This window comes from Natator depressus, chromosome 28 (genome assembly GCF_965152275.1).
Source record: "Natator depressus isolate rNatDep1 chromosome 28, rNatDep2.hap1, whole genome shotgun sequence".
In the NCBI taxonomy this organism is placed as follows: domain Eukaryota; kingdom Metazoa; phylum Chordata; order Testudines; family Cheloniidae; genus Natator; species Natator depressus.
Window position 1 is genome coordinate 363,519 of NC_134261.1, and position 68,389 is coordinate 431,907.

A 68,389-nucleotide genomic window follows, 5' to 3' on the forward strand; every position below is an offset into this window, starting at 1 on the left:
TCAGGTGACAGGCTCTCAGGTCTCCCGTCCCCAGGGCACATTCCCAGGTCAACACTCCCCCCTCCCTGCTGCGTCACATCGTCACAGGTGGGGGGAGGTATTTTTTCATGCTTTGTGTGTATAATAAGATCTTCTACACTTTCCACAGTATGCATCCGATGAAGTGAGCTGTAGCTCACGAAAGCTTATGCTCAAATAAATTGGTTAGTCTCTAAGGTGCCACAAGTCCTCCTTTTCTTTTTGCGAATACAGACTAACACGGCTGTTACTCTGAAACCTGTCATAATGTAAATAGACAAATTCTCCCCATTCACACACAGGGAAATCGAGGCTGGAGAGATGCAGTGATTCACCCAAGGTGAAAACATCCACTCAATGTGCAGCGGCAGCCGGAAAAGTGAACAGAATGTTGGGAATCATTCAGAAAGGGAGAGATAATAAGACAGAAAATCTCATGTTGCCTCTATAAATCTGTGGGACGCCCACACCTTGAATACCGTGTGCAGATGTGGTCGCCCCATCTCATAAAAGATACATTGGAATTGGAAAGGATACAGAAAGGGGCAACCAAAATGATTAGGGGTGTAGAACGGCGGCCGTACGAGGAGAGATTAATAATACTGGGACTTTTCAGCTTAGAAAAGAGACAACTAAGGGGGGGGGTATGACAGAGGGCTATAAAATCATGACAGGTGTGGAGAAAGCAAAGAAGGAAGTGTTACTGACTCCTTCTCATAACACACGAACTAGGGGCCACCCAATGAAACAAACAGGCAGCGGGTTTAAACAAACCAAAGGAAGTATTTCTTCACACAACGCACAGTCAACTTGTGGAACTCCTTGCCAGAGGACGTGGTGAAGGCCAAGACTATAATAGGATTCAAAGAATAACTAGAGACGTTCCTGGAGGACGGTCCAGCAATGGCTATTAGCCAGGCTGGGCAGGGCTGGCGTCCCTAGCCCCTGTTTGCCAGGAGCTGGGGATGGGCGACAGGGGACGGATCACTGGATGATTCATTCCCTCTGGGGCCCCTGGCCCTGGCTGCTGTCGGCAGACAGGACACTGGGCTGGATGGACCGTCGGGCTGAGCCGGTACGGCCGTTCTTGAGGCCACACAGAGGGACTATGTCAGAGCAGGAGCCCTGAGTTCCAGCACGGGGAGCCGGGCCCAGATCTTTCACCTCGACGCCGGCCGGGCTGGCTCTGGGGGGCTGCGTTCTCACAGCGGGAGAGGAGGGGCTGAGCAGCGCTGCGGGGCTGCTGCCAGGAGAGGAGCCGAGTTAAACAGCAACAATTTCCCGGAGGGGACTGAGGGTGGGAGAACTATCCGGACTGGCAGAATTCGGGCCTGACCCGAGCTCCATGCAGCAGCCCCAGGAACGGGAGAACTGTCCCCCCTTCCAGGCAGGCCCAGGCTTCAGTGGCAGGCTGCCCACCCACCTGCTGTCCTGGCATCCTGCAGGCCGCCCAGCCTGCCCAGGGAGTGGGTGCAGGCAGCCCCAGCCGCAGGGGGGTTGGTTGTTCTAGGCACGGGGGGTGGGGTGGGGACAGACCCTCGAGAGCGACCCTGGCTGCGGAGCCATATAAAACTTACTGCACACAGCAGACGGGGGGAGGGAGGCGGGTGCAGACGCACCCATTGGGGTTAGCTAGAAAACCCTCCCCCCCCACAAAACTCACTCTACACGGCCAAGTTCTCCACACACACTTTATTCCCAAGGGGGGGACCCCGTTTCCCGAAGGTGGGGGCACACGCACTCCCCCACGCCCTGAGCTCCCCGCCCATGGAGACGCCGGGGGAAATGGGACCCCGAGATCGGCCTGCAGCCCCCGGCCCAGCGGTACCCAGCTGTGGTGTCGCGATTGCTCCAGGCGGCAGCAGGATCAGTGTGTCGGGGCGATCGCTCTGCACAGGCCCCCCCTGGCCAGGCAGTGAACAGCCGCTCCCCTCTCCACCCTCTCCCTACTCTGAGAGGCCATCAGCAGGAAGGAGAACGCCTGGGAGCAGGGAAGGAGACGGACCCTGGGTGGGGGGCTCTGGCAGGGTCCCGTGGGCCCCCCGAGTGGTATATATATCTTTACACACAGTTCATGGGGCTCACCCCCCCGTTGGCTCCAGGGAGAACTGGTCCCACGTCCGGCTGCTGCCCCACGGGGCGAGGGAGATGGAGATGCGGCCCCCGCAGTGTCCGACGAAGCCGGGACGGATTGGGGGGGGGCCGGGGGGAGGCACAGCGAACCACTCGCTACGCCAGCCCCATCTCCTCCAGCACGCTGCGGGGTGACTCATCCTCCTGCAGCACAGAGATAAGGGGGGAGGGCGGGAGAGGATGTCAGGGGGTGGGAGACAGAGTCCCTCCGTCCTCCCCACACATCGTGAGCAGGTTCGAGCCCTGTGGCAGAGATGCTGCAGGGGGCTGGGATTCCAGAGAGGGCAGCGACCCCCGTTGTGGGCAGAGTGGGGCGCGCTGAGAACTCTCTTTCCCCCTCCCCCCAATAACTGGGCTGGTCTCAGCCTCGCCGGCCTGTCCCCAGTGCAGCCTAGTGCCCCCAGGATGGCTGGGACCCTGGGAATCATAGAATATCAGGGTTGGAAGGGACCTCAGGAGGTCATCTAGTCCAACCCCCTGCTCAAAGCAGGACCAATCCCCAATTAAATCATCCCAGCCAGGGCTTTGTCAAGCTTGACCTTAAAAACTTCTAAGGAAGGAGATTCCACCACCTCCCTAGGTAACGCATTCCAGTGTTTCACCACCCTCCTAGTGAAAAAGTTTTTCCTAATATCCAACCTAAACCTCCCCCACTGCAACTTGAGACCATTACTCCTTGTTCTGTCATCTTCTACCACTGAGAACAGTCTAGAACCAGAATGTCTCTCACCACCCTGGCATTAACCCCCAGGGTGCCGGAGAGGGGCTGGATTGAGTCACCACCCTGGCCTGGCACTAGCCCCGCCATGCTGGCCCCACAGCGCCCTCCGGGGACGGGCGAGGGACCCAATCGCCCCCACCCCCCAAGCCCAGGCGTTAACCCCTCGGGCGCCGGGCGGGGCGGTTGCTGGAGTTTGCGAGCGAGAAGTGGCTGCTGGCAGCCCGGTCGCCCACGCTGAGCACAGCAGAGAGCTGCAGAGCCGGTGACTCATCCCCCTGCACCACAGACCAGGCAATGAGACAGCACCTGCAGTAGGAGCTGGGGGGCCCCCCCACCCCACCCCACCCCCGGCACTGCGACACAGCTGGGACTGGAGACACTGGTGGGGGGGGACACAGGATCCCAGCCCCCTCACCCCAGCCACTAGTGTATGTATGTGTGGGGAGTGACCTGGCTGGAGGGTCTGAATGGATGTGGTCATGGAAGCAGCGCCCAGGGGACAACATGGGGGGCTGCTCAGGGAGGGGGGCGGCTGGGCTCTGATCCCCATCCCCGGGAGCGCGGTGGCACCCCAGGGGTTCATGCCCAGCTGGAGGGCGGCCCTGTGTCCGGGGGTGCCGGCAGGGGTTAATTCCTGTCTCGGGATGCAGGCGGGAGCAGGCCATGCCCAGCCCTGCGGCATGAACCCAGCATTCTGGGGCTCGCGAATGGTGCTACAACTCCTGGCTCTGCTCCAGCTGGGGGGGCAAGTATTGGCAGGTTACCCCCGCCCCCCCGTTGAGAGGCCCAACCCCCCCCCCCCAGCTCCCCCTACCTCCTGCAGCAGGTCAGCCTGCTCGATGGCCTTCAGCACGCTCTTCTTGGAGGTGTCTTGGATCTCCCCGCCCATGAGGAACTCGTCCAGGATGAAATAGGCCTTCTCGAAGTTGAAGATGATATCCAGCTCGCATACCTGGGGCGGGAGGGAAGGAGAGGGGAGAATCAGGGCTGCCCGGAGCGGGGGGGTGGGGGTGGGGGACCCAGGAGTCCTGGCTCCAAGCCCTGCCTGCTCCCGCCAGCACAGCGCCGCTGTGTAACTTACGCCGCTCCGGGGGGCGTGGGGTGGAACATCCCCAGCCCGGAGCGACACGACTTACACCTCCACGCGTGGCACCATCGACGAAGCCTCTGCTCCCACCGGGTGGGCTGAACGGGTGATTGAAAGGACTGGCCGAGGCCAGCCCAGATCAACGGCAAACCTGGTGGCCCGGACATTAACGCCTGGCGGCAGATTCCCCAGCTCTCCGCAGGGAAGCTGGGCACGACCCCGGCTGGAGACCACAGGACGGAGAGCCGCGGGGCGGGGGACGCGCAGCGTGGGCTTTGGAAGACGCTAGCCGCTCTCTAATGGCCTGCCTGGGGAAGGACGTCTGAGAGCGCGAGCCGGGAAACGGGGGCCACCTCAGCTGGGCGGCGTGAGCTGGGCTGCGTCCCAGCGACCGAGACACCCCTGTTCCAGAACGGCGGCCGGGCGGGGGAGTCCCGGGAGGCTGGATCCTGGAGGCTCAGTCTAGGAGGTGTTGAGGCCACGGGACCTGCCCTGGCGGCAGAGTGGGGCCCCGGGGTCGCTCCCAAAGCCTGCGGCTCCGTGACAGGGAATTAGCCGGATTAGACCAGGCCCCGCTAAGCCCAATTAGCGTTTCTATCCCCCACGGCTCAGCGGGCAGGGCTCCTGGGGGGATTAAGGAGGCAGAGTTAATGCGCGGGGGATTAGCTGGGATTTGACACCACGTGCCAGCGCCCATCCACCCACGGGGCCCTGGGCCCGAGTGCCAGAGCCAGCCGCACGGATCAAAGCATCCCGGGGTCACCCAGGCCCCTCGCCTAGGATCAGCAAGTCCCGCTGTCCATCTCCAGGGCACCACACCCACCCTGGGGTCACTGCCTGCCCCATGCCCCCGGGACCCCAGACCCACGTGCCCGGCTGCAGGGTGCACGTGGGGGATGGGCCAGGGGGCCACACTCACACTGCCGAAGTATTTGTCCAGCAGCTCCACGTATCGGTGGATCAGCTCCAGCGTGATCAACTCATTGTCCTGGCCTTCGATGGCACAGCAGAAGTACAGGCTGGCGTACCTGGGGGTGCACGGCAGAGAGCTCAGCTGGGGGGGGGGGGGGGGGCACAGACCGGGCTGGGGCACGCATGGGGTTCAGGAGCCGAGATCCCAGCCAGCACAGGCACAACTCCCACCCCCACTACCCATACCTCCCCCCGGTCCGGGCTGAGCCCATTAAGAGCCCTGGGTCTGGTCTGGACCCGCATGGGAGGCTGCACGTTCCCCATAACCGGCTCCAATCCCAGGGCCCCACAGTACATGCAGAGTCAGAGACCCCTGACCCTCCCTGTTCCCTCCCGCTATGCCCCCTGCTCCTCCCGGGGCCAGAGCAGGGCAGTGCAAGGGGAAACTGCACCCCACCCCCAGGTTCACCATGGCCCCTTCAGCCCTCCAGTGCTTCTGCTCGGGCCGCCAGCGTGGGACGTGGCAGGTGCTGACAATGCCGTGTGGCGGGGCAGCTGGGCTCTGGCTCCCAGCCCGGCAACGGGTCTGCAAGGATGACGACAGACTGCGGGCCAGCGAGTGGCCTGGAGACGGGGTAAGGCTGGGGCACCGACTCCCACCCGGTCCCCAGGGCGGGGACTGGCTGGCTCGGGGGTGGCAGGGAATTGGGCCTTTTGCTTCTAGGGGGCACCGACCCCCATCCAGCCCCAGGGCAGGGACTAGCTGGCTCATGAGGCCGGGGAATGGGACATGGGGCCTGTCCCCTCTAGGGGGCGCTGGCACCAGGAAAATTCCCTTCTCCCCTAGGGTGGTGGTGGTGGGGAAGGATCTGTGTGTGGAGGGGATTATGGAGGGTCTGTGCGTGCGAGGGGGGAACTGTGTGTGGAGCGGATTATGGGGGGTCTGTGCGTGTGGGGAGGAGCTGTGTGTGGAGGGGATTATGGGGAACTGTGCGTGTGGGGAGGAGCTGTGTGTGGGAGGGATTATGGGGGGTCTGTGCGTGTGAGGGGGAAGCTGTGTGTGGAGGGGATTATGGGGGGGTCTGTGCGTGTGAGGAGGAGCTGTGTGTGGGAGGGATTATGGGGGGGTCTGTGCGTGCGAGGGGGGAGCTGTGTGTGGGTGGGATTATGGAGGGTCTGTGCATGCGAGGGGGGAGCTGTGTATGGAGGGGATTATGGGGGGTCTGTGCGTGTGAGGGGGGAGCTGTGTGTGGGAGGGATTATGGAGGGTCTGTGCGTGTGAGGGGGAAACTGTGTGTGGAGGGGATTATGGGGGGTCTGTGCGTGTGAGGAGGAGCTGTGTGTGGGAGGGATTATGGGGGGTCTGTGCGTGCGAGGGGGGAGCTGTGTGTGGAGGGGATTATGGGGGTCTGTGCGTGCGAGGGGGGAGCTGTGTGTGGAGGGGATTATGGGGGTCTGTGCATGCAAGGGGGGAGCTGTGTGTGGAGGGGATTATGGGGGTCTGTGCGTGCAAGGGGGGAGCTGTGTGTGGAGGGGATTATGGGGGGTCTGTGCATGCGAGGGGGGAGCTGTGTTGGGGGGGGATTATGGGGGGTCTGTGCGTGGGGGGGGCTGTCTGCTGGGGCTGCCCCCTGCCGCTGGGACCCTCACCGCTAGACGAGCCGTTAATGGGCTCCTGGCGCCCCCTGAAGGCGGCTTGGGCCCTGGCACGCACCAGCCAAGGACTCCGAGGGGTGACTGGCAGGGGGAAGGGGGGGGCACCCGGACCCAGCCTTCAGTGGCCAGATTTTCAAAACGGGGCGGGGGGGGCCCTCCCTCAAAGTCCCCCACCCCATTAGGGCCCCTGGCCGCTGCCTGTCCGGACGGGGCTACGACCGCTCCCCACGGGTCCTTCCCTGGCCCCCTCTGCTTCACGCCACCCCCGGGCCTCGCCCTGGCGGAGGGCAGGGCGGAGAGGCAGCTGCAGGCGCTGACTCACGGCGGGAGCCTCACCTGGCGGCGGGGTGGGGCCGCCGCTGCTCCCAGCCAGCGGGGCGGGGCCGCCAGGTGAGCGGAAGGGCAGGGGCGGGGGGTGTGTGCGTGGGGGGGGGGGGGAATCACCTTTTGTAGACCACCTTGAGGTCCCTCCACTCCAGGAAGCTGCACATCTTGGGCTTGCGGGCGAGCACCACCTGCATCAGCTCCCGCACCATCTTCTTCTTCTCCTTGTCCGAGGTGGCCAGGTACCACTTCTGCAGCCGCAGCTTCCCCTGCCGGCTGAACAGGAGCATGAACCGCATCTGCCGGGGGGGGAGACCGGCTCAGACCGCAGGCCTAGGTCCCATCCCCCGCTCCGCGCCTCAGTTTCCCCACCCTGTGACACTGAGCGCGGCGGGTGGCAGGCTGGGAGCGCCAGGGTCGGCCCTAGCCGGCTGGCTGCGACCCCCATCCCCTCGGGCTGCCACGCAGAAGCAGCTGCTGGCTGGCGTCGCCGGCAGACCCCAGCCCCCGGGGGAGGGGTGTCCCGCAGCCGTGCCCCCCCCCCCCAGGCCCCACGTGAGGCCCCAGCCCCGGAGGGGTTAGCGAGGCGGGCCAAGGATCGAGGCGTCCGCGGCTGGGAGAGCCGGAAGCCACCCGCTCCGGGCCCGCCAGGGAGCCGGATGGAGGCGTCATCGCCGGGCCCGGACCCGTCCCGGCCCCCGCCATTAGTCACGATGCACTGCCGCAGCCCCGCCCGGGCTGTTCGCTGGGGCAGGCCCGGCGACCCCAGGCAGCCCCACTCCTTTCAAAGGGCTCCAAGGAGGAGCCGCTCAGACCCTGCGCTGGGCCCGGCCGGACGCACAGCTCCTGTCTACACTAAGGGTTGCAACAGCGTAGTCCCATCACAGCCGTTTGACTGCTTCCCCCGCCCCCCGCCCCCCCCCCACCAACATACACGATCCCCGTACGGGCCACGCAGGCCCTAGCTCCAGCCGGGACTGCTCCGGGGTGTGACACCTCTCCTCGGCACGTCCGCACCACCCCGTGACAACCGTGCTGCCACACAGCACCCCAAGCGGGGCCCCGTCACCCACCATGCAAATCGCACAGCGCCTGACACGTGGCGCGCAGGTCCTGTCTACACTAGGGGCGGCAACAAGCCGGCCCCTCGGGGTTGCAAACGTCACACGCAGCCCCCGTGTGTTGCCGCAGCTCGGGGGTTCGGCCCTGCCTCCGGCGCCCAGGTCCTGTCTACACTAGGGGCGGCAACAGTGTTCGAAGATGTTTCCCAGCAGGGACACAAGCCACGTGGGAGGCGGGTTCAGATTGCAGGGCTGGGGAGGGGGCGGCGCCGTTCACGTGGCTGTTCACGAGACAGCGTGTGGGGCAGATGCGCCCTGGGCCCCGACCCCCGAAATGTAACGGATTCTACGCCAACCCAGCCCCACTGGCCACCCGCCCCTTCGCCAGCCCTCACGGACCCGGGCGCCGGGGCCTCCGCTCCCTGCTGCCCGGACTCCTGGGTCCCTGAGCGCCCAGCGGCCCCAGCCGAGGGTGCCCTCCGGCCCCCAGCCCAGCCCCCACCCTGAGCTGCCACCTGTGGGCTGCCCCCGATCTCAGCCTCCGCCCTTCTCCCCTAGCCCCCCCTCCCCCAGGGCACAGTGCCCCACGGGCCCCCCCAGCCCCCCTCCCGCATCGCCAGGTGCTCTAGCCCCCCCCACGGGCTCAGCCCCCCCCAGACTCCCCCCACGGCCCCCCCAGCCCCCCTCCCGCATAGCCAGGTGCTCCAGCCCCCCCAGGCTCCCCCCAACCCCCCCTAGCCCCCCTCCCGCATCGCCAGGTGCTCCAGCCCCCCCCCGGCCAGCCCCCCGAGGCTACCCCCAACCCCCCACGGCCCACCAGCCCCCCTCCCGCATAGCCAGGTGCTCCAGCCCCCCCCACGGGCTCAGCCCCCCCCCGACTCCCCCCACGGCCCCCCCAGCCCCCCTCCCGCATAGCCAGGTGCTCCAGCCCCCCCAGGCTCCCCCCAACCCCCCCTAGCCCCCCTCCCGCATCACCAGGTGCTCCAGCCCCCCCCCGGCCAGCCCCCCGAGGCTACCCCCAACCCCCCACGGCCCCCCAGCCCCCCTCCCGCATAGCCAGGTGCTCCAGCCCCCCCAGGCTCCCCCCAACCCCCCCTAGCCCCCCTCCCGCATCACCAGGTGCTCCAGCCCCCCCCCGGCCAGCCCCCCGAGGCTACCCCCAACCCCCCACGGCCCCCCAGCCCCCCTCCCGCATAGCCAGGTGCTCCAGCCCCCCCGGCTCCCCCCAACCCCCCACGGCCCCCCCTAGCCCCCCTCCCGCATCGCCAGGTGCTCTAGCCCCCCCCACGGGCCCAGCCCCCCCCAGGCTCCCCCCAACCCCCCACGGGCCCCCCAGCCCCCCTCCCGCATAGCCAGGTGCTCCGCCCCCCCCAGGCTCCCCCCGACCCCCCACATTGCCACGTGCTCCAGCCCCCCCCCCCACGGGCCCGGCCCCCCCGCGCTCACCATGGCGCCGCCTCCCCCCACCGGCCCGTCCGGTCCGGTCCGGTCCGGTCGCCTCGCTCAACCTGGCCAGGTACCGAGCCCGGGCCCGGCCTCGCCGCGCTGCGCATGCGCCGGGGAACGAGGGGCAGGAGCCACTTCCGGGAGGGGGGGAAGGGGGGAGCCGTCTCCCTGGCAACGGGGGCAAGAGGGCGGGGGCGGGGGAAGCCGTTTCCATGGCAACGGGGGCAGGGGTGGCGGGGGGATCTGTAACTATGGCAACGGGGGTAGAATGGAGGGGGCGAGGGACCCATAACCAGGGGCAGGAGCCGCTTCCGGAAAGAGGAGGAGGGAGCTGTTTCCATGGCAACGGGGGCAGGAGGGAGGAGGCGGGTGACCTGTAACCATGGCAACGGGGGCAAGAGGGGACCGTTTCCTTGGCAACAAGGGCAAGGTGGGTGGGTGACCTGTAACCATGGCAGCGGGGGCAGGATGGGGGAGGGTGACCTGTAACCATGGCAGCGGGGGCAGGATGGGGGAGGGTGACCTGTAACCATGGCAGCGGGGGCAGGATGGGGGAGGGTGACCTGTAACCATGGCAGCGGGGGAAGAGGGGACTGTTTCCAGGGTAACAGGGGCAAGATGGGTGGGTGACCTGTAACCATGGCAGCGGGGGCGGGGGGGCGGGTGACCTGTAGCCATGGCAGCGGAGGCAGGATGGGGGAGGGTGACCTGAAACCATGGCAATGGGGGAAGAGGGGACTGTTTCCAGGGTAACGGGGCAAGATGGGTGGGTGACCTGTAACCATGGCAACGGGGGCAGGATGGGGGCGGGTGACCTGTAACCACAGCAACAGGGGCAAGGGGGAGCCGTGTCCATGGCAATGGGGGGCACGATGGGTGTCGGGGAGGGCGGGTTGAGGGGGCCCTGCCTCCTTTGCAAGGTGGAGGGAGGTGGGGCCCAGGGGAGGGGCTGGGTGTGTCTCCATGGCAACACAGGGAGGTGGTTGCCGGGGGAGAGGAAGGGGGTGTCGGGGGGCAGGGATCGTGGGGGGCTTTCAGGTGAAGGATCCTGGGGGCATGAAGGCAGGGGGGGATGGGAAGCAGGAGGGGCCCAGGACAGAAGTGGAGGGGGCCCATGGGGGAATGGGGTGCATGGCAGAGTGGAGGGGGGCCATGGGGGATGGGAGGGGGAGGGATGGGGGCATGGTGGAGTGGAGGGGGGCCACGGGGGAAATGGGGGCCATGGCTAAGTCGAGGGGGAACATGAGGGGGAGGGATGGGGCCAAGGCTGAGTAGAGGGGGGCACAGCCAAGGGGAGGGGGGCCATGGGGGAGGATGGGGTAGGGCACAGCTGGGCCCGGGGTTCTGCCCCCTCTCCCCCGGGGCATCTCGTCCCCCCCTGTCACGGAGTGCCCGGGCGATGCTCTGGAACTGCTCCCCATGAAGCCAGTCAGGACTCTGGGGCAGTCGCCTTCCGGTGAGCAGCCTGTCCGCAGGGCAAACAGCTCACACGGCTTCCACCTTCCTGGGTCTGACCTCGGAGCCTCCAGCCTCCTCTGCCCCTCCGGGCGCTTCCCACAGCCAGTCCGCCCAGGCAGGGCTCCTGGGGAAGCCAGAGGGTCCTGCACCCCAACTTCGCAGTCAGACGTGACTCTCAGCCAGCCAGTAAAACAGAAGGTTTATTAGACGACAGGAACATGGTCTAAAACAGAGCTTGCAGGTGCAGAGAACAGGACCCCTCAGCTGGGTCCATTTTGGAGGGCAGTGAGCCAGACAACCACGTCTGCCCTTCACTCCATGTCCTAGCCAGCCCCAAACTGAAACTCCCTCCAGCCCCCCCTCCTCTGGGCTTTGTTCCTTTCCCAGGCCAGGAGGTCACCTGATTCCTTTGTTCTCCAACCCTTTAGCTCTCACCTTGCAGGGGGGAAGGGTCCAGGCCATCAGTTGCCAGGAAACAGGGTGTCGGCCATTCTCTGTGTCCAGACCCCTGCACACACCTGCCCTCTAGGGCTCTGCAGTGATCATACACCCTTACCCCACCACCTAGATACTTAAGAACTGCATAAGGGAAATTGAGGCACCCCCACAATATTCGGAGGAACCATTAAGAACAGTCCCACTTCGTCACACCCCCGCACCACGGAGCCGTGCAGAGAGCTCGCCGACCACGCACAGGACCGAGCGAAGGGGGTGCTGAAGGCCGAGCTGAGCCCCGCACCCAGGGGGAAGCCACCCCCTGCCAGTCGGAGGCCGCCACCCTGCCAGCAGGTAAGAAGGCCAAGGGCCTGCCCCATAGAGGAAGGAGTGGGTGGATGGCACACCCCTGCAATAAGGGCTGACCCCACTGCTGCGCGAGGGGGCATGTGCTGCAGGGAGCAGGGCTTGGGGGGTGGTGGTGGTGGGGGGGGTTCCCCTTGCAGCAAGTGCTACCCCCCAATGCCATGGGGCAGGGCTGAGTTCGCCTGGAGTGAGCCCAGTGAGGCTTACGTCTTGCAAACGTCTCTGAGGAAGCTCATAGTAGGTAGGTGATATGGAAGGGGGGGGTTCAGCTGTTGTGACCTGCACTGGATGTGCCATGTTTGTCTTTCTTCCACAGGACAGAAGCGGCTTTGTCTGTACAAAGTGCAAGCTGGTCTCCATATTGGAAGAGAAGATTGAAGGTCTGGAACAACAGATAACGACCCTGCGTTGTATACGAGAAACTGAGGATTTTCTGGACAAAACTCAGGATAGGCTTCTAGGGGCACAAAGCTCTAAAGATATAGAGCAGGTTGCACAGAGGAGCCAAGAGGCCAGTGAAGAAGCTTTGCAACATGTGACCTCCAGAAGAGGTAAGCGGAATGTCCGGGTTCCAGTAACACAGACACAGGTAACCAACCGCTTTCATGTTCTCTCCACAGGTACCATTGCGGAGAGTGGACCAGATGATATGTCTGGGGGGAGAAAGCAGAAGGAGACTCCGCTGGCTGGAAGGCATGAGATGCGATGTCCTGAGGTTGGGGGTTCCACGACCACCACTCCCAAGAGGAGAAGGCGGGTGGTGGTGGTCGGGGACTCTCTCCTCCGGGGGACTGAGTCATCTATCTGCCGCCCTGACCGGGAAAACCGAGAAGTCTGCTGCTTGCCAGGGGCTAAGATTCGCGATGTGACGGAGAGACTGCCGAGACTCATCAAGCCCTCGGATCGCTATCCCTTCCTGCTTCTCCACGTGGGCACCAATGATACTGCCAAGAATGACCTTGAGCGGATCACTGCGGACTACGTGGCTCTGGGAAGAAGGATAAAGGAGTTGGAGGCGCAAGTGGTCTTCTCGTCCATCCTCCCCGTGGAAGGAAAAGGCCTGGGTAGGGACCGTCGAATCGTGGAAGTCAACGAATGGCTACGCAGGTGGTGTCGGAGAGAAGGCTTTGGATTCTTTGACCATGGGATGGTGTTCCATGAAGGAGGAGTGCTGGGCAGAGACGGGCTCCATCTTACGAAGAGAGGGAAGAGCATCTTTGCCAGCAGGCTGGCTAACCTAGTGAGGAGGGCTTTAAACTAGGTTCACCGGGGGAAGGAGACCAAAGCCCTGAGGTAAGTGGGAAAGCGGGATACCGGGAGGAAGCACAGGCAGGAATGTCTGTGAGGGGAGGGCTCCTGCCTCATACTGGGAATGAGGGGCGATCAACAGGTTATCTCAAGTGCTTATATACAAATGCACAAAGCCTTGGAAACAAGCAGGGAGAACTGGAGGTCCTGGTGATGTCAAGGAACTATGACGTGATTGGAATAACAGAGACTTGGTGGGATAACTCACATGACTGGAGTACAGTCATGGATGGTTATAAACTGTTCAGGAAGGACAGGCAGGGCAGAAAAGGTGGGGGAGTAGCACTGTATGTAAGGGAGCAGTATGACTGCTCAGAGCTCCGGTACGAAACTGTGGAAAAACCTGAGTGTCTCTGGATTAAGTTTAGAAGTGTGTGCAACAAGAGTGATGTAGTGGTGGGAGTCTGCTATAGACCACCGGACCAGGGGGATGAGGTGGATGAGGCTTTCTTCCGGCAACTCACGGAAGCTACTAGATCGCATGCCCTGATTCTCATGGGTGACTTTAATTTTCCTGATATCTGCTGGGAGAGCAATACAGCGGTGCATAGACAATCCAGGAAGTTTTTGGAAAGCGTAGGGGACAATTTCCTGGCGCAAGTGCTAGGGGAGCCAACTAGGGGGGGCGCTTTTCTTGACCTGCTGCTCACAAACCGGGTAGAATTGGTGGGGGAAGCAAAAGTGGATGGGAATCTGGGAGGCAGTGACCATGAGTTGGTTGAGTTCAGGATCCTGACACAGGGAAGAAAGGTAAGCAGCAGGATAAGGACCCTGGACTTCAGGAAAGCAGACTTCGACTCCCTCAGGGAACAGATGGCCAGGATCCCCTGGGGGACTAACATGAAGGGGAAGGGAGTCCAGGAGAGCTGGCAGTATTTCAAGGAATCCCTGTTGAGGTTACAGGGACAAACCATCCCGATGAGTCGAAAGAATAGTAAATATGGCAGGCGACCAGCTTGGCTTAACGGTGAAATCCTAGCGGATCTTAAACATAAAAAAGAAGCTTACAAGAAGTGGAAGGTTGGACATATGACCAGGGAAGAGTATAAAAATATTGCTCGGGCATGTAGGAAAGATATCAGGAGGGCCAAATCGCACCTGGAGCTGCAGCTAGCAAGAGATGTCAAGAGTAACAAGAAGGGTTTCTTCAGGTATGTTGGCAACAAGAAGAAAGCCAAGGAAAGTGTGGGCCCCTTACTGAATGAGGGAGGCAACCTAGTGACAGAGGATGTGGAAAAAGCTAATGTACTCAATGCTTTTTTTGCCTCTGTTTTCACTAACAAGGTCAGCTCCCAGACTGCTGCGCTGGGCATCACAGAATGGGGAAGAGATGGCCAGCCCTCTGTGGAGATAGAGGTGGTTAGGGACTATTTAGAAAAGCTGGACGTGCACAAGTCCATGGGGCCGGACGAGTTGCATCCGAGAGTGCTGAAGGAATTGGCGGCTGTGATTGCAGAGCCCTTGGCCATTATCTTTGAAAACTCGTGGCGAACGGGGGAAGTCCCGGATGACTGGAAAAAGGCTAATGTAGTGCCAATCTTTAAAAAAGGGAAGAAGGAGGATCCTGGGAACTACAGGCCAGTCAGCCTCACCTCAGTCCCTGGAAAAATCATGGAGCAGGTCCTCAAAGAATCAATCCTGAAGCACTTACATGAGAGGAAAGTGATCAGGAACAGTCAGCATGGGTTCACCAAGGGAAGGTCATGCCTGACTAATCTAATCGCCTTCTATGACGAGATAACTGGCTCTGTGGATGAAGGGAAAGCAGTGGATGTATTGTTTCTTGACTTTAGCAAAGCTTTTGACACGGTCTCCCACAGTATTCTTGTCAGCAAGTTAAGGAAGTATGGGCTGGATGAATGCACTATAAGGTGGGTAGAAAGCTGGCTAGATTGTCGGGCTCAACGGGTAGTGATCAATGGCTCCATGTCTAGTTGGCAGCCGGTGTCAAGTGGAGTGCCCCAGGGGTCGGTCCTGGGGCCGGTTTTGTTCAATATCTTCATAAATGATCTGGAGGATGGTGTGGATTGCACTCTCAGCAAATTTGCGGATGATACTAAACTGGGAGGAGTGGTAGATACGCTGGAGGGCAGAGATAGGATACAGAAGGACCTAGACATATTGGAGGATTGGGCCAAAAGAAATCTGATGAGGTTCAATAAGGATAAGTGCAGGGTCCTGCACTTAGGATGGAAGAACCCAATGCACCGCTACAGACTAGGGACCGAATGGCTAGGCAGCAGTTCTGCAGAAAAGGACCTAGGTGTGACAGTGGACGAGAAGCTGGATATGAGTCAACAGTGTGCCCTTGTTGCCAAGAAGGCCAATGGCATTTTGGGATGTATAAGTAGGGGCATAGCGAGCAGATCGAGGGACGTGATCGTTCCCCTCTATTCGACACTGGTGAGGCCTCATCTGGAGTACTGTGTCCAGTTTTGGGCCCCACACTACAAGAAGGATGTGGATAAATTGGAGAGAGTCCAGCGAAGGGCAACAAAAATGATTAGGGGTCTAGAGCACATGACTTATGAAGAGAGGCTGAGGGAGCTGGGATTGTTTAGTCTGCGGAAGAGAAGAATGAGGGGGGATTTGATAGCTGCTTTCAACTACCTGAAAGGGGGTTCCAAAGAGGATGGCTCTAGACTGTTCTCAATGGTAGCAGATGACAGAACGAGGAGTAATGGTCTCAAGTTGCAATGGGGGAGGTTTAGATTGGATATTAGGAAAAACTTTTTCACTAAGAGGGTGGTGAAACACTGGAATGCGTTACCTAGGGAGGTGGTAGAATCTCCTTCCTTAGAGGTTTTTAAGGTCAGGCTTGACAAAGCCCTGGCTGGGATGATTTAACTGGGAATTGGTCCTGCTTCGAGCAGGGGGTTGGACTAGATGACCTCCTGAGGTCCCTTCCAACCCTGATATTCTATGATTCTATGACCCTACACCCCGTTTATCAGCCCCCGCTACAGCCTGTGCCCCCACCCCAGCCCCTTCCCACAGCCAGCGGGCGGGGATCGGGGCTCAGAGCACAGCATGGGTGCCGGCGGGTGGGCCCGTGGATCCGGAGAACGCAGGGGGCCAGGGATAGGGGCAGCGAGCGAGGCCGGGGCAATACCAAGCCGACACCGTGTTTCCATAGAGATTTTTTTATTGCTTTTCTTACATCTCAAAAGTGGAATAGAAACCATTTCATTCAAAAATCCATATACACACCCCCACACGTGGGCACATCCCATACAAGTACAGAAATCCTGCCTCGCCGCAAAGGGGAGAGGGTGTCCCCACGCACCAAAGCCCCCAGAGGGGGTATAGGGAAATGGATGGTGCCGCAGGGCGGCTAAGGTCACAGCCCTTTAAGGCACTGCTGAGCGGGATGCCTGGGGTCAGTGGTGGGGTATTTAAATCCCCACCCTGCGTGCTGTTCCTTTCACACCGAGGAGGAAGCTGCGGGCGGTGAGGGGGTGGGAAAACATGACTGTCCAAGGCCCACACCACCTCAGTTATTTTTAAACAGCTGCTGATATTTTTGGGGGGCTGCGTGCGGCTGGTGAGGGTGACTCACCACTGGCCCTTATCTGCACGCGCAGCCCTGCCGGCCGCATGTGCCGATTGCTTCACCCGGCTTCCTGCACGGCAGGGGAGCGACACAGGCCGAGAGGAGGGCCGCCCGCCCGCCCTAAGGCGCCCGCCGAACTGTCAGAAGAGCAGCTCTTGAGGGAGAAACGGGGAGTTTGTGCTTCCACAGTGGACAAAAGGTTAGAGCGGCATCGCTCTGGCTGCCCCTTTGGGGCACCCCCCTCGCCCATCCACCCCATGCAGGCCCCTCAGATGCAAACAAACCTAGGAATATATTAGGTCCTCTACAATATATTACTCTCCCATACATTCATGCCCAGCCCATGGGGGGCCCCCCAGCCCCCCTGACCGAGAAGAGGGTTCCTGACACCCCCCCCAGAGGAGAGGGTGAGGTAGCAGCCTCCAGTGCAAACCCCCTGGAATCCATGCAAGTCCTGGGGCCCGGGCATGGTAGGACCAGGGGAACTGAGTCGCTGTGGGGTAGATGCGAGCCCCAGGCTGGGCCCCACAGGGCGACAGCATACCTGGGATTTCCGGCCATCAGGGACAGCCCAGCGACTGCTGTCCGACATGGTGCCACCGCTGGGTGGCATGGGCCCCCTTGAGGGGCCTGCTGCCCTGAAATCCATGGTGGGGAGCGAGGGGGGGGCAGGGACACCCCCAGAGAGTCAAACTGAACAGGACAGGCACCTCCTCCTCACGCTGGGAGGGGTGGGTGGGGCAGAGCCCCTGCCCCCAGAGATGGGCTCGCTTCCCAGTCTGCTCCTAGCGCAGGGGGGTCCCCGCGCTCAGGGCTCCATCACCTGTCCCATGAAGAGGATGGCACCTGGGGGGCAGAGAACAGGGGGGTGAGTGGGTGGGGGAGTCGAGATGGTCACAGCTGGCCTCCTCCAAACCTTGCCCGCCCCACTGCTCCCCCTCCCCACACCACTCTCTCCTTCCCTCACCGTAGGCCAGAGGGCGCAGGCCCACACCAAGCTGTACGGTGCTGAGCCCCTGCCCCGTCCTCTGACAGCTGGGACGGGCGGCAGGGTGCCAGGGTAGGTGGGCCCCATGGCTGAGCCCTTCCTGGCATTCCTCAAGCCTTAGGGAAGAGGCTGGGCACTGTGGGTTCTCTCCCTGGCTCTGGGAGGGGAGAGGGGGCTGGTGGATGAGAGCAGGGGGTCAGGGAGCCTGGACTCCTGGGTTCTCTCCCCGGCTCTGGGAGGGGAGAGGGGGCTGGTGGGTTAGACCGGGGGTGGGGCAGGGAGCCCGGACTCCTGGGTTCTCTCCCTGGCTTTGGGAGGGGAGCAGGGTCCAGCTGTTCAGGACACAGGACTGATCCTCACCTGTGGGGTTATGCCGCACCATGAAGAGGAAGGGCCGGTCCATGATGATCTCCAGGGGGGCCATCCGGGCATAGAGGATGGCGGCTGGAAGAAAGGAACCAGACGTTACCCCCGGGAGTCGGCTGGGCTGTCCCGCTAACAGAGCTGCGAGATGTCGGCCCCACCCACCTGGGGCCACAGCGCTCAATGCCCCCGTGGGATGGGCCATGGCAGACTAGAGGGGCTCTCCGGCTGGGCCCCACTGCACCCCCAGGCCGGCCAGCTGAGGCAAAGCCGTGGGATGGGGAGCTCCCAGGCCAGCCCCCGGTGCACCCCTGGGAGCCATCAGGCCAGTGATCCACTCACCTGTAGCGGAGGAGGCTTTGGTGCCGCTCTCATTCACCTCGATCTTCACCTTCTGCAGGGCCTGGGCCACGTACAGAGACTCCTCGGCTGCGAGAGAGAGAGACAGAGAGCCGTGAGCTGGGGTCCCGGCCCCGGCGCCTCCCCCCTCCCAGCACCCGAGGGACGAAGCACAGGCAGGTAGGAGACAGAGCGGGCGGAGGGGGCATCCCCATGCAGGGGTGAGGCCCTCACCTGAGAGGCTGGTGAAGTCCGCGGCGCTGGGGTTGAAGACGTCCCTCACACCCAGCTGCTGCAGGGGTCGGCGCAGGTCGGATTCGCTCTCCAGGGAGAACCTGTAGGGGGGCGAAGTAGGGGCTCAGCACCAGGAGTGGGGTGGTGGAAACAGTTGCAGCCCCCCCAGTGTCTGCCCCGGGAGTGTGGGCACAGAAAACCCCATGAAGTACCACATCGGCACCAGGGCTTCATCTACTGCCCTGGTGCAGAAATAGAACCCAGGAGTCCTGGCTCCCAGCCCCCCCTGCTCTCACCCACCAGCCCCCACTCCCCTCCCAGAGCCAGGGAGAGAACCCAGGCATCCTGGCTTGAGGACAAGGGGGGGTGGGTTCTCACTTGGGAAGCACGAGCAGCCGGGGCACTCGGGTCATGTTAGTCTTCCACTCGCCCACCAGCCGGGCGTCGAGGACCCGGGTCAGGGCGGCCAGGGGCACCTCTCGGCGGTAAGGGGCGGCGATGAGCATGCTGAGCGTTTCCCCGTGGTACGGCAGCTCCACCACATCGTAGTCCACTTGGTCCGGGGTGGAGAACTCGCCTGGGTGGAGCAGGGAGAGACGGGGTTAACAGGGCAGGGTAGGGCAGGGCAGGGCCACCCCCCCCCACCCCGCCCGGGCTGGGCAGTGTCAGACCCACCAACCGCCCCCCACCCCCAGCAGGGGGCGCCACTGACCGTAGTTGAACTTGGCCATCTGCTCCATCATGGGCACCACCACGCTGCTCCCGTCCGACTTGTGGAAGACACGCCAGCGCGTGGCCGCCTCCGGGAAGGGCAGCTTCCAGAGCCCCTTGAAATACACCGCGTTCACCAGCACCAGGCGGGTCAGGTCGTCCACGGTGCCCGGCCCCAGTAAGTCACTGATCATCCCTGCAACCACGGGCGGGGGGTGGGGTCAGAGGGCAATGGAACCCAGGAGTCCTGGCTCCCAGCCCCCCTGCTCTGACCCACCAGCCCCCACTCCCCTCCCAGAGCCGGGGAAAGAACCCAGGAGTCCCAGCCGCTCACCGTGGGTGCTGTCCTGGACCCAGGCGTTGATGATGAAGCGAGCCCGCTCGCCCTCCGTGAAGTTGACCTGTTTGACGGTCTGGCGGAAGGCACGGGTGAACGTCTTCATGAACCCGGGGGCCAGCCCCAGGTCCCGCTGCACGAAGAGCGCGTCAGCAACGTCCACCTTGTCCTGGTTCTTTGGGGCCATCAGCTCCTTGCGCAGCCACCGCAGGGCCTGGGGGACGCCCCGCTCTGCAGGGGAGGCATGGCTTGTCAGGGCAATGAAGGGTTAACGCTATGAAGGGTCTCTCGCCCAGTGTGGAGACGGGGCAGGGCAGCTGGTTATATGGGGACCCCTCGCCCGGCGCTGAGATGCGCCCATGTCTGGGGCAGGGTGTCTGGTTATCCAGGGACCCCTTGCCCGGCGCTGAGATGCAGCCACCTCTGGGGCGGGGCGGCTGGTTACACAGGGGCCCACTCGCACCATGCTGGGGCATTAGGACCAGCACTGACTGGTGGGGAGAGTGCCCCCTCCCCAGCCCCTTACCATTGACCCCATACTCCATGGCTGCCTTGATCTGACTTCGGCTCTCCCCAGCAGCTGCCATCTGCAGCATGGCCAGCACAGAGGCCACCCCGAAAGGCGAGAAGGCCACGTTACGATCCGGGGATGCCTTGGCCACCTCCCGGAAAACCTTCACCCCAAAGTCAGCAGAGAGATGGGCCACACGGGAGCCGATGGGGTGGCGCAGCGGGTCGGCCACGCACAGGAGGGCCATGCCGGCCAGAACCACTAGTGGGAGCTGCATCCTAGAGGGAGAAAGCAGGAAGGGTTAGAAAAGAACCCAGGAGTCCTGGCTCCCAGCCACGCACGGTGCTCTAACCCCGGAGACCCCATTCCACTCCCAGGGCTGGGGAGAGAAGCCAGGAGTCTGGGCTCTCAGTCCCCACTGATCTAACCCACCAGACCCCATTCCCATCCCAGCACTGGGGAGAGAACCCAGGAGTCCTGGTTCCCAGCCTCCCTGCTGTAACCCCCAGCCCCCACTCCCCTCCCAGAGCCGGGGAGAGAACCCAGGAGTCCTGGCTCCCAGCCCCCTGCTGTAACCCCCAGCCTCCACTCCCCTCCCAGAGCCGGGGAGAGAACCCAGGAGTCCTGGCTCCCAGCCCCCTGCTGTAACCCCCAGCCCCCACTCCCCTCCCAGAGCCGCGTGGAACAGCAGCGCCCAGTGGCGCCTCTACTCGCCCCCCCTACAAACTGCCCACAGCTCCCCGTAAGCCCCCCCGCTGCGATGGGGCAGCTCCCTCCCCCAGCCAGGGGGCCCCAACCCCAGGCCGATTCCAGCCTGGACACCCCGCCACCCCCTAAGCATGGGCTGTCCAAGGGCGCACGCCCCGGGCCGGCTCCAGAGAGCCCAGAGCCCGGCCCCCGGTGTGTGTGTGCGTCCCCCACCCCAGCCGCTGTCCTCACCTGGAGACGTGCCGGGACCCAGAGGCTGTGCCAAGCGCCCCGGTCCCTCCGCCTTATATGCGCTCTCCGTGCGCCCAGGGCGCAGGAAGCCGGGTGAACTCATCCCGCCCCGCCCCCCCCTCGCCTCCTCCTTCTCCTCCCCCCCTCTGTGTGGGGGACGGGACACCCCTCCACGGCTGCAGTCCCCGGGTCCTAGCGCCTGGCTTTGTGTGTGTGTGTGTGTGGGGGGAAGCCAGCAGGGCGGGGGGTTGGGGTTCCTGTCCTGTCCCGACTCCCCTCCCCGAGGGCTGCTGGCATCGGGGACCCCAGAGGGCAGGCGTGGCCCTGTGCCCTGATGCGCTCACTGTGGGCCCCAGCCCCCCACACTGCCATCCTCACCAGGGGGGTGTGATACCCCCAAGATAAAGGGGGGGGCTGAGTCCCTTTTGCTGCCCCCAGTGCACAGTGACCCCCCCAGGGGACAGCATCCTCTGCTGCCCCCCCCCAGTGCATATCCCCCTTGCTGCCAGTTCTGGCCCTGGGGGGATGAGGGGGGCAGAGCTGGGTCAGACTGGCGGGGCTGTGTTGGGGGGCAGAGCTGGGGGACGTTGCTATGGGGAAGCTCTGGAACAAAATAAACAAGAAGCCTGTCTTGGCACTGTGTGTGTGTGTGTGTGTGTGCGCGCGGGTGCGTCAGACAGGCCTGTCTTGGCAGGGTGTGCGTGTGTGTGTGTGTGTGTGTCAGACAGGCCTGTCTTGGCAGGGTGTGCGTGTGTGTGTGTGTGTGTCAGACAGGCCTGTCTTGGCAGGGTGTGTGTCAGACAGTCCCTGTCTCACGGGGGTGGGGGGTGTCAGACAGCTGTGTGTGTGAGGGGTGTGCGCTGGGACAGATGCAGTGTCTGCCTGGGGAAGTAGTGTGCATGGGGCGAATGCCTGTTTCTACAGGGAGGAGGTTCTCAGCATGTGAACTTGGGTGTGGAGGTGTGAGTCAGACCTGTGTGTGTGTGTGTGTGTGTGTCTGGGTGTCTCTGTGTGTGTGTGGTTGGGTGTCTCCCTGTGTGTCTGGGTGTCTCTGTGTGAGTGCCTGGCTGGGGGTGTCCGTGTGTGGCTGGGTGTCTCCGTGTGTGTGTGTGCGGTTGGGTGTCTCCCTGTGTGTCTGGGTGTCTCCGTGTGCGTGCCTGGCTGGGGGTGCCCGTGTGTGGCTGCGTGTCTCTGTGTGTGTGTGTGTGCATGTGATCGGGTGTCTCCGTGTGCATGTGTGTGTGTGTCTCTGGGGGCTCTGGGTGTCCCAGCCCAGGGGCAGGGGGACACAGGGTCCAGAGGAAGGCGGGGCTCATGGGAACATCCCCACATCCTTCCCCCAGCCCTGATGACCCACCGTCCCACAACCTCATCCTGCATGGCCCCCTCTCCCCCGTCCAGAGTCACTCTGAGCTCCCCGGGGCCCCCTTTCTGGACCACAGCCTCCCAGCTCTCCCCCTCCAGCTTGGGACCCTGCTCCACCCTGAAATGCTGGGGGGAGGGAGCGTGTGAGCTTCGGGGGGCTTCCCCCCAAGGGAGCGTTCCCCCCCCCAGGGCTGAGCCACACCTTCCCAGAGTGGCCTGTCATGGGTGAAACCACTGTCCTCCCGATGACCGCCCCGGGATTCCCCCCCCAGCGGGGCTGATGTCAGCCCCCTTCCTGTGGGGTAACAGGAAGGCCGCCTGTGGGGAAGTTTCACAAAGGGACTGGAATGTTGGCAAAGACTGGGGGAAACACATGGAGGCGGGGGGGGGGGGGACGGCCTGCGCTTGGTGGGGTCATGAACCGGGTGGGGAACTGGGGGGGCGGGGGGGTGACTCCCAGCTTCTATTTTTGCCCTTGGCTACAGACCACTTCCAAAAATAGCCCTTGGCTTTCACTTCCCTGGATGAGAAACTCACAACCCAGCCCCCCACCCCCCAGGACGCCTGGGTTCCACCCCACCCCAGCTGGGCAGGGAGTGGGGTCTAGGGGTTAGAGCTGGGAGGGTGGGGGCTGGGATCCAGGACTCCTGGGTTCTCTCCCCAGCTATGGGAGGGGAGTGGAGGCTGGTGGGTTAGAGCTGGGGGGCTGGGAGCCAGGACTCCTGGGTTCTCTCCCTCTGGTGGGACATGTACCTAGAATCGCCCTGACCGTTTGCTCTCCCCGCGCCCAGATCCCATCACAGGCCTGGCTGGGGGCGGGGGCAGGAGCAAGGGGCAGGTGTGCGTGGGGGTCTGGCAGGCTGAGAGAATGGGAAGCACCAGGTTTGCTGTGGGGCAGGGGCAGCTGGGGGCAGTTAGCTCCATGCCCCAGGCTGCCCCTGGGCCTTGTGTCCCCGGCTCCTGAGTCAGAGCTGGCCCCTCACAGCCTCAAATTCCTGGCTGCCCTGCCACGGCTCTGACTCCGGGGGGGTCCCCAGCTCCAGCCTTATTGCAGGGGGTTGGAATCAGAGGGGATGGACCCCTCCCTTCCACACTGGGGCAGCAGCCTGAGGTCCCCATTTAGCTCCCCGCAGAGCCCTGGGGACTGGCTCCCCCATGGGCCCGTTGAGAAATAGGAGGCACAGGGCCCCCTTCTGTCTCCTGAGCTGGGCGGGAGCGGGCAGGGCCATGTACAGACATTGGGTGGGGGGCAGAGACTGTGGTTTGGGGGTCTCTGACCCCAGCCTCGCCCCACAGCTGTGACTCAGGCCTGCGAGCCCCGTGCCTGCTGCCCACGCCGGCCCTGGGCTGCTCACATCTGGTCCCCATCTCACTGTGGCCGGGGCTGGCTGCCAAGGGGAGCTTTGAATCCCTGCTGGTTCCCCAAGACTCCAGCAGCCCCCGCAAACTGGGATCTGACTCCGAGTGCTGAGAAACAGGGACAGGGCTGCCGTGCCCCCGCCCCCACAGCCCCCCGCTGCTGCCAGTGACCCCCAGCCCCCGCTCCCCTCCCGGAGCCAGGGGGAGAACCCAGGAGTCCTGGCTCCCAGCCCCCCCCCCGGCTCTAACCCACTAGCCCCCAGTCCCCTCCCAGAGCCGGGGAGAGAACCCAGGAGTCCGGCTCCCAGCCCGCCCACTCCCCGCTCTAACCCAGCAATCCCCTCTCCCCTCCCAGAGCCGAGGAGAGAACCCAGGAGTCCTGGCTCCCAGCCCCCCCCTGCTCTAACCCACCAGCCCCCACTCTCCTCCCAGAGCCAGGGAGAGAACCCAGGAGTCCTGGCTCCCAGCCCCCCCCTCTCTAACCCCAGCCCCCACTCCCCTCCCAGAGCCGAGGAGAGAACCCAGGAGTCCTGGTTCCCAGGCCCCTGTGTCTGCTGGTGACTGGACGAGGGGGCGACCGGCAGAACATTCCATCCCAGCCACTCATCATCCAGAGCCGCCGGCCAGGGTCTCCCCACAGTGACCAGGGGCTGAGCCGGCATTCCTGACCCACTCGCTCAGAGCCTGGGCCTGGACGGGGGTCTAGTGGTTAGAGCCAGGGGGCTGGGAGCTGGGACTCCTGGGTTCTCTCTCTGACTCTGGGAGGGGAGTGGGGGCTGGTGGTTAGAGCAGGGGAGCTGGGAGCCAGGACTCCTGGGTTCTCTCCCCGGCTCTGGGAGGGGAGTGGGGGCTGGTGGGTTAGAGCAGGGGGGCTGGGAGCCAGGACTCCTGGGTTCTTTCCCTGGCTCTGTGAGGGGAGTGGGGGCTGGTGGGTTAAAGCAGGAGGGCTGGGAGCCAGGACTCCTGGGTTCTCTCCCCGGCTCTGGGAGGGGAGTGAGGGCTGGGGGCTTGGAGCCAGGACTCCTGGGTTCTCTCCCCGGCTCTAGGAGGGGAGTGAGGGCTGGGGGGTTAGAGCAGGGGGGACTGGGCGCCAGGACTCCTGGGTTCTCTTCCCTGACTCTGGAAGGGGAGAGGGGGCTGGTGGGTTAGAGCAGGGGGCTAGGCACCAGGACTCCTGGGTTCTCTTCCCTGGCTTTGGGAGGGGAGTGGGGGCTGGGGGGTTAGAGTCAGGACTCCTGGGTTCTCTCCCTGGCTCTGCGAGGGGAGTGGGGGCTGGTGGGTTAGAGCCAGGAGCAGGTCTGGGGCTAGGCTGGATCCAAACCCCAAAACCCAGAGCTATTTCCGCCTCTGACGGCACTGCGGGGGTGGCGGGGGCCGTGGAATCCCTCGGACTCCAGAACTTTCCATGCGCCGGGGAACGTTTTGGGAGCTAAAAATAGCCAGCGAGGCCCCCCCCACTGGGCCAGCACCTTCCAAGTGACCCCCTGCAGGGCCAGGGGCAGGGGGCAGGGCGGGAGGAGGCTGGCCTATGACCCATTCCCTGCCTTCCCAAGTTCCCCAGCCCGGGGCAGATCAGAGCTGGCGCCCCCAATCCCGCTCCGCGGGGTTCCCCTTTGGAGGCAGCCACAAAACACCCTGGAAGTGGCCAGGAAGTGCCCGGGGGGAGGGAGGAAACAGGTGGTGTGGGGCGTGCGCTGGCGGGAGGACGCCGACCCGGAAAAAACAGCTCCCGCGGTTCCCAGCCCCCCAGCAGCTGTCCCAGTGTGGGGATCCCCAGCCTGTCATTCCCTCCAAGCGTGGGGCAGGGGAAAGTCTGGTGCCAGCTTCTGGGAAACCACTGAGCGGTTTGTGGGGGCGGGCGTGAGGGCAAGGGGGTCACTGGGGGAAGAGCCGGGTCAGGGTGGAGCTGGGAGGGCTGCTGCCGGAGGGCTCACCTGCAGAGCAGCAAGCTTGGGGAGCTGGGGGGGTGCTAGGGCCAACCGGGACACTCCTGGGGGGCCAGGAGGCTCTGCAAAGACGTGCCCCCCCACTGCCCTGACCACCCACCCCCATTCCCAGACACCCCGTGTCCCCACAACTCCCAGCTGGGGTGCTGGCTCCCAGAGGGGATCCCCGCCCCCCTGCACCAGGGCGTGGGGCAGCCGGATCCCTGAGGCTGTTTACCCAGCTGGCTCTGGGGGAAGGGCTGGAGGGTCAATATTGACCCAGAGGGAGAGCCTGGCACCCCAGTGGGGCTTGGGGCAGGGCCCCAGACACCCAAACTCGGAGCCGGGGGGGGGGAGCAGTGTGGGGGCTCCCTTGGCAGGGTGGGGGGGCCAGGACTCAACCCGGCACTTTCCCTGAGTGCTCTCAGCAGGATGAGCCATGGCTTTATCACGGCTGCTCCGGGCGCCTGCTGCTACCGGCCCATGTTCTCGACTTGACTCACGGCCACATCACCCTGGCTGCCAGACCGAGCCTGGGGGCGCCGCAGGCCGGGGGGGGTGGGTGTCTGCACCCCCGTTCCTCCCCCCCGGGTCTGGGCCGCGCCCGCCCGACAAGGCCCCAATCTCGGCTGGGTCTGGCCAGCGCCCGCCCGACGGGGCCCCGATCCGGGCTGGGTCTGGGCAGCGCCTGCCCGACAGGGCCCCGATCTTGCCTGGGTCTGGGCAGCGCCCGCCCGACAGGGCCCCAATCTCGGCTGAGTCTGGGCAGCGCCCGCCTGACGGGGCCCCGATCTCGGCTGAGTCTGGGCAGTGACTGCCCGTCGGGTCCCGATCTCGGCTAGGTCTGGGCTGCGCCCGCCCAACAGGGCCCCGATCTCGGCTGGGTCTGAGCCGCACCCGCCTGATGGGGCCCCGATCTCGGCTAGGTCTGGGCAGCGCCTGGCGTGACGGGGCCCCGATCTCGGCTGGGTCTGGGCAGCGCCCGCCCGACGGGGCCCCGATCTCGGCTGGGTCTGGGCAGCGCCCGCCCGACGGGGCCCCGATCTCGGCTGGGTCTGGGCAGCGCCCGCCTGACGGGGCCCCGATCTCGGCTGGGTCGGGGCAGCGCCCGCCCGACGGAGCCCCGATCTCGGCGGGGTCGGGGCAGCGCCCGCCCGACGGGGCCCCGATCTCGGCGGGGTCTGGGCAGCGCCCGCCCGACGGGGCCCCGATCTCGGCGGGGTCTGGGCAGTGCCCGCCCAATGGGGCCCCGAGCCCTGGGGCCGGGTGGGAGCCGGCGCCCCCTCGAGAGCACAGGCCCCGCGTCCTATTGGCGCTGTATTGGGGCAGCTCCCTGGGCCTCCCCCATGGGGCAGGCTGGGAATTCCCGGCACAGGCATGGGTCCCGTCACGGCGCCCCCCGGCCCCCGGGAGCAGCTCTCCCGGCCCAGACGGTGACCCTGGTTTCCTCTCCCGGTGCAGACGCTTCCTTCCTGGCACTGCTCCCATGTCTGCCGAGCAGGGTCTGGGAGCTGCCAGCCGCCTTTCCCAGAACCCAGGTGTCCGGGGGGCACCGCGGCCCCCCTGGGGTTTGCACGCGCAGGCTCCTGCTGTGGCATCTCCGCCCCTCCCGGTTCTGGGCATTTTCCCAAAATCTCCAGCTCCCGGAGTCACGGGAGCCCGGCCTCGGCCCTGTAGTCAGACAGACGGCGCGGGGAAAAGCTGGGGGACGTGGCTCTGAAAACGGGGGCCGGGTCGGGGGGTCACCTCCCAAATCCTTCAGCAGGGGCGGGGGTTGGGGTAAGAAATTGCCCTTAAAATCGCTGGGGTCCCGTCCCCCAATCCCTGATCTTTGGGGTTTGGCCACGAGGAAAGCTCAGCGCCCCCCAATTCTGCCCTCGCTCCCCCCCCTTGAGCAGGGGCCAGGCCCCCCTGGAGTCACGGTGCAGGGGGCCCGGGGCCGGCGTCTGACGCAGCCGCATCCCTGGGGCTTGGGGGCATCTGGCGGGGCCGGACATGGGGCTAGGGGGCACCGAGGGGCCGGGCTGGGGGGCAGGCGCGGGGGGGGGCCTGTGCGGGAGCCCTGGGGCTGGGGGGGCATTGGCCAGTCGCAGATGGACAGACACCAAGATGGCCCCCGGCACAGAGCCCCACACGCCTCCACCCCCCATCTCCCCACCCTTCCCCTGCCCCCCATCCCTCCTCCACCCCCCATCTCCCCACTCTTCTTCCCCTGCCCCATCCCTCCTCCACCCCCTATGTTCCCACCCTTCTTCCCCTGCCCCACATCTCTCCTCCACCCCCCATGTCCCCACCCTTCCCCTGCCCCCATCCCTCCTCCACCCCCTATGTTCCCACCCTTCTTCCCCTACCCCACATCCCTCCTCCACCCCCCATATCCGCACCCTTCCCCTGCCCCACATCCTTCCTCCACCCCCATCTCCCCACCCTTCCCCTGCCCCACATCCTTCCTCCACCCCCATCTCCCCACCCTTCCCCTGCCCCACATCCTTCCTCCACCCCATCTCCCCACCCTTCCCCTGCCCCACATCCCTCCTCCGCCCCCCATCTTCCCACCCTTCCCCTGCCCCACATCCCTCCTCCACCCCCCATCTCCCCACCCTTCCCCTGCCCCCCATCCCTCCTCCACCCCCCATCTCCCCACTCTTCTTCCCCTGCCCCATCCCTCCTCCACCCCCTATGTTCCCACCCTTCTTCCCCTACCCCACATCCCTCCTCCACCCCCCATATCCGCACCCTTCCCCTGCCCCACATCCTTCCTCCACCCCCATCTCCCCACCCTTCCCCTGCCCCACATCCCTCCTCCGCCCCCCATCTTCCCACCCTTCCCCTGCCCCACATCCCTCCTCCACCCCCCATCTCCGCACCCTTCCCCTGCCCCACATCCCTCCTCCACCCCCATCTCCCCACCCTTCCCCTGCCCCACATCCCTCCTCCAGCCCCCATCTCCCCACCCTTCCCCTGCCCCACATCCCTCCTCCAGCCCCCATCTCCCCAGCCCCTTCCCTGGACCCCTCCCAGCACATGGCCCCCAGTGTGACCCAGGCTCCCCCCTCCTGAGTCCCCCAAGTGCCCTGCCCCCTCCTGAGCCCCTCCTGACCCTCTGCTCCTCCCTGCTCCCTCCTCCTGAGCCCCCTCCTGCTCCCTCCAGCCCTGCCCCCCAGTACCCCGAAGCGCCCTGCCCCCTTCGTGAGCCCCCTACTCTCTCCTGAGCCCCCCAAAGCACCCTGTCCCCCTCCTGAGCCCCCTGAGCCCTTCTGAGCCCCCCAAGCGCCCTCTGCCCCCTCCTGAGCCCCCGTCCTAATCCTCCTCCCTCCCTCCCTCCTGAGTCCCCTGCTCCCCCCTCCTGAGTCCCCCAAGTGCCCTGCCCCCCAAGCCCCCTGCTCTCCCCTCCTGAGCCCCCCCAAACCCCCTGCCCCCTCCTGAGCCCCCCTGTCCCCCTCCCGCTCCCCCCTGCTTCAGCCCCCTCCTGAGCCCCAATAAGCGCCCCGCCCCCCGAGCCCCGTGCCCCTCCTGAGCCTCCTGCTGCCCCTCCTGAGCCCCCCATTCCACCCCCTGCAGCGCAGCCCCCCAATTGCCCCCAACCCCTCCTAAGCCCCACCGCACTCCCTGTAGCCCATCACCCCTGCTGAGCCCCTGCCCCCTTGTGGACTGATCCCAGCCCCCCAACTGATCTCCTGCCCCCTCCTGGCTCCCCCGCCTGCCCCCCAGTGCAGCGCCCCCTGCTGGTCCCCCCCCCCAGGACAGAGTCACCAGCCGCTAGATACAATCCATCTCTGTTTATTGGCGGGTCGTTCTGGTTTTACACCCCGAGATGCAGGGCGGGTCGGACAGACAGCCCCCCACCGGGCCCCTACCGACGCCATCGGTGCCCCCCTCCCACACCCAGCCCACGGTGGCTCCTGGGCGAGCCCAGTGCAGTGGGGCCATATGGCCGGGGCCCCATATCGCTTGGCTGGATCCCCGCCCATTGGCACAAAGTGCGGGGGGGCAGTTTGGGTCTGGTGCCTTCGGGGGCCGTTCTCCCACCATCCCACAAACCAGTGTCCCCCCCCCGCCCAGCATGCCGGGACAATAGGGCAATCCCTTGCACCCTCAGCCACAACCCCTGCGCACACAGGCTCATGCTCAGTGCACATTCACCCGTGCATGCTCACGTTGCTCACACTGACACTAACACACTCATTGCACACGCACTCCTCAAATACTCCCCCTCACAGATCACAGACACACACACACGCACACACACACACACAAATGTGCGCACCAACACACGCTAATGCATGTACTCACTGTGACGAAGAGAGACTGTTCTTAACGTTTCCTCTGAATAGTGTGGGGGTGCCTCAGTTTCCCCTAGGCAGTTCTTAAGTATCTAGGGGGTGGGGTAAGGGTGTATGATCATTGCAGAGCCCTAGAGGGCAGGTGTGGGCAGGGGTCTGGACACAGAGAATGGCCGACACCCTGTTTCCTGGCCACTGATGGCCTGGGCCCTTCCCCCCTGCAAGGTGAGAGCTAAAGGGTTGGAGAACAAAGGAATCCGGTGACCTCCTGGCCCGGGAAAGGGACAAAGCCCAGAGGTGGAGGGGCTGGGGGGAGTTTTCAGTTTGAGGCTGGCTGGGGACGAGGAGTGAGGGGCAGACGGGGTTGTCTGGCTCACTGCCCCCCAAAATGGACTCAGCTGAGGGGTCCTGTTCTCTGCATCTACAAGCTCTGTGTTAGACCATGTCCCTGTCGTCTAATAAACCTTCTGTGTCACTGGCTGGCTGAGAGTCCTGCCTGACTGCGGAGTTGGGGGGCAGGACCCTCTGGCCCCCCCAGGACCCCTCCTGGGTGGACTCGCTGTGGGAAGGGTAGAGGAGGCTGAATGCTCCGAGATCAGACCCAGGAAGGTGGAAGCCAGGTGAGCTGTGTGTCCTGCAGACAGGCTGCTCCCCGAGAGATTACCAAAAGAAACGACAGCATTTGCTCAAGAAACTCCCTGAAAAAGCACATGATCAAATCTGCACAGACACATCTGGAACCCCGACCTGGGGTATTCTATCTACTACCCAAGATCCATAAACCTGGAAATCCTGGGCGCCCCATCATCTCAGGCATTGGCACCCTGACAGCAGGATTGTCTGGCTATGTAGACTCCCTCCTCAGGCCCTACGCTACCAGCACTCCCAGCTACCTTCGAGACACCACTGACTTCCTGAGGAAACTACAATCCATCGGTGATCTTTCTGATAACACCATCCTGGCCACTATGGATGTGGAAGCCCTCTACACCAACATTCCCCACAAAGATGGACTACAAGCCATCAAGAACACTATCCCCGATAATATCACGGCTAACCTGGTGGCTGAACTTTGTGACTTTGTCCTCACCCATAACTATTTTACATTTGGGGACAATGTATACCTTCAGATCAGCGGCACTGCTCTGGGTACCCGCATGGCCCCACAGCATGCCAACATTTTTATGGCTGACTTAGAACAACGCTTCCTCAGCTCTCGTCCCCTAACGCCCCTACTCTACTTGCGCTATATTGATGACATCTTCATCATCTGGACCCATGGAAAAGAAGCCCTTGAGGAATTCCACCATGATTTCAACAATTTCCATCCCACCATCAACCTCAGCCTGGTCCAGTCCACACAAGAGATCCACTTCCTGGACACTACAGTGCTAATAAACGATGGTCACAAACACCATCCTATACCGGAAACCTACTGACCGCTATTCCTACCTACATGCCTCCAGCTTTCACCCTGACCACACCACACGATCCATCGTCTACAGCCAAGCTCTGCGATACAACTGCATTTGCTCCAACCCCTCAGACAGAGACAAAGACCTACAAGATCTCTATCAAGCATTCTTACAACTACAATACCCACCTGCAGAAGTGAAGAAACAGACTGATAGAGCCAGAAGAGTACCCAGAAGTCACCTACTACAGGACAGGCCTAACAAAGAAAATAACAGAACGCCACTAGCCGTCACCTTCAGCCCCCAACTAAAACCTCTCCAATGCATCATCAAGGATCTACAACCTATCCTGAAGGACGACCCATCACTCTCTCAAATCTTGGGAGACAGGCCAGTCCTTGCCTACAGACAGCCCCCCAACCTGAAGCAAATACTCACCAGCAACCACACACCACACAACAGAACCACTAACCCAGGAACCTATCCTTGCAACAAAGCCCGTTGCCAACTGTGCCCACATATCTATTCAGGGGACACCATCACAGGGCCCAATCACATCAGCCACACTATCAGAGGCTCGTTCACCTGCACATCCACCAATGTGATATATGCCATCATGTGCCAGCAATGCCCCTCTGCCATGTACATTGGCCAAACCGGACAGTCTCTACGTAAAAGAATAAAGGGACACAAATCAGATGTCAAGAATGATAACATTCATAAACCAGTCGGAGAACACTTCAATCTCTCTGGTCACTCGATTACAGACCTAAAAGTGGCAATTCTTCAACAAAAAGACTTCAAAAACAGACTCCAACGAGAGACTGCTGAACTGGAATTAATTTGCAAACTGGACACCATTAACTTAGGCTTGAATAAAGACTGGGAGTGGATGGGTCATTACACAAAGTAAAACTATTTCCCCATGTTTATTCCCCCCCCCCGCACCCCCCACTGTTCCTCAGATGTTCTTGTCAACTGCTGGAAATGGCCCACCTTGATTAGCACTACAAAAGGTGTGTGTGTCCCGTCCCCCCGTCCCCCCCACACGCTCTCCTTCTGGTAATAGCTCACCTTACCTGATCACTCTGGTTACAGTGTGTATGGTAACACCCATTGTTTCATGTTCTCTGTGTATAAAAATCTCCCCACTGTATTTTCCACCGAATGCATCCGATGAAGTGAGCTGTAGCTCACAAAAGCTTATGCTCAAATAAATTGGTTAGTCTCTGAGGTGCCACAAGTCCTCCTGTTCTTTTCACAGAGAGGAGACTCCCCCAGAGTCCTGCCTGGCTTCGTAGGGAGCAGGTCCAGAGCATCGCCCGGGGACTCCGGGACACTCACACACACACACACACAAACACACAGGAATGCACATACAAACACACACACACACACTCTTCTCAGCTCTCCCCTGCCTGTGTCCCGTTCCCGCCCCCGCCGCTCAGTGATGCGGGTACTGGATGTGGAAGACATGGACGGTGCCGTCGCTCAGCGCCACGGCGAAGTGCCCGTCCCCGGTGACGGTGGCCACCCGGGCTCTCTCGATGCCGTGCCGGGTGGTGAGGAAGGGCCCCAGCGCCTCCCCGCCCGGCCCGAACGCCATCACCTTGTTCAGCTCCCGCAGGGCCACATAGAAATGGCCCCTGTCGTCGGCGCAGACGGCCCCCGGCTGGCACCCCTCCAGCCGCTCCTCGCCCAGCTCCGCCAGCAGCTGCCCATGGCCGTCAAACGCCACCACGCTGCGCCGGTGCCAGTCCGAGGCCACGTAGCGGCCGCCCCGGCCGGCCACGAACACCATGGCCAGACGGTCGTGCCCGTCCGGGAAAATCTTCTCCACCAGCTCTCCCCGGGCATCGTAGACCTCCAGGTGCCCCGCCACGCTCACAGCCACGGCGGCGCCCCCCTCCGCTGCTGCCGTGATGGCGTGGCTGGCCTGGGTGGGGCGCAGGGCCTTCTGCCAGACCAGGGCGCCGTCCCGCTCCGCCAGGTAGAGCCGGGAGCCGGCGGTGTAGGCCACCCGGCTGCCCACGGCCGCCACGCTGCAGGGGGCCACACCCCCGTGGACCGGGATGGCGTCCCGGAAGTCCCCCTGCAGCGAGAAGCACTTGAGGCTGCGGTTCTCCTCGTCGGCCAGGAGCAGCTCCCTAGGGCCCAGGGGGCAAATCCCCGTGATCCGGGGCCGGTGCTTGTCACCGGGGACCCGCCCCGAGAAGCTGCAGGAGAAGCGGGCGATGGGGAGCGGCCGGCACGGCGGAGGATGTGGGGCAGGGGCCGGCGGCTGCGGGGCAGGGGCCGGCGGCTGCGGGGCAGGGGCTGGTGGCCGCGGGGCAGGGGCTGGTGGCCGCGGGGCAGGGGCGTCATGCTGGCCACTCTCCTCCCCTTGGCCGTCCGGCTCGGCCTCGCCCAGGTCCAGCTGGAAGAGGCCGCTCAGGCTCTGGAGTTCGGCGCGGACGACCAGCCGGGGGCGCGGCCCCCCAAGGGGCTCCCAGCGGAAGCCCCGGAGCCGGCCGAGCCGCTGGCTGATCAAGGCCTCCAGCGAGACGATCTCCACCGGCCGGCCCAGGGCCAGCACCTTGCGGGTGACGTCGGCCGTGCCGCGGGCCAGCTGCTCCTGCAGCTCCAGCTCGGTCCGGAGCAGGCCGGCCGCCTTCTCGCGCCCTTCCACGTGGCGCCGCAGGGCGGCCAGCACCTCCTCCTGCTGGGCCAGCAGGCGCTGGGCCACACCGGCGCAGGCACGCTTCACCACGTCCCGCAGGCCGGCCTCGTGCCGCCGCAGCTGCTCCAGCTCCTCCTCCAGCGCCGCCCGCCCCCGGGCCACCCGCCCCGCCGCCTCCTCCACGCCGGCCAGCAGCTCGGCCACCCGGGGCCGCCGGGCCGCGGCCGCCTCCTCCAGCGTCTGGCAGGGGTGCTCCAGGTGCGGGCCCAGCCGGCACTCCCGGCAGATGGGGCCGGCGCAGGGCTGGCACAGGAAGCGCAGCTCCTCGGCCGGGTGCTCGGGGCACCGCACGGCCTGGCGCTGCCGGATCTCCTCGTCGTGCTCCCCGGAGAGGTAGCCCTGCAGGCTCACCAGCCGGTGGGCGTGGGTGAGCCGGGAGCAGCGGTGGCCGGCGGCGCAGGTCTGGCACAGGCTGTCGGTGCAGTCCAGGCAGCGGGAGACGGCCGGGCGGCCGTCCTCCTGCCCGATCAGCGGGCACAGGGCGCAGGTCAGCCCCGCCTCGCCCACCGGCCGCAGCAGCTCCAGCAGCCCGTTGACGAAGAAGTTAGTCTTGAGGCCGGCCACCCCCTGCGGCAGGGACACGTCCTCCCGGCACTCGGGGCACCGCAGCCCCAGCCCGTCGCCCAGCAGCCCCTCCAGGCAGCCCTGGCAGTAGGTATGCAGGCAGGGCAGGATCTTGGGCCGGCGCAGCCGCTCCAGGCAGATGGGGCAGGTCAGGAAGTCGGTGGCTAACGCGTCCGAGAGGGACGGGGCGTCCGCGGCCATGACGCCACGGCAAAGGGGGGGGGGTCGTACCCACGGGGCCCGGGCACCGGCAGAGACACAGCGGCAGGGAGTCTGCTGGAAGCACCTAGGACGGGTATGGAGAGGTTACGGGATGCAGAGCCAGGGCGCCTGGGTTCTCTCCCTGGCTCTGGGAGGAGAGTGGGGGCTGGTGGGTTAGAGCAGGGGGGGCTGGGAGCCAGGACACCTGGGTTCTCTCCCCGGCTCTGGGAGGGGAGTGGGGGCTGGTGGGTGAGAGCAGGGGGGGCTGGGAGCCAGGACGCCTGGGTTCTCTCCCTAGCACTGGGAGGGAGTGGGGGCTGGTGGTTAGAGCAGGGGGCGCTGGGAGCCAGGACTCCGGCATTCTCGCTCTGGGAGGGGAGTGGGGGCTGGTGGGTTAGAGCTGGGGGGTGGCTGGGAGCCAGGACGCCTGGGTTCTCTCCCCGGCACTGAGAGGGGAGTGTGGGCTGGTGGGTTAGAGCAGGGGGGCTGGGAACCAGGACGCCTGGGTTCTCTCCCGAGCACTGGGAGGGGAGTGGGGCCTGGTGGGTTAGAGCAGGCGGGGCTGGGAACCAGGACTCCTGGGTTCTCTCCCCAGCGCTGGGAGGGGAGCGGGGGCTGGCGGGTGAGAGCAGGGGGGGCTCCAGCTCTGTTTGCAGTGGGGTGCCGGGGGGAACCCTAGGGGAGACGCAGCTGGGCCTGTGGGGGGGGGGGGAGTTACCTCAGCCCGGGGGGGCGGTTCAGGCCTCTCGACTCCCCGCAGTGCAGGCTCCGGCGTCACGGTGGAGAAACGAAAGTGAAAGTGGGGCCCAGGGGCCGGGTGTTTCCGAGCCTTCGGTCCCCCAAACTTGCATGGGAGAGCGACCCCCGGGCTGCCAAACACCGGCCCCCAGCCCCACAGGGCCCTGCCCACCTCCCAGCCCCCCCGCACAGCCCAAAGCCCTCCCGCCGCCGTGGCAAGCCCCGCCCCCAGGCCCCCACCAAATCCACAGCCCCTAGCCCCCCAGGGCTGCCCCCATCATTTTGCCCCCATCCTCGGGCCTCAGTTTCCCCATTTGGGCAATGGGGGTGGCCCTGCCCCCCATCCAGCCTGGTCGCAGCTGGTGGTCTCTGTGCTCGAAGAGCTTTGAGATTAACGTGGGGGGGGGGGGAGGTGACTGCAGCTCTGGGCACCTGGCCTCTGGCTGAAGGGGGTGAGCCCAGGTGTCCTCCCCGCACCCGCAAAATCGCAATCCTCTGCCCCGGCTCTGCACCCCCCGCTGGTGCTGGAGGGGAGAGTGCAGTGCGCACGGCTGTGTCTGGGGGGAAGACGGGGGTGCGTTTGCACGGCCGCATTTGTGTCTTCTTGTGCACGCATGTGCGTGCGTGTGTCCGCGCATTTGTGTTGCTCTGCGAGGATGTTTCTGCACACGGGGCTCTGTGGTTTGTGTAATGAGTGTGTGTGTCACGGGCTCCATGGGGGTGCAGGTGTGTGGTTAATTTCTGTGTGCAGGGGGTGCGTGTCTGCGGGCGGTTGTTAGCCTCTTTGCACCTCTGTACGTCTCACTGTGTTATGTTGCCACGTCTACTTGTGAGCACGTGGCTCTAGGTTTTCTGTAATGTGTGTGAGTGTGTAACAGTTTCATTTGTCGGTGTGGTTAGTGTGTCCATGTGTGTGCGCGTTACTGAGTGTGTGTGTGAGGTCAGTGTGTGTGTGTAGACTTGCGTGAATTAGTGTCAGTGTGTCCGTGTGTGTGTGAGGAGACATGACATGGGTTAGTGTCAGTATGGTCCGTGTGTGCGCACAGATGTGTGTGGGTTAGTGTCAGTGTGTCTGTGTGTGTGCAGACGTGTGTGTGTTACTGTCGCGGAGTCCCCGGGCGATGCTCTGGACCTGCTCCCTGCGAAGCCAGGCAGGCCTCTGGGGCAGTCTCCTCTCGGGGAGCAGCCTGTCTGCAGGACACACAGCTCCCCCGGCTCCCCCTTCCTGGGTCTGACCTCGGAGCCTTCAGCCTCCTCTGCCCCTCCGGGCGCTTCCCCCAGCGAGTCTGCCCAGGGGGGGTCCTGGGGCGGCCAGAGGGTCCTGCCCCCCAACTCCGCAGTCAGACGGGACTCTCAGCCAGCCAGGAAAACAGAAGGTTTATTAGACGACAGGAACATGGTCTAACACAGAGCTTGTAGGTGCAGAGAACAGGACTCCTCAGTCAGGTCCATTTTGGGGGGCAGAGAGGCCAGCGCCCCATCTGGGCCCCCCTCCATTTCCCCAGCCAGCTCCAAACTGAAACTCTCCAGCCCCCCGTCCTCTGGCCTTTGTCTCTTTCCCGGCCCCTGATCTCTTTGTTCTCCAACCCTTCAGCTGGCACCTTGCAGGCCATCAGGAGACAGGGTGTCGGCCATTCTCTGTGCAGACACCATCACACTGGCCCCCTAGGGCTCTGCCACAATCCCACCCCCTTATCCCCCCACCTAGAGACTTAAGAACTGCCTAGGGGAAACTGAGGCACCCCAACAGTATTCAGAGAAAACATTAAGAACAGTCCCGCTTCGTCACAGTTACTATCAGAGTGTGTGTGTGTGTGTGTGTGTGCAGGTGTTGGCCTGCGCCCGTGCAGCTCTGTGCGTGCGGCCGTGCGAGGTCTCTGGGTTCGCACTGGGTCGCCGTGTGAGCCAGACTCCCCGGCTCTGTGCTTGCGTTGCTTGGGGGTGGGTGGCTGGCTCCTCGGGGCCGCGTGTGTCCGGGCCACAGGGGTGGGGCCCGTGCCCTGGTTTCTCTGCGTCCCTCCGTGCGTGCAGGGCTCGGGGAGGGGGTTTCTCTCTGGGACGCTGTCGTGCGTGTTTGCACACCCAGGTGCGCCGCGACGTCCGTCTCTCGGGGCAGCGCTGTCGACCCACCGGGTCTGTGCTGCGACCCTCAAGGGGTCCCGCTCTTCCGTTCCCCGCGGCCTCCAAACCCTCGGGGCGGGACCTCCAGGGTCCCGCCCACCTGCTCCTGGTGGGGAGTTGAGCGCAGCCGGCCTGGCCCACGGGCAGTGCGCTCGGGGGCTTGGCGTGCGGATCCGGCTTGAAGAAGAGCCACGAGAAGGGTTTGAAACCCGGCCGGAGCGCGGGGGAGCCTCCCGGAGCTTAACCCAGAGCCAGTGCAGGGGTGACGTGAGGCCGGGGCGAACATCGCCGTGGTGGGGGAGCCAATATTTAATCGTGGGCGCTGGCGTCCAGCACAGACAGTGTAAGCCCGGCCAGGGGGGCGGGACACGTTTGGCCAGGCAATGAGATGGCTCTCAGCAACCGTAACTCACCCCGGGATGGCTCCCCTCCATCAGCCAGCCAGCCCCCCCCCTCAGACCAGCATTGCTGGAAACACACGGGAGCCAAAAACCACAGGGCACTTAACATGAATTCCAGCACAGCCTCTGAAGCTGTGAGAAGCACAGGTGTGCTGCTACAGTGTGCCTCTGGGAACATATACAACAATTGGGCTCACAGCAGACAGAGGCGCTGTGACAGACATGGCTTTTAGCCCCTACTAAATAGCGTGATGCACACACCCCAACATCCTAGGTGGGAAAATATTTACCCTATAAAAGGAATGTCCAGTAGTTGAAACTTATTGTTTCTCTCCCTTGCAAGTGGGAACTACTCTTGCGAGAGCTGGCGTCGCCCCGACAGACCAGCCCCAATTTGGCATAGAAAGGAGAAAGAGAATAAAGGAGTACAGAGGTATAAGTAGGGGACCTACAGCACCATGATTTTTGAGTGCTTTTCACTATCTATCTGCTGGTCAGATAAGTGACAGCCTCCCAAGGCTTCTGCAGCTAAGAGGGTCCCTAAGCCTTGTCCCTTATTCGTCTTTCTGCGGAATTGAGTGACCGATCCTGGCTTGGCACCGCTGGAATCGAGAGATGCAAGGAGGGTAAGAAGCACCCACACCTGATCTCCTATCTTTAGTGTACACATATTTTGAAATAGAGCTCTATACTTTGTTTTCTTTCTTTGGGATTGTGGCTTCAGTTTTTGTAACTTGTTTGTGTGTGTAACATCTCTACACTTAAATAAGTAGGCACTAGCAATTTTGTAACCACATGATTAGAATCTAGTTTAATAAATTTTGGTAACCATTTGTGCATAAGCCTGACTTGTTTCTCTGGTTTACTGTAAAGCGGCCAACACAATTAAAGAACCTCAGCCGTTTTGGCTATAAAGCCTGGCCATTAGGTGAGAGTACTAAGAGCCTAGCGTTGAGTTGTGCCGCCTCCACGGGGCAAACTCTTGGGGCGCCTGTCAGTCAATCCTGACTGCCCGCTGCGAAGGAGCTCTGAGCTCTAGCAGTTAAAGTCACGGATGGTATAAAACGGGCATAGCTGGCACCTCACCAAACATCCCTGGCCATCGGCTAACACCCCCTCCATCAGCCACATCTGGGCTGTGTTTCTACCCGCTCGTCTCTGGGGAGGACTTAGGGGGCAGGTCTGCGGCCCTGGGCGCTACCGGGGGCTGGGGGTCAGAGCAGTGGGTCACAAAGGTGACGGCAGGATTCGGAGGGGCCAGAGCCAGGGTTCTGCCGGCACGATCCGCCGGCTCACCGTGCCGGTCTCTCTGCCCCCTTTTCCTTGGGGTCCCGTATGAGCCCCCCCCCGTGGGTCCTAATGCCCCCATTTAATGCTGGTTCCCTCCACCTGCCTCATGCCTCTGGCTGCCCTGCCCACGAACTTGCTCCTGTTCCACTGACCCCAAACCTACCCCTGCTCCCCCCGTAACCCCAGACCTACCCCCAAGCTCCCCTTGTAACTCCAAATCTACCCCCTGCTCCCCCTGTAACCCCAGACCTACCCCCACCCCCTACCATTAGCCCCAAACCTACCTCTAGCTCCTGCTGTTAACCCCAAATCCACCCCCAGCCCCTGTTATAATCCCAAACCCACCCCAGGCCCCGCCGTTAGCCCCCAACCTTCCCCATCTCCTGTCGCTAACCTGAGCCTGTCCCCTGGTCTCACCCCTTCCTCCCCTATTGATGGACGGGGCCGTGCCTGGCTTTTCTCCGAGAGGGTCGGTGGCGCAGCCCCCTGCTCGGGGTGCCCCGAAGCCTCCGCCAGCCCGGAGATGGGGCAGGACCGTGAGGGCTGGATCCCTCGGCGAATCGCCCTGGTCTGTCCGCTCCCCACGAAGCACCGGGGGCTGTCAGGCGGGATCTGGGGCCGGGGGGGGCTGGGGGGGGCCCCTGCACGGCCAGGGTTATGCTCCGTCTGCGTCCCGGGGGCGACGGTCCCAGGGCGTGGGGTCCGGCTGAGACGCGTCGAGCACCCACCAAAACGCCCCTCCCCAGAAGCCCCTGCTGTCGGCCCAGACCATGGGCTGCGGCTTCCCGGGCTCTCGGCAGATCCTAGTGGCACCGGCTGGGACCTGGGGGGCCCCCGTCGCGCCAGGCGCTGCACAGACCCCAAATACGATGTGCGTTTCCCCCCCCGCTCACTGCGGTGCTGGGTGGCCCGGCCCAGGGTTCAAGTCAGCATCGGTCGGCTGCACAGTGCTCCCCTCCCCCTGCTGGGCCCGTTGGCCCCTGGGGGCCAGGCAGGGGGGAGGTGAGGTCAGCGCCCCCGCCGGCAGCGTAGGCACTCCCTGACCTTTGACCTGTAGGTCTGCAGCCAAAAGTGTGGGGCGGGGGGAGAGAGAAGAGTTGTGAGACCTTGCAAGGAAGACGCATTAACAGAAAAGTGCCCCCCCCCACCTCCTCGGCGGAGGGGCAGCCGCAGGATCCCTACCTCCCACACACACACCTCCCCGGGGGTCCAGACTCAGGGTCCCCCCACACATCGCCCCGGGGGGGGCAGCTGCAGGGTCCCCCCCACTCCTCCGTGGAGATCCAGCCTCAGGGTCCCCCCACTCACATCGCCCCGGGGGGCAGCCACAGGGTCCCCTCCCACCGCCCTGGGGGGGCAGCTGCAGGTTCCCCCCCACACCTCCCTGGAGATCCAGCCTCAGGGTCCCCCCCCCACATCACCCCGGGGGGGGCAGCTGCAGGGTCCCCCCCACACCTCCCTGGAGATCCAGCCTCAGGGTCCCCACACACATCGCCCTGGGGGGGCAGCTGCAGGGTCCCCCCACACCTCCCCAGGGGTCCAGCCTCAGGGTCCCCCCCCACATCACCCCGGCGGGGGGCAGCTGCAGGGTCCCCCCCACACCTCCCTGGAGATCCAGCCTCAGAGTCCCCCCACACATTGCCCCGGGGGGGGCAGCTGCAGGGTCCCCCCCACACCTCCCCGGGGGTCCAGCCTCAGGGTCCCCCCCCCACATCACCCCGGGGGGGGCAGCTGCAGGGTCCCCCCCACACCTCCCTGGAGATCCAGCCTCAGGGTCCCCACACACATCGCCTTGGGGGGGCAGCTGCAGGGTCCCCCCCCCACCGCACCTCCCCGGGGGTCCAGCCGCAGGCCCCTGCCCAGCGCCGGGCAGATTCTCTCACCAGCAGGAGGGCGCCGTTGAGCAGCACAAAGGCTGTGAGGGCGACGATGCTGACGGTGCCGCCGACCCGGTCGATTTGCACCTCGCAGCTGGCGCCCAGGGACCAGAACCGGCCGCTCTCCGGGCAGCTACGGGGGGCAGACGCCGCGGGTGAGAACGGGCCCCGAGCCCCTTCCTCGGGCGTCCTCCCCGCCCCCTGGGAGGGGCTCGAGTCAGGGGTTGGGGCCTGGGCGAGACTTCCCCGGCCAAGGGAGAAGCAGGGTGAAGGCTAAGGGTTAGAGGTCAGGGGTCAGGAGTTAGTGTTCGAGGCCAGGGTCGGGGGTTAGGATCTGAGGTCAGGGTCGGGATTCGAGGTCAGGGTCGGGGCTTAGGGTTCGAGACCAGGGTCGGAGTCGGGGTTAGGAGCAGAGTCGGGGTTTGAGGCCAGGGTCGGGGGTTAGGGTTCGAGGCCAGGGTCGGGGGTTAGGGTTCGAGGCCAGGGTCGGGGGTTCAAGGCCAGGGTCAGAGTCGGGGTTAGGGTAAGGGGTCGGGGGTTAGGGTTCGAGGTCAGCGTCAGAGTCGGGGTTAAGGTCAGGGTTGGGGTTAGAGTTAGAGGTCAGGGTCAGGGGTTAGGGTTCGAGGACAGGGTCAGGGTTCAAGGTCAGGGGTTAGGGTTCGAGGCCAGGGTCGGGGGTTAGGGTTCAAGGCCAGGGTCAGAGTTGGGGTTAAGGTCAGGGTTGGGGTTAGGGTTCGAGGCCAGGGGTTAGGGTTCAAGGCCAGGGTCAGAGTCGGGGTTAGGGTCAGGGGTCAGGGGTTAGGGTTCGAGGTCAGGGTCAGAGTTGGGGTTAAGGTCAGGGTTCGGGTTAGAGTTAGGGTTCGAGGTCAGGGTCTAGGGTTCGAGGTCAGGGTCTAGGGTTCGAGGCCAAGGTCAGAGTCGGGGTTAGGGTCAGGGGTAAGGGGTCGGGCGTTGGGTTTGAGGTCAGGGTCAGAGTCGGGGTTAAGGTCAGGATTGGGGTTAGAGTTAGAGGTCAGGGTCAGGGGTTAGGGTTCGAGGCCAGGGTCGGGGGTTAGGGTTCGAGGCCAGGGTCAGGGTTCGAGGCCAGGGTCAGAGTCGGGGTTAAGGTCAGGGTTGGGTTTAGAGTTAGAGGTCAGGGTCAGGGGTCAGCGTTCGAGGTCAGGGTTCGAGGCCAAGGTCGGGGGTTAGGGTTCAAGGTCAGGGGTTAGGGTTCAAGGCCAGGGTCGGGGGTTAGGGTTCTAGGCCAGGGTCAGAGTCGGGGTTAAGGTCAGGGTTGGGGTTAGAGTTAGGAGTCATGGTCAGGGGTTAGGGTTCAAGGTCAGGGTCAGGGTTCGAGGCCAGGGTCAGAGTCAGGGTAAGGGGTCGGGGGTTAGGATTAGAGGCCGGGGGTTAGGGTTCGAGGTCAGGGGTTAGGGTTGGAGGCCAGGGTCGGAGTCGGGGTTAGGGTCAGGGGTAAGGGGTCGGGGGTTAGGGGCAGGGATCAGGGCATAGGCAGGCTTGGAAGGATGCGAGTTTTCAATCGGTCAAGGCCCGTTTCACGGCCCCCCCCATGACGTTCCCCTCGACACGGTGCAGACAGGCCAAGCCTGCAGGACGCCGGCCGAGGCGATAAGGCCGGGGGCCGTGTGGCTTTTGACCAGCTGTGACCCTGACAGTGGGTGGTTTTTGGAGGCTCTGCACCTCAGCGTCTATTGTCATTAAAACAGCGACTCTGTCACCCTGCCGTGGTCTGATCCCCGAAATTTCAGGGATTCAATTCCAAGGCTGGACGGGACCATTATGATCCTCTGGCCTAGGATGGCCGGACGTCCCGATATTAGGGGCTTTGTCTTATATAGGCAACCATCCCCGCTCCCCCGAAAAAACATGTCCCGAATTTTCACACTTGCTGTCTGGTCACCCTAATTTAGTCACCCCTCTCCCGTATCACACAGGCCAGAGACCTGCCCCCCAAATAATCCCTGCGGCAGAGCTGTTAGAAACAGCCGGTCTTGGAGACTCCAGCCTGTCCCTGGGGGGAAATTGTTCCCGTGGTTAATAACCCTCCCGGTTGGAAATTTGGTGCCTTATTTCTAGCCTGAATTTGTCAAGCTTCAGCCTCCAGCGGTGGGGAGGTTCCGGGCTATAGACCTCTGTCTGCTAGTGACCGAGAGCCCGTGAACGGATCCAAACAGAAAGAGAAAACGCTTACAAAGAGACATGGCTAGTCGCTGTCAACCTTGTACGTTTGGCCAGGCCTAGGTATGGAGCAAGGGTCGGGGAGGGTCCCCTCTGAGAGGAGAACGGGGGTTAGGGCACAGGGCCAGGGTGGGGAAGTCACCTCCCAAGGAAGGATACGGGTTGGGGTCATGGATAGGGCACAGGGCCGTGAAGGGGGAGTTCCCCGGCCAGGGCGGGACCCGGGCTGTGTGTGTCATTTCCCCGCTGTACGGGTGGGACTCTCTCCGCGGGGGTGGGTGGGTGACACTTACCGGCAGTGGGCGCCGGCACGGGACACCCGGCACTGCCCTGCGTTGCAGCCGAGGGCGCCCGGCGCCCCCCCGGTGCACAGGGAGGTGCAGGTGAAGCCGTCGGGCGTCGGGTGGGGGAAGAAGTGGGCGCTGAATTCGGGGGGCAACGTCTGCCTGCAGATCTCTGCGGAGGGGAGAGGGGGCCGGTGAGAGACCCGCCGGTGAGAGACCCGCCGGCCCCACCCCAGTTCTGGGGGTGCGACACCCCACAAGGGAGTGGGGTGGGGGGGCTCACCTGCACCGTTGAACTCTGCTGTCTTCCGGCTGGTCACCTCGGTGGAGGAAGGATTGAAACACAGAGCACCTGCGGCCGGAGAGAGATGCCCTGGGTGCCCGGCTGCTGGGGACATCCTGGGCAGCGAGGGGGCAAACTGCCCCCCTCCCAGCTTTGCCAGAGCGTCCGTCTGCCCGTCCTGCCCCGATACGCCCCGCTGTCCGTCCATCCGCCCAGCCGCCCAGCCACCCCCTCCCCAGATAGGTTCCTCTGGCCGTCCATCCACCCCCGTCATCCTCCCTCCCCAAATATCCTCCCTCCCTCTCCCTTCCTCCCTTCCCAGATATGTCCCTCTATCTGTCCATCCGCCCAGCCACCCCCTCCCCAGATACGTTCCTCTGGCCGTCCATCTGCCCCCACCATCCTCCCTCCCCCCCTCCCCAGATATGTCCCTCTGTCCGTCCATCCACCTAGCCACCCCCTTCCATCCCCCCTCCTCCGATACATCCCTCTGGCCGTCCATCCGCCCCCGCCATCCTCCCTCCCCAATCAGTGCCACTCTGGTGCAGTCCGAAGCGTTGCCCCACCCAGGACAGGAGGGGGTCCCCTGCCCAGCCTTCCCCCCACCCCACCGCTGGGGACTCACGCGAGCTGCTGGTGCAGACGACCTGGTCGCGGGCTGCCAGCCTGATCTCTTCCGCCAGCCGCCGGGGCAGGTCCTCCAGCGTGGCGTTGAGCCGGGCGGTGACGGGGACGGCCAGGGCCACCCTATGGGCCACCACGACACTGCCCGGCCTGGGGGAGCAAACGCCCGGGGGCCCGTCAGCCTGCGCCCGCCTCCCCTGCCCCGCCTGCGGGGACCTGCCAGGAGAGAGTCCCGGGGGACCCGGGGGCTGCTCCCGCGGTGGGGGGGGTCCCCCCATCCCCGGCCTGGGTCAGCCTCTGCCCCCGCCCTGCGTGTGGTGCAGCCGGGATAGCAAGGTAGCAGCACACGCGTGTGCAAGGACACACACACATCCCTCCCTCTCTGAGCCAGCAGCCCGCTACCCCCTCCCTCTGAGGTTTTTTTCGACATGTCGGTGCTGGCGGGGGGTGGGGGGGAAGGGACCTCAGCAGGAACATCTACCACCCACCCAGGGGCGCCAGCGATCGGGGCCCGTGGGTGGCGCTGGGGGACCCAGGTTTCTGACACTCACGTGAGCTCCAGGATCTCCAGGTCCTGAAAGCCCGGGATCTGGCTATAAACCGGCTTGATCTGGAAGGAAGGGAAAAGGGACACGTGTCACCGGCCAGGACTGCCCTGGCCCACGCGCACTGAGCTGGGGTGGGGGGAGCCCAGTGCCTGCAGCTCGGCCCTCACCAGCAAACCAGGGCTGGGAATCCCCCTGTTCCCGACTCAGGTCCATTCTTCCCCATTATACAGCTGAGGAAACTGAGGCAGAGCATGGCTCTGGCCCCAGCCGGAGGCCTCTCACCCTGACAGCCCCCCCACCCCCCCTGTGGGGGTTTCCCTCTCATCCCGGTTTCTCCCCTGGGGCTCACCTGCTGTGTGAACAAGGTGCTGAACCCTCGCCAGGCCGGAGAGGAGGCGTTCGCCAGGGCAGCGGTGAACTTGCGGTTAGTCACCTGCAGCGTCACGGCCATTGTCACCTTCACCTCTTGGCAGGGGAGAGACCAGAGACCCCAGTGAGAACCCCCAGGAGCCAGGCGCCCACTTTGCACCCTGCGGGACCGGGACCCCCCACTACAGAAGGGATGTGGACAAATGGGAGAGGGTCCAGCGGAGGGCAACAAAAATGATCAGGGGTCTGGAACACATGACTTATGAGGAGAGGCTGAGGGAGCTGGGATTGTTTAGTCTGCGGAAGAGAAGAATGAGGGGGGATTTGATAGCTGCTTTCAACTACCTGAAAGGGGGTTCCAAAGAAGATGGTTCTAGACTATTCTCAGTGGTAGAAGATGACAGGACAAGGAGTAATGGTCTCCAGTTGCAGTGGGGGAGGTTTAGGTTGGATATTAGGAAAAACTTTTTCACTAGGAGGGTGGTGAAACACTGGAATGCGTTACCTAGGGAGGTGGTAGAATCTCCTTCCTTAGAAGTTTTTAAGGTCAGGCTTGACAAAGCCCTGGCTGGGATGATTTAGTTGGGATTGGTCCTGCTTTGAGCAGGATACCTGATACTAGATACCTCCTGAGGTCCCTTCCAACCCTGATCTTCTATGAGTCTATGATGCTGGGCCGCTGAATCCCATGGGTCGGGCTGGCGTCTCCATCACGGGCGATGGTTAAGTCACGGTGGGAGGCTTTTCTGACCGCTCGGCTCTGGGAATTACTCAGGGGCTGGGCACTATGGAGCTCACAGCTGCCCCCTCCGGTCTTGGGGTCTAGGGAAACCAGCCCCGAGCGTAACTGGAGCATCCAGGGGTCCTGCCCGCAGCGGGAAGTTGGTGACTGGGGGGGACTCCACCCTGAACTGGACGGAGCAGCAGGGCCCTGGGGTGACTTGATATTTCAAGCCACCTGAAGTCTTTCTTGTCTGACCTTCCTGGGCGAGGGGGGGAGGTGTTTTTTCTCTTTGTTTTGTGGGTTTTGGTTTTGGTTTTTTTTGTTCAAAAATTGGAACTTCTGGAGACAAGTGTTTTGAGTTTGGAAAACCAAAACCGGCCCTATTGGAAAACATTTTCCCGCCGCGTGGTAAAAAAAACAAACAAACCAACCATTGACCCCGGCACCGGGGATTGAGGGGGGAGCGGGGAGGCCTGAATACGAAACACAGACGAAACGTACGTGGCAACTTCGTGGAAAACGGGGAATTTGAGGAGGAGGGGGAATCAAGACGTTCCTGTGAATTATTTTTGTTTCCAGAAAAAAAGCCCTTTTTGGGGCCAAGGAAAACATTGGTTTTATGAAGGAGCCAATGGGGGCCCTGAATTGGGAGGGGGGAGGTCCCAGCTATTATAAGCAGTTACCTGTCTATCTACCCACCCTCCATGCTGTCCCCAACCTTAGCAGACCAGGAATTAAACTGGTTTATCCAACACAGACAGGCCTGGGGTGACCAGAGCACAAGTGTGCGAAACCGGGGAAAAAGGGGATTAGTTGTGTGTATAAGACAAAGCTTCTAATAATGGGACGGTCCCGATAATATCAGGACGTCTGGTCACCCTAGGATCCAGGGACCAAACCTTTATTCTCCCAGGTGGGGGAGGACGGGCCTGGCTCGTGGCCTGGCTGGGATGCTCCAGTCTGGACTTCACTGGGCGCTCGGAGGGCGCGGAGCCGGGCCGGTTTAACCTGGACACAGAGGCAGACCTTCCTACCGACTTCGAGTGTGATGGTGCCCACGGCGAATTCGCATTCCAGCCCGTGGAAGAAGCGGGGGCATTTGCATTCTGCCCCGGTCCAGACCCCCCCGTTCTGGCAGAACCTGGTGTCCGGTAACTCACAGCGGGGGCCGAAGTAGCCAGCCGGGCAGAGGCACTCGGTGCCATTTGGCGTGCCACCGTTCTGGCAGGGCGCTGAAAGAGACAAGCCATCACCCAGCGGCTCAGCGCCAGGTGGGACAGGGGCTGCACCTGACCACCCCAGTGCCCCCTCCCCAGCACCCCCAGCCACAGATAGCAAAGCACCGTACGGAGGCTGGTCACCGTAATTAGCACCGGTACACGGGGGAGAGAACAGAGAAAGGAAGAGACCTACCACCAAGAGACCATGGTAAAGCTGGGGAGAGAACCCAGGCGTCCTGGTTCCCAGCCCTCCCCCCCCCGCCGCTCTAACCCACCAGCCCCCACTGCCCTCCCAGAGCTGGGGAGAGAACCCAGGAGTCCTGGCTCCCAGCCCCCCTGCTCTAACCCACCAGCCCCCACTCCCCTCCCAGAGCCGGGGAGAGAACCCAGGAGTCCTGGCTCCCAGCCCCCCATGCTCTAACCCACCAGCCCCCCCCCCATCCCAGAGCCAGGGAGAGAACCCAGGAATTCTGACAGGAGTTAGGATTTACACCACAGAGGAGTCACTCTGATGTCACTCCAATCTGAATCTGCCCTGGGGAATTTGTTCTTAATGCACAACATAAAAATACACGGTATAAATGGGTAAGAGCAAAGGGTCCATATACGGCTATACGGCTCATCACAACGTTCACCGTATGCGACAGTCACCCACCTGCTGTCGTGGTGCTCCAGGATAGGCTGGGTGAGGACACAACAGTGCTTGTGCCTGTAGTGGGAGTGGGGGTGGTATCAGTAAGGGGTGAGGTGGCAGGTGTAGCTGTGGGGGTGGTGGTGATGTCAGTAAGGGGTGGGGTGTCAGGTGCAGCGGTGGGGGTGCCCGTAAGGGGTGAAGCGTCAGGTGCAGCGGTGGGGGTGTCCGTAAGGGGTGAAGCGTCAGGTGCAGCGGTGGGGGTGTCTGTAAGGGGTGAAGCGTCAGGTGCAGCGGTGGGGGTGTCCGTAAGGGGTGAAGCGTCAGGTGCAGCGGTGGGGGTAGCCCAGGTGTTGGTGGCGGGCACAGGGTCAGGTGCAGCGGTGATGGGTGTAGCTGGGAAGGAGGTGAAGAGCGGAGCGTCAGGTGCAGCGGTGGGGGTGTCCGTAAGGGGTGAAGCGTCAGGTGCAGCGGTGGGGGTGCCCGTAAGCGGTGAAGCGTCAGGTGCAGCAGTGGGGGTGTCCGTAAGGGGTGAAGCGTCAGGTGCAGCGGTGGGGGTGTCCGTAAGGGGTGAAGCGTCAGGTGCAGCGGTGGGGGTGTCCGTAAGGGGTGAAGCGTCAGGTGCAGCGGTGGGGGTAGCCCAGGTGTTGGTGGCGGGCACAGGGTCAGGTGCAGCGGTGATGGGTGTAGCTGGGAAGGAGGTGAAGAGCGGAGCGTCAGGTGCAGCGGTGGGGGTGTCCGTAAGGGGTGAAGCGTCAGGTGCAGCGGTGGGGGTGCCCGTAAGCGGTGAAGCGTCAGGTGCAGCAGTGGGGGTGTCCGTAAGGGGTGAAGCGTCAGGTGCAGCGGTGGGGGTGTCCGTAAGGGGTGAAGCGTCAGGTGCAGCGGTGGGGGTGTCCGTAAGGGGTGAAGTCTCAGGTGCAGCGGTGGGGGTGTCCGTAAGGGGTGAAGTGTCAGGTGCAGCGGTGGGGGTAGCCCAGGTGTTGGTGGCGGGCACAGGGTCAGGTGCAGCGGTGATGGGTGTAGCTGGGATGGAGGTGAAGAGCGGAGCGTCAGGTGCAGCGGTGGGGGTGTCCGTAAGGGGTGAAGCGTCAGGTGCAGCGGTGGGGGTGTCCGTAAGGGGTGAAGCGTCAGGTGCAGCGGTGGGGGTAGCCCAGGTGTTGGTGGCGGGCACAGCGTCAGGTGCAGCGGTGATGGGTGTAGCTGGGAAGGAGGTGAAGAGCGGAGCGTCAGGTGCAGCGGTGGGGGTGTCCGTAAGGGGTGAAGCGTCAGGTGCAGCGGTGGGGGTGTCCGTAAGGGGTGAAGCGTCAGGTGCAGCGGTGGGGGTAGCCCAGGTGTTGGTGGCGGGCACAGCGTCAGGTGCAGCGGTGGGGGTGTCCGTAAGGGGTGAAGCGTCAGGTGCAGCGGTGGGGGTAGCCCAGGTGTTGGTGGCGGGCACAGCGTCAGGTGCAGCGGTGATGGGTGTAGCTGGGAAGGAGGTGAAGAGCGGAGCGTCAGGTGCAGCGGTGGGGGTGTCCGTAAGGGGTGAAGCGTCAGGTGCAGCGGTGGGGGTGCCCGTAAGCGGTGAAGCGTCAGGTGCAGCGGTGGGGGTGTCCGTAAGGGGTGAAGCGTCAGGTGCAGCGGTGGGGGTGTCCGTAAGGGGTGAAGCGTCAGGTGCAGCGGTGGGGGTAGCCCAGGTGTTGGTGGCGGGCACAGGGTCAGGTGCAGCGGTGATGGGTGTAGCTGGGATGGAGGTGAAGAGCGGAGCGTCAGGTGCAGCGGTGGGGGTGTCCGTAAGGGGTGAAGCGTCAGGTGCAGCGGTGGGGGTAGCCCAGGTGTTGGTGGCGGGCACAGGGTCAGGTGCAGCGGTGATGGGTGTAGCTGGGAAGGAGGTGAAGAGCGGAGCGTCAGGTGCAGCGGTGGGGGTGTCCGTAAGGGGTGAAGTGTCAGGTGCAGCGGTGGGGGTAGCCCAGGTGTTGGTGGCGGGCACAGCGTCAGGTGCAGCGGTGATGGGTGTAGCTGGGAAGGAGGTGAAGAGCGGAGCGTCAGGTGCAGCGGTGGGGGTGTCCGTAAGGGGTGAAGTCTCAGGTGCAGCGGTGGTGATTATGTCAGCCAGGGGTGAAGCATGAGGTGTTGGTGGTGGTGTCGTTTTGGGGGTAGCTGAAGTGGTGATGGGTGTAACACTGGGCGTAGTTGTGAGGATGCGGGGAGTGCTCGTGGCAGTGATGGGCGTCACTGTGGTTACAGCAGTGGCGGGTGTAGCCGTGGAGGTGGCGGTGATGGGTGTCACGGTCACGGCAGTGGTGGCGGGCGTAGCCGTGGTTACGGAAGGGGCGGTGGCCGAGGCCCCGGGGCCGGCAGCCGGGACGGGTGTGGCCTGGGGGACGGGAGGTGGCCTGGCGGCAGCGGGGCTGCTGGCGGATCCCGTGAAGTCGCTGGTGTTGTGTCTCTGTCCTGGCGCCAGAGTCCTGCCCTCGGTCTCCTCACGCTTCGCTGGGTGCCGGGGCTTCCCGGCCCCTACTCTCACGTCGGGTGTGAGATCACCCCAAATGCCTGCTCTGGCACCCGTGGGTGCCCCGGCACCCCAGCCCCTGGCCGGCGCGTCTCCTCCTTCCTGCAGCGTTTCCCTCTCCGGTCGCCATGGGGGTCCTGCGGGGAGAACATTGCCCGGCTGGGTTTGGGGCTCTCCTCGGCCAAGACCCAGGAGGTGGGGCCGGCCTGGGGCTCCAGGCTGGCCTCTTAGCCCCCTAGCTGAGCAGTAGCCAGTTCTGCAGCCTGGCAGGTCACTTTCCCCTCAGAGGAGAAACAGGTGATGCGGACCCGGGGCATGGAGATTTAGTTGGGGTTGGTCCTGCTTTGAGCAGGGAGTTGGACTAGATACCTCCTGAGGTCCCTTCCAACCCTGATATTCTGTGATTCAAGATTTTCTTATTTCCGGGGCGCTGAATAATTGGAGCCGAAGGAGAGCCATCGGAACGACCCGGGGGCGGGGGGAAATTCTCAGCCCATGTGCGACCCGGAGCTCGGTCCGTCCAGCTCAACGCAGAGGACGAGCAGAGACGCGATCCCTGCGAGAGCTATGACAAAATCCCGCACAAATGGCGCGGGGTGCGAGGGGGGGGGTAAGAGAAGCCTTGTTGCACCACATCGAATGACGTGCGTGATGCCTTTGGGGGGCCGGTGTGGTCACCGTTGCGTTTTGCTGGGGAATTGTTGGCGCTAGGAGGGTCAGGGAGAATAGATCAAAGGATTTCCGGGGGACAACGCAAGTGACGGGAGCAAACGACCCATCTCCGAGCCTGTCCTTTCCAAGCTGTGCCATGGGAGCCCCGTTTTCTGCTAAGGACCTGCTCCCGGGAACTCCAGGTCAAAGACCTACCGCAGCTCTGTGGCAACTTGTGACTGTTGGCAAGTTACTGGGCTCACGCAGGGGGAAGCGGGTGCAATCGTCTGACCTGGGCCAGACGGGGAAAATGTCCCCCAGTCCTGGATCCTGGCAGCAGAGGATTCACTGGCCCCCTCGCCCAGGGGGAGCGTGCAGAACAGGGCAGGGACAGAGAGATCCCCCCGCCCTCCGTCTTCCCCGCCCGCCCACGACACACGACTGAAACTTTCCCCCATTTCACAGCTTCAACCGCCACCCACCCCCTCCATCAAACTCTCTCTGGAGCGCGCCCGCCCCAGCGTCCGTTTCCTGGACACGATGATGGGCTTTAATAGTGGCATCTGACAGATAACCATCACCAAGAGACCCCTGGATCGCCCTGCCTACCTTCCCAGACCCCGTCACTGCCCCGAACGCGCCAAGACACCGGTGACCTGCAGCCCGGCTCCCTGGGGGTGCAGAATCAGCTGCAAGGAGATGGTCCGGGGTACGCACCGTCACACGCTCAATCCCACCTTCACCAAACAGGGCCACTCACCCGGAGAAGTAGATCGCAGCACAGAACGGGCCATCCATGTACCCCGAGAGAAATAACCCCCCCACCTCCGACTGCACACCCCTAGCGTCACCCACCGCCCACACGGGGTGTCAAACAATTACAACCCAGACCCCGCCCTGGAAGAAATCTGTCCTGAACCCGCTCTTCTGGCCTTCGAACAACCCCAAACCTCTCCAGGCTCATCATCAGGAGCAAGCTCCCCGCAGACCAGGACCCACCAACTCCAAGCGACGCCAGCCCCTGCCAGAACAAGGGGCACAAAACCTGCAGCGGGCAATGATCAACCCCCCTTTCATTTCCAGATCTAGGGGTTCTACACCCGCCTGGGGAACCCCCTCCAGGGCACTAAATACCCCACCTGCAATGACATGAGGGGGAACCAGGCAATTGCCCCTGGGATTGAACACATGCAGGAAAACCATAAAAGACAAAACTGCCCCATCACCGGTGGGTGAACCCTTCTCACAAAGCAGGGAGCTGAAATTCATCACTTTGCCAGACACCAGAGACCAGGGACTTGAGAGACAGGATGGATGTGTGGCTTATTACAGCACTAACCCCTCTGTATTGTCCTATGACGGCTGCGGCGTTAACAGGCCACTTCTCCTTGAATGGTCCCTTACAAAACACGCTAAACAATCGGTCCCACCTTGCATTTCGCGGTGGTGCTGGGAGTCCCTTTCCCAGGCCTGGAGCAGAGCTCTGTGTGAGCTCGAAAGCTCGTCTCTCTCCCCAACAGAAGTTGGTCCAATAAAAGCGATTACCTCCCCCATCTTGTCTCTCTCATATCCTGGGACTGACATGGCTCCGACCACACGGCAAACTCCCAGCTTCTAGTAGTCAGAAGTTTCGGGTCGCCTTGAGCATGGGGTTGCGTCCCTGACCCTCTTGGCCATCTGCCATCAATGGTCTGATCCTCCGTGAACTTATCTATTTCTCTTCCGACCCCAGTTACGCTTTTGGCCATCACAATATCCGGTGGCAGGGAGTGCCACAGACGAGTTACGTGTTGGGCAAAAAATTATTCCCTCGTTTGTATGAAAAATTTCCACCCTCCCCCCCGCCCCCGGCAGCTCTCCTGGCCTCTGTTCCCTGGACCCCGTCTCACGGGGACCCTAGAGGGGGCAGAGGGGTATCTGGATCTGGGATGGTAAACGACGAGGGGACCCAGAGGTCCCGCAGAGACCCCACAGCTGCATCCCCGGCGTGGGAACTTCCGGATAACTTAATGAACTGCATCCGATGGAGCGGGCCGTAGCTCACGAAAGCTTCTGCTCAAATAAATTTGTTCGTCTCTAAGGTGCCACAAGTCCTCCTTGTTCTTTTTGCAGATACAGACTAACACGGCTGCGGCTCTGAAACTCAACGAACGCAGTAAACACCAGGTGCCCCTGAGACAGAAGCGGGGGCCGGCTGGTTTCTCACCACCTGCTCCACTCACCTCCTGGCTGGTGCGAAGAAGCCGAGCGGCCGAGGAAAAGGAGGAGGACGAGGGCCAGAAGTTTCTTCATCCTTTACCACGAGAGCCAGGGGAGCGATGCCCAGCGGCGCTGCCCCTCTCCCGTCCCTGCGCCAATCCTCACCTGCCTGTGCCGGGAACCTTTGCCTTGCACCTTGGCAAGCAATTAAGGGGAGATTGAGCCCTGCCGCCTTTCGCTTTCACGGGCCGAAGGGCGACGGAGGGGCAATAAACCAGCCTCCTAGACACAGGACGGCTCCCCGCCGTGCATGGGGCTAGAGATCACGGTGCCGGAGCCAGGCACTCCGCCCGCCCCGTCGGATTAGACGGTTACGCCGTGGTCCCCGCTAAAACCCTCCTCATCTCACTCTCTGGCCTTGATAGACGCGCCCTGGCTCTGCCCAGAGCCAGCCGAGCCTCCCGAGGCAAAAACGGGGTGAGTCTCTGACCCGCGGTCTCATTCCTTCGCAGCCTTCTTCCCGCAAGGAGCGACGCAGCTCATCCCTCGTCCCCCGGTGAAGGCTTCGGCGGCTTATCTGTGCAGCCGACAAGGGCTCCTTTGTTACCTGACTTCCCCATCAAGCCGGCCAATGCAGATAGCGGTTTATTGCTCCGGGCACCGGCTGCCTGCGCCAATCGGCTGCACACCAGCTATCTGGAGAGGGCGGTGGATGTCACCCATGCTGGAAGTGTACAACACTCCCCAAGGCCAACAGAGCGGCTGAACTTGGCAAAGTTTCAAGAGCCCCTCGAGGGTTCGGTCCCAGCCGGAGCTGCTGGGAAACCGGGTTTGCAGCCGCAGCAAATCCGCGGCCACGCGCGTCCTTCTCCGCCGAAACCGGCGGCGTCCCGTCGGAGGCACCCCTGCAAACCGGAACACGTCTCCGCTGGTGCCCCGGGGCAGGCGCCGTTTGGGTTCCATTCGCCTCTGCTGGCCAGGCTCCCCCCAGGCCACGCTACGTCTCCCACGGACGTCTCAGCCGGTGGGGCGACCCTCGTGTCACGGAGTCCCAGGGCCGAAGCTCCGGGGTTGCTCGGTATGAAGCCAGACAGGACTCTGGGCTGGCACGACTCCCCTCGGGGCTCGCTGGCCAGGGCACCGGCTACGGCCATCCTGGGTCTGACCTCGGAGCATTCAGCCACCTGGATGGGACCCCTGGGGAAGCCAGAGGGGCCCTGCCCCCCAACTGCGCAGCCAGCCGGGTCTCCCGGTCAGCGAGTGACGCAGACGGGTCATTAGCCGCCAGGAACACGGCGCAGAACAGAGCTGGTTAGCAGCGGGAGCAGAGATCTGCAGCAACCACCCATCCTCCCCTGGCTCCCTACAGTGCCCCGAAGATCCCTGCCCCACATCTCCCCTGGCTGGGACCCACCTGAGCCCCTCCCCCAGAGTCCACCCCCGCAGCCGCTCCCCCTCTCAGCTGGCCTGCGTTCGCCCCCCCCATCCCGGGACCGCTCCAGACACCACCATTCTGGGAGCCGTTCCCAGCTGTCCAGCCCCCCGTGTGCCGCATGCACCCCAATGCCGGTCTCACCCACGGTCGGTTACAGCGCGATGGGCCGGGACGCTCGGTTCTCCCGTCGCCCAGCTGCGCCACCTCCCCGAGAGGCAGGAGAACTCCCCCGGCCCGGCCCCTGAGCGCTGTCTACACTAGGGTCAGATCGGTTTTAACGGCGCCGCTCAGGGTTTTCACCCCTCTGAGCGAGGGGCGTTCTACCGACCCCACGTCCCAGTGGAGACCGGGCCGGGGAAGGGTTAGCTTATCGGCCTGCATTGGTTTCACTGCGCTGACCAAACACGAAATATTTCCAATTATCCCGATTCGGCAAAGGCAGGAAAACGCCTCGTGGGACCCTACTGCCGCTGGACGGAAGGCTGCCCGCTCCATGCATTTTGACCCGTGACAGAATTTATCTTTGAATTGCAGCATCTCCCGTCATCCGATATTGTCTGAGCCCCGCCCCCCCCGTTTGCCCCCACTGTAAAAACTTTGATCCATAAACATTGGGAAAAGTGTGAACCCCATAATTTTGCACCACTATGAAAACAGATTAAAATTTTTTAAAAGTGCTTCACAATAAACATTGTTACAGTGGAAATTATAAACAAAATTGAGTTCGGCCGAGCCTAATTATGGGGGGGTGTGGGGGGGAAAGCATTTTTTCTCTCTCTGTCTATATTAGTTAACATTTTTGCCCAGGCCGGTTCAGAGACTCTGCCAGATTTTGTTGCAGGCTGTAAACACGTGTGGTTTGCCCTCGACGTGATTTACCCCAGCGAATGTGTCCTGCGTGAAACCCTGCTGCAGGCCCCAATCTGCAGGTAGAACGGTGTGAGCGGATTTACTCAGCACCCCTGCGGTAAAGCCGGAGCACGCCGGGTTGACAGCAGTGAAGAGCGACTCTGGATTTAGACAGTAACCGTGGGGTGTATCCGGAGTAGTTTTGCAATTCCCCCAAGGGGAACCCCTCCCCGTCTCAATCTGGTCTCAATCTGGAGTAAGCCCTGGAATGACTAAACCTACCAGCGAAATTCACTGTCACGGTCTCCTGCGGCCTTTGTCTTCCTGATCCCGAGAGACGCCCTGACCAGACCGGGCTGGAGAGCGGGACCCCGATGGCACAGCCGCCTTCCCCGACTCCAGCTGGCTCCCAGCCCCACCTGGGACGAGCCGGGGTCGGACTTTAACAACCGGAGCAGCAGGGGCCACTCCATCCTGTCCCAGCTCCTTGTGTCTCCAAAAGGACGGTTCGTACGTCTTCAGAGGCTGCCGGATACAGGGGCTTTTCCTCCGAAGGCTCTGTCCAGGCACAGGGACCGGGGACAAGGGCCGGCGCCGTACCCAATGCTTTACTCAGGATTTGACGTTTTAAAGGCTTGACAAAGCCCTGGCTGGGGTGATTTAGTTGGGGATTGATCCCGCTTTGAGCAGGGGGTTGGACTAGATGACCTCCTGAGGTCCCTTCCAGCCCTGATCTTCTATGATTCTATGAAAGGCTCTGCCGGCTTTTCCCTCTTGTCTGTATCTTTAATACAAGGTGTAAAGGGTTTTTAGTGGGGCGTTAGCCATAAGAACGGCCACACTGGGTCAGCCCAATGGCCCAGCTAGCCCAGTATCCGGTCTGCTGACAACGGCCGGCGCGTGGCTCTTCTGTAACCAACCCTTGTTTGACACTGGACAGTGACTGGGTTCCGCTAACCCCTTGGGCCCATATCGTACATCAACATGAATACAGCCTTTCTGGGGTCCCAGCGTGGGGCGTAACGGGTTAAAACCCTCACATGCAGCAGCTCAGACCTGGGCAAACATGGAGCTCTTTTCAAAGTTAGTTTACAACAAACGTGTGATTTCAAAGTCTTGTTCGAGCTAGGCCTGCGAAGGGTTCGGCTTGGTTTGTGTTTGAAAGGAGAAGGGCTCACAATCGTTTTAAAGCTATTAATAGTCTTAAAAAAATCTTTTCACACAGGCTTTGTTCTTGTTTCATTTTCCTTGCTTTCCAAGGCATGAAAAAGTATTTTTAAGAGAGAACGGAGGTGGTAAAAACCAAGTGTTTTCTAACAGAGGTGGATCACATTGCTAAAGCAGACTTTGACGGAGCCACCAGCCCCGCTTGTTAATGAAACGCCAGCTTCACGCAGGGCTCCTGCTGCAAGAACTGTGAATTAAAGCTCAAACTGCCAGAACCTACGTTCCCAGATTGCACGGCCAGACGGACGGGGCCATGTGACCATCTCGTCCGAACCCCCTGGACAACACAGCCCAGAGACCTGCCCCCACAAGTAATTCCCAGAGCAGAGCTGTTAGAGAAACAAGCACTCCTGCATTTAAAAATTGTCAAGGGTGGAGAATCCGCCCTGAGCCCTGGGAAACTGGTCCAGTGGTTATTGACGGTCCCTGCTAAAGCTTGGTGCCGTATTTCCAGTCTGAATTTTTCTAGCTTCAACTTCCAGCCCTCAGACCAGGTTAGACCTGCCTCTGCTAGGCTGAAGGGCTGGTTATTAAATATTTGTCCCCACGTAGCTGCTAATATTGACTGTGATCAAGTCACCCCTTCTTTGTGAAGCTCCTTGTGTCGAGCACGATCGGGCCTATTTTCCAATCCTTGAATCCTTCTCGGACCCCTCTCCAATTTATCCACATCCTTCTTGAATTGCGGCACCAGGATTGGGCACTGGATCCCAGCAGTGGTCGCAGCCGGGCCAGATAACAGAGGGAAAAATCACCTCTCTGCCCCTACTTGAGATTCCCCTGTTTATACATCCGTCTTTTTGGTCACAGCGTCGCACTGGGAGCTCGTGTTCAGCTGATTACCCACCACGCCCCCCAAATCTGTTTCAGAGTCGCTGCTCCCCAGGGCCGGCCGGCGAGCGCTGTTCCTGGATCTGTACATTTACATTGAGCCGTATGAACACGCCTATTGGTGGCTTGCTCCCAGTTTACCCAGCGATCCAGATCCGTGCCCTGCCCCCCTTCCTTATTTCCCACTCCCCTCCTTTCTGGGTCATTGGCAAACTTTATCAGGGGTGATTTTATGTTTCCTTCTGGCTCATCCTTCAAGAGCGCAGGGCCCAGAGCCGAGCCCTGTGGGATGCCACTTTACACACCCCTGCTCAGCCACGAGTCCCCACTCATAATTCCGTTCGGAGATCCCTCAGTGAGCCAGGTTTGAATCCAGTTCATGGGGGGCCACGGTCATTTTATACGGTTCGAGTGGTTTTTACATCCAAATGTCTAAAGAAGCAGAGGATGCAGCAGAAACTTCTCGTCACTGTTCCGGTTTTTCAAAAGTTGTTTTTCCCCCTGGCTGTTTTTGCCATGTTTTTGTCGTCCTGTGTGTTTGCGATGTTTCCGTTGTCGGTGTTCTGTTTGTTTGCAATGTTTTCGCTCCTGGTTGGGTGTGTATTTGCCATGTTTTTGTTGTTCTGTGCATTTGTAATGTAGTTGTCACGGAGTGTGGGGGAGTCCAGGCCCTGCACCCCTCTTCCTGGGATTCACTGAGACTCTCAGCCAGCCAGTAAAACAGAAGGTTTATTGGACAACAGGAACACAGTCCAAAACAGAGCTTGTGGGTACACCCAGGACCCCTCAGTGAAGTCCTTCTGGGGGAGCAGGGAGCTTAGACCCCAGCCCTGGGGTTCCCTGTGTTCCTCCACCCAGCCCCAAACTGAAACTAAACCCACCGAGCAGGTTCCCTGCTGCAGCCTCCGTCCACATTCCTGGGCAGAGGTGTCACCTCCCCCTCCCCCTCCTGGCTCAGGTGACAGGCTCTCAGGTCTCCCGTCCCCAGGGCACATTCCCAGGTCAACACTCCCCCCTCCCTGCTGCGTCACATCGTCACATCTCTCCCCCCTTCGAGACTGAACTGAGCGGGGTCACTGTGACCAGTGACCTGGGGAAGTTCGGGGCCCCCTCTCCGGGACAGCGCATCCGCTATCAGGTTGGCACTTCCCTTCACGTGGACCACGTCCATGTCGTAATCCTGCAGGAGCAGGCTCCACCTCAGGAGCTTGGCGTTGGCTCCTTTCATCTGGTGCAGCCAGGTCAGGGGAGAGTGGTCGGTGTAGACGGTGAAGTGTCGCCCGAAGAGATAGGGCTCTAGTTTCTTGAGGGCCCACACCATGGCCAGGCACTCCTTCTCGATGGCCGCGTAGTGTTGCTCCCGGGGTAGCAACTTCTTGCTCAGGTACACGACGGGGTGTCTCTCCCCCTTTTCATCCTCCTGCATTAGCACCGCCCCCAGTCCCGTGTCGGAGGCGTCGGTGAACACCACAAAGGGCTTGTCAAAGTCTGGGTTTGCTAGAACTGGGCCACTGACCAGAGCCTCCTTCAGCGCCCGGAAAGCCTCCTGGCACTGCTCGGTCCAGACCACCTTGTCTGGCTTCCCCTTCTTGCATAGCTCAGTGATGGGGGTGGCTATGGCGCTAAAGTGGGGCACAAATCTTCGGTAGTATCCTGCCATCCCAATAAAGGCTTGGACCTGCTTTTTGGTGTGGGGAGCGGGCCAGTCTCTGATCACCTCCACCTTGGCCGGTTCCGGCTTTAGGCGGCCGCTCCCCACCCGATGGCCCAGGTAAGATACTTCAGCCATCCCCACCTTGCACTTCTCCGCTTTGACAGTCAGCCCAGCCCCCTGGAGTCGGTCCAGCACTTGTCTAACCTGGGACACGTGGTCCTCCCAGGTCTGGCTAAAGACACAGATGTCGTCAATATACGCCACGGCAAAACTCTCCATCCCCCTCAGGAGCTGGTCCACCAGGCGCTGGAAGGTGGCCGGCGCTCCCTTGAGGCCGAAAGGCAGGGTCAGAAACTCATAGAGCCCCAGAGGGGTGATAAAGGCCGATTTCAGCCGGGCATCTGCATCCAGCGGCACTTGCCAGTAGCCCTTTGTAAGGTCCATGGTGGTAAGGTACCAAGCTCCTCCCAGCTTGTCTAGGAGCTCGTCCGGCCTGGGCATGGGGTAGGCATCCGATACAGTGATGGCATTGAGCTTCCGATAGTCCACACAGAACCGGACTGACCCATCCTTTTTGGGGACCAGCACCACCGGCGAGGCCCAAGGGCTGGCCGATGGCTGGATCACCCCCAAAGCCAGCATGTCCCGGACCTCTCTTTCCAGGTCCTGAGCAGTTTTCCCTGTGACTCGGAAGGGGGAGCATCTTATCGGCGGGTGCGACCCTGTCTGCACCCGGTGGACAGTCAGATTAGTGCGTCCAGGCTGGTTGGAAAACAGCTGTCGGTACGGATGCAGCACCCCCCTGACCTCAGCTTGCTGGGCAGGGGTGAGCTGATCCGAGAGGGGGATTGTTTCCAGGGGGGAACCAGCTCTGGTCCCAGGGAATAGATCTACTAAAGGGTCATCTCCCTGCTCCTCCCACTGACCACACACAGCTAACACCACATTCCCCCTGGCATAATATGGCTTCATCATATTCACATGGTACACCCGGCGGTGGTGGGCCCGGTTCGACAGCTCCACCACATAGTTTACCTCATTGAGCTGCTTGACGACCTTGAACGGGCCCTCCCAGGCGGCCTGTAGTTTGTTCTTTCTCACGGGGATGAGAACCATCACCTGATCCCCGGTGGCGTAGGCACGGGCCCGCGCCGTGCGGTCATACCAGACCTTCTGCTTCCTCTGGGCTCTGGCCAGATTCTCCCTGGCCAGGCCCATGAGTTCAGCCAGTCTCTCTCGGAAGGTCAGGACATACTCCACCACTGACTCTCCATCGGGAGTGGCCTTCCCCTCCCACTCGTCTCTCATCAGGTCCAGGGGGCCCCTCACCCTCCTTCCATATAACAGTTCGAAAGGCGAAAATCCGGTAGACTCCTGGGGCACCTCCCTGTACGCGAACAGCAGGTGAGGTAAGTACTTGTCCCAATCCTGCGGGTGCTGGTTCATAAAGGTTTTCAGCATCATCTTTAGCGTCCCGTTAAACCTCTCCACCAGCCCATTGGACTGGGGGTGATACGCTGAGGCCCAGTCATGCCGGACCCCACATTTCTCCCACAAGCACCGGAGCAGGGCCGACATGAAGTTGGAGCCTTGGTCTGTCAAGACTTCCCTGGGGAACCCCACTCGGCTGAAAATGGTCAGGAGCGCATCTGCCACGGTGTCTGCTTCAATGGAAGCTAAGGGCACTGCCTCGGGGTAGCGGGTGGCGAAATCTACCACCACCAGAATGTATTTCTTCCCCGACCGGGTCGTCTTGCTGAGAGGCCCCACGATGTCCATGGCCACCTTCTGGAAAGGCTCCTCTATGATGGGCAAAGGTCTCAACGCCGCTTTCCCCTTGTCCCGGGCCTTCCCCACCCTCTGACAGGGGTCACAGGATCGGCAATACTGCCGGACGGTGGTAAAGACCCCGGGCCAGTAAAAGTTCTGTAGCAACCTCTGCCGGGTGCGCCGGATTCCCTGGTGCCCTGCGAGGGGGATGTCATGGGCCAGGGACAGGAGCTTGCGGCGGTACTTCTGGGGGACCACCAGCTGCCTCCTGATCCCACAGGACTCCCCTTCCCCTGGGGGAGCCCATTCTCGGTACAGGAACCCCTTCTCCCACAGGAACCTCTCCTGGCAGCCTCTCCTCATGGTCCGTCCCTCACTGAGGTCGGCCAGGTCCCTGAGCTTCTGCAAGGAGGGATCTTTCCTCAACTCGGCCTGGAACTCAGCGGCTGGGGAAGGGATGGGGCCCGGTTCCCCCTCCGTGGCCAGGTCTGAGGCCGCAGCCTCTCTGAGCCGTGCCCCTCGGCGCTCCCTCCCCACCCGAGTAGGGTCTCGCGCCTCCAGTGTGGTACCCTCCCCAGGGTCAGGTCGCAGTGCCCCTCGCCGGCTCTGGCTACGGGTCACAACCAGGGCGGTCTGGGGGTCGCTTGGCCAGTCCTCTAGGTCTCCCCCCATCAAAACTTCAGTGGGCAAATGGTGGTGTACCCCCACATCCTTGGGGCCCTCCTTGGTCCCCCATTTCAGGTGTACCCTTGCCACGGGCACCTTAAATGGGGTCCCGCCCACCCCCGTCAGGGTCAGGTAGGTGTTGGGCACCACCCGATCTGGGGCCACCACCTCGGGCCGGGCCAGCGTCACCTCCGCGCCCGTATCCCAGTATCCATTGACCTTCCTCCCATCCACCTCCAGGGGAACAAGGCACTCTCTCCGGAGGGACAGCCCCGCACCCACCCTGTAAACCGAGCACCCTGAGTCCAGAGCCTCCAGCCCTCTGGCGGGGCTGGCTGGGGGTACTCTTCCCTCCTGAGCAGGTGGCAAACTGGTAGCCCCCCTTTCCTGGGTCGCCTGCCCCTCGTCCAGCTGAGTCCCTACCCAGTTAACCCTGGGTAGGTTGGGTCTGCTCAGTTTGTCCCTGAGCCCGGGGCACTGGGCCCGTACGTGGCCTCTCTGGCCACAGTGATAGCAGCTCAGGTCACGTTGGTCCCCTCGAACGGGTCGGAGGGGCCCGACACCAGGCGTTCCCCTTTGGAGGGGGTTCTCCCTATTTCCCCGCTGGGAGGCCCCATGGTGACTCTCTCTCTGCATCGGGGGGGGCCTGTTCTTTTGGGACTCCTCCCGGCTACCCCCTGACCGACTGTTCACAAACTCGTCGGCCAGCTGCCCTGCATGCTGGGGGTTCGCGAGCTTTTTGTCCACCAGCCACAGCCTCAGGTCGGAAGGGCACTGTTCATACAGGTGCTCCAGTACAAACAGGTCAAGCAGGTCCTCTTTAGTTTGGGCCCCCGCTGTCCACTTGCGGGCATATCCCTGCATCCTGTTGACCAGTTGTAGGTAGGTGACCTCAGGCGTTTTACGCTGACTCCGGAACCTTCTCCGGTACATCTCGGGGGTCAGCCCAAACTCACGGAGCAGGGCCTGTTTGAACAGTTCATAGTCCCCCGCCTCTGCCCCTGTCATCCGGCTGTAGACCTCCACGGCTTTGGGGTCCAGTAAGGGGGTGAGGAACTGGAGCCTGTCTGCAGGGTCAACCCTGTGCAGCTCGCAGGCATTCTCAAAGGCCGTCAGGAAGCTATCTATGTCCTCCCCCTCCTTCCGCTGGGCCAGGAAGCACTTATCAAAGCTCCTTGCAGTCTTGGGTCCCCCGGCACTCACCGCAGCCGGGGCCCCACTGCTCCTCAGCCTGGCCAGCTCCAGTTCATGCTGTCTTTGTTTCTCCTTCTCCTGCTGCTCATGTTGACGTTCCCTCTCCTTCTCCTGACGTTCCCTCTCCTTCTCCTGACGCTCCCTCTCCTTCTCCTGACGCTCCCTCTCCTTCTCCTGACGCTCCCTCTCCTTCTCCTGACGCTCCCTCTCCTTCTCCTCCTGCTCATGTTGACGTTGTTTCTCCTCATGTTGACGTTGTTTTTCATGATCCTCCAGCTCCCTCATTTTCCTCTCCCTCTCCCATTCCAGCCGCATCCGCTCCAGGGATGGGGAGCTCCGCTGGGAGGATCCCCTGCTGGCTGCTGGGGTCAGGGGGCCCTCGGTATTCGCTGGGCTTCCCACAACCCCTCCCCCAGGCATAGGTAGGAAGGGTCTCGGGGTGTCCTGGGCAGCAGTCTGACCCCTCCCAGCCTGGTCAGGCCCCAGGGCCCACGCTGCGTCCGCCGGGCGGCTTCCCTCAGGGACAGGGATCGGGTCATCCAAGCGATCCCTCTCCTCCAGCTGGGCAATCAGCTGTTCCTTGGTGGACCTCCCGACGCGCAGCCCCCTCTGCCTGCACAGCTCCACCAGGTCGCTCTTAAGGCGTTTAGCGTACATCTCCCGGCTGGCCACTCGCAGGCCGGGCAGCTGTCCACGGTTTCCAGGAAAAGCCCCTAGTGTGCCAGTCCTTCTTGAGGTCACCACCTCTTTGCCAGGGTCGAGTTGCAGACTCCTCCGCCCCTGGGACCGCTCGCTGCAATCCCCCGGGGGACCCTGTTACTGCAAAAGTCCTTCTCTCTGGTCACACACTCCCAGGGGTTAACCGCCCCCTGAAACCGTCTCTCTCTCTGAATCTTCAGCACGCCTGGTCCCCGTCAATCCCCCTTCGTTTTACTGTTCCCCAGTCACTTACTGCAGGAAGCGCCGTTCACGGGGTGCAGTAGATCCCACCGCTGCCACCAGTTGTCACGGAGTGTGGGGGAGTCCAGGCCCTGCACCCCTCTTCCTGGGATTCACTGAGACTCTCAGCCAGCCAGTAAAACCGAAGGTTTATTGGACAACAGGAACACAGTCCAAAACAGAGCTTGTGGGTACACCCAGGACCCCTCAGTGAAGTCCTTCTGGGGGAGCAGGGAGCTTAGACCCCAGCCCTGGGGTTCCCTGTGTTCCTCCACCCAGCCCCAAACTGAAACTAAACCCACCGAGCAGGTTCCCTGCTGCAGCCTCCGTCCACATTCCTGGGCAGAGGTGTCACCTCCCCCTCCCCCTCCTGGCTCAGGTGACAGGCTCTCAGGTCTCCCGTCCCCAGGGCACATTCCCAGGTCAACACTCCCCCCTCCCTGCTGCGTCACATCGTCACAGTTTGCCACGTTGTTGTTACCGTGTGTGTGTGTGTTTGCCATGTTGTTGTTACCGTGTGTGTTTGCCATGTTTTGTTGCTGGTGTGTGTTTGCCACGTTGTTGTTACCGTGTGTGTGTGTGTGTTTGCCACGTTGTTGTTACCGTGTGTGTTTGCCATGTGTTGTTGCTGGTGTGTGTTTGCAGTGTCTTTGCAATGTTGTTTCCTGTTCTGTTTTCGACATCAGTGGGGTTTGTTGTGGTTGTTGTGTGTGTGTGTGTGTCAGACAGCCCAGTGCCAGCCTTGCAGGTTGGTTCTCCGCGATGGGCTAAGCGGCCACGTTGGCCTCCCAGCTGCGGCTAGTAAAACAGGTGGGCAAAGGCCGTCCTAGACGAAAAACACCTGTGAATTCTGCCCCTCTTTGGGCCTTGCGAACGGCTCCTGAATGCCCAAGGGGATCCAAGGAAGGAGGGAGAAACGCCGCGAGAGCGAACATTTCCCCCTCCAGCCTCTTGGGCGTGACATGTTCCCGTGTAAACAGACAGGTTAAACTGGATAAGCAGCATGGGGGGGGGGGATTTCCCCCCCTCCCCCCGTCTTTCCCCATCCTGGGCCTGCAGCCAAGGAAGTCGCCCAAGGTGGTTTGTTCTCAAACATCTCACAAAGATCTAACCGCCGCGAGTCAATCTTTGGTGGACCAAACGAGAGGGACGATGCCGTGATAATCCCTTCCTTGGGAGCTCAACTGCGAAAGGGGACGGGACCGGGCGTCAGAGGTCACAGGAACGTGTAAACTGCCAGGGCCGATGGCCCGAAAGGGAGTCAGACGGACTCAGCTTTGCTGAAAGGTGCCGCTCTGGGGCCGGGTGAAGCCCAGGCCTGGCAAACGAGGGGAGTGAGAGGCCGGAATGCACTGAGCTAAAGCGGGGGAAGAGGGGGTTGCAATCTGGGCCGAACTGGAGGACGAAGTAACGAGGGGACGGGCTGCTCAGCACACCACTTCGTGGGGCCTTGAAGAAAGGGACTTTGGGGAGAAAAACTGGCTACTGCCGTGAACGTCACTGTCATGTTACTCCACCGTCTCCTGGGGCACCGGGGCTTCATCACCCCGATCCCGAGAGACGCCCTGACCAGACCGGGCTGGAGAGTCAGACCCAAACGATGCCTTCCCCAGCTCCAGCCCTCCCCTGCTCTAACCCACCAGACCCCTCCCCTCCCAGTGCCGGGGACAGAACCCAGGAGTCCTGGCTCCCCGCCCCTCCCCGCTCTAACCCACTGGCCCCCACTCCCCTCCCAGAGCCGGGGAGAGAACCCAGGAGTCCTGGCTCCCAGCCCCCCCCCCGCTCTAACCCACCAGCCCCCACTCCCCTCCCAGAGCTGGGGACAGAACCCAGGAGTCCTGGCTCCCAGCCCCCCCCCCCGGCTCTAACCCACCAGCCCCCACTCCCCTCCCAGAGCTGGAGACAGAACCCAGGAGTCCTGGCTCCCAGCCCCCCCCTTGTTCTAACCCACCAGCCCCCACTCCCCTCCCAGAGCCAGGGAGAGAACCCAGGAGTCCTGGCTCCCAGCCCCCCCTGCTCTAACCGCTAGACCCCCACTCCACTCTGAATCCCAAGAGATGTCCTGACCAGACTGGGCCGGAGAGCGGGACCCAGACGACACTGACACTTTCCCCGGCTCCCGCTGGCTCCCAGCCCCACCTGGGACAAGCCAGGGTCGGAGGTTAACAGGAGCCGCAGGAGCGAGGCATCTCGGCTAACTTCTCCTCCGTCCCTCACTATCCTCGATCGGCTCTGTAGCCTGCCGAGCGCAGGGCTCTTCTCCAGCGGTCTCCCCAGCCGCAGGGACTGAGGGGACGTTGCTCTGATGGAAGCCAGGCTGAATTCCCGACGTTTCGGAAGCGCCCGGTGATCTTCCTGCCAGGCTGCAGCGCTGACAGAAAGATGGCGAGGGTGTTTAGTGCGGGGGGCTTTGCCATGAGCGGGCCGAGCGCTCTGGATACCAAGCCCCGGTCCTGGCTGAGCGTTGGCCAGTCACCGGGTTCTGTCCACGCCCTTCGCCCCCGTATTCCAGCCACTTTCACTCAACCGCGCTAGCGTCCGATTTACGCCTGGGAAGAGTCACTCTGGATTGGTGCAAGGATTCTGGCGTGACTCCGGTGTCAGCCAGCGGGCCCAGGTGGATCGACACCTCCGGTGGCTCCTGCAGCTGTACGCATGTTGTGTGCACCTTGAGGGCGGTGGGGGGCAGGCCGGGCAAAAGGGGCACTGGTCCGTACGAACGCTGACCCCATCCCAGGGGTGTGTTCACACGCAGGGCTGTCAGTCACCCAGCACCCTGCGGGGGTCTTTGCACACAACTCAAGGCTGGAAGGGGATTCTGCCTTTGAAGGGTTAACCTGCCTATCGCCTCTCTCTGGCTCACCTACAGCGGCTGGGCAAATCTGCCCCTCCCTGGGCAGCCAGGTGATTTGCATCAACCCAGACGCTCGTTGGTCTGTGTTTTCCCGCCCTGCCAAGGCTGGACTTTGAATTAAAGAGACACCCTAAGCAGAGCCCTGCTAACTTATACATCTATGGACGGACAATCAGCCCAGCTCTGCCCTGCCCCGTTAAGCAGCAAACGGGGCAAATCACCCCAGCTGAGCAGCGCCCCGGCCCAGTGTGGCTGCATTGCCCCTTGCCTGCGGGATTTCTCACCCCACCTGCGTGGGGGTCCCTAAAACAGCTGGATTTCTCCCACCACCCACGGGCTCCTGTATGACCTCGCCCTGCTTTCTGCAGCTCCTCAGCTCCATGGGCTCTTAGCAATGGCTCAGACCCCGCTGGAAGGCAGTGGGTCAACCATTTACCGACTTGAAAACTGTTCTCATGTCCCCTCTCAGTCGTCTCTTCTCCAGACTAAACAAACCCAAGTTTTTCAATCTTCCCTCCTAGCTCATGTTTTCTAGACCTTCCATCATTTCTGTCGCTCTTCTCTGGACTTTCTCCAACTTGTCCACCTCTTCCCTGAAACGTGGCGCCCAGAACTGGACACCCTCCTCCAGCTGGGGCCTAATCAGCGCGGAGTAGAGCGGAAGAATTACTTCCCGTGTCTTGCTTACAACGCTCCTGCTAATACAGCCCAGAAGGATGTTCCCCCCCTTTTTTTTTTTGCAACAGCGTCACCCTGTTGACTCATATTTAGCTTGTGGTCCACTGTGATCCCAGATCCCTTTCCGCGGTTCTCCTTTTTAGGCCGTACTTTCCCATTTTGTGTGTGTGCATCACCGGGCTTCCCCAGCCACCCCCAGTCCCAGCCTCACGCCGGCTACCCTAGCTCCAGCCCCAGCCCCACCCAGCAGGCTTTCCGGAAGAGGAAACAGCTTGCCTGGGCTGGGCAACTAGCGGCAAGCAGGAGGGGGCCTTACAAAAACAGCCCATCTTGGCTGAGAAGTTGCCAGCGACGGAGAATCCACCATGGACCTCGAGAAGTTATTCCAAGGGCTAATTACGGCAGGGAGGGGCAGGGGCAGATGCCCACCTGCACTGTCGGCCCAAGATCAGCACCTGGCGCCGGCCGCCGCTGCGGCCCAGGGTGCCTGGGAGGCCCGTGGTTGCGCACACGGCAAGGCAGAAGAAGCCGGTTTCTGTGACGATAGGGATGTAGTAAAGCCTGTACCCAGCAGGGACGCTCCGTCAGCCGGTTTCTGGAAAGGAGCGAGGGGAGTCACGGAGTCCCCGGGCGATGCTCTGGAGCTGCTCCCCATGAAGCCAGGACTCTGGGGCAGTCTCCTCTCGGGGAGCAGCCTGTCTGCAGGACACACAGCTCATCCGGCTTCCACCTTCCTGGGTCTGACCTCGGAGCATTCAGCCTCCTCTGCCCCTCCGTGCGCTTCCCTCAGCGAGTCCGCTCAGGCGGGGTTCTGGGGAGGCCAGAGGGTCCTGCCCCCCAACTCCGCAGTCAGACGTGACTCTCAGCCAGCCAGGAAAACAGAGGTTTATTAGACGACAGGAACATGGTCTAAAACAGAGTTTGCAGGTGCAGAG

At 62.6% G+C, this 68,389-nt stretch overlaps 3 protein-coding genes and 1 long non-coding RNA gene across 4 annotated transcripts; 1 reads left to right on the forward strand and 3 right to left on the reverse strand.

Annotated features, from left to right (window-relative positions):
- Positions 1-1,701: 1,701 nt before the first annotated feature.
- On the reverse strand, positions 1,702-9,480 carry AP1S1 (adaptor related protein complex 1 subunit sigma 1). Its single transcript, XM_074941063.1, is given in 6 exon segments — positions 1,702-2,295; positions 3,687-3,824; positions 4,879-4,987; positions 6,972-7,150; positions 9,359-9,390; positions 9,393-9,480. Coding segments are annotated over 6 exon segments (579 nt in total). The 5' UTR covers positions 9,466-9,480; the 3' UTR covers positions 1,702-2,247.
- A 1,667-nt stretch (positions 9,481-11,147) lies between these two features.
- On the forward strand, positions 11,148-18,466 carry LOC141978741 (uncharacterized). The gene is made up of 3 exons (XR_012636423.1): positions 11,148-11,605; positions 11,934-12,168; positions 18,230-18,466. It is a non-coding gene; the product is annotated as an uncharacterized LOC141978741 (long non-coding RNA).
- SERPINE1 (serpin family E member 1) lies at positions 16,089-21,028 on the reverse strand. The gene is made up of 9 exons (XM_074941062.1): positions 20,901-21,028; positions 19,977-20,239; positions 19,448-19,681; positions 19,115-19,309; positions 18,781-18,979; positions 18,403-18,503; positions 18,172-18,258; positions 17,827-17,910; positions 16,089-17,324 (listed from the first exon to the last, which is right to left on the reverse strand). The coding sequence occupies exons 2-9, from the start codon at positions 20,236-20,238 to the stop codon at positions 17,287-17,289; spliced, it is 1,200 nt and encodes a 399-aa protein (XP_074797163.1). The 5' UTR covers position 20,239; positions 20,901-21,028; the 3' UTR covers positions 16,089-17,286.
- An 11,265-nt stretch (positions 21,029-32,293) lies between these two features.
- TRIM56 (tripartite motif containing 56) lies at positions 32,294-37,104 on the reverse strand. Its single transcript, XM_074941070.1, is given in 3 exon segments — positions 32,294-34,745; positions 34,748-34,816; positions 37,071-37,104. Coding segments are annotated over 3 exon segments (2,157 nt in total). The 3' UTR covers positions 32,294-32,691.
- Positions 37,105-68,389: the final 31,285 nt, after the last annotated feature.

Excerpts from the sequence above, each read along its gene's own strand:
- SERPINE1 (XM_074941062.1), bottom strand. The coding sequence starts at position 20,238 with ATGCAGCTCCCACTAGTGGTTCTGGCCGGCATGGCCCTCCTGTGCGTG. Across the intron at positions 18,504-18,780 it reads CGGCTGCTCGTGCTTCCCAA|GTTCTCCCTGGAGAGCGAAT; the intron begins GTGAGAACCCAC and ends GCCCCCCTACAG. Across the intron at positions 17,325-17,826 it reads GGTGCGGCATAACCCCACAG|GTGCCATCCTCTTCATGGGA; the intron begins GTGAGGATCAGT and ends TCTGCCCCCCAG.